Source organism: Aulonocara sp. 'chitande type north' Nkhata Bay, linkage group LG4 (assembly GCF_057382095.1).
Source record: "Aulonocara sp. 'chitande type north' Nkhata Bay isolate Kocher_YH1m ecotype deep benthic linkage group LG4, A_spYH_male_GT1.1, whole genome shotgun sequence".
Classification (NCBI taxonomy): Eukaryota; Metazoa; Chordata; class Actinopteri; order Cichliformes; family Cichlidae; genus Aulonocara; species Aulonocara sp. 'chitande type north' Nkhata Bay.
This window is the reverse complement of record NC_141347.1, coordinates 8,594,498-8,661,223: the sequence shown is the minus strand read 5'-3', so window position 1 is coordinate 8,661,223 and position 66,726 is coordinate 8,594,498. Positions and strand designations below refer to the sequence as shown.

At 40.2% G+C, this 66,726-nt stretch overlaps 2 protein-coding genes across 4 annotated transcripts; both read left to right on the top strand.

Moving 5' to 3' along the window:
- The first annotated feature begins 9,364 nt into the window (after positions 1–9,364).
- LOC147331911 (LIM/homeobox protein Lhx8-like) lies at positions 9,365–19,828 on the top strand. Of its 2 annotated transcripts, none has more exons than XM_086288244.1 (8): positions 9,365–9,692; positions 11,042–11,200; positions 12,179–12,300; positions 13,548–13,768; positions 14,423–14,523; positions 14,989–15,084; positions 16,555–16,735; positions 19,063–19,828. In XM_086288244.1, exons 1-8 carry the CDS (start codon positions 9,660–9,662, stop codon positions 19,137–19,139), a joined length of 990 nt encoding a protein of 329 aa, XP_086144370.1. In that variant the 5' UTR covers positions 9,365–9,659; the 3' UTR covers positions 19,140–19,828. The 2 variants fall into 2 exon arrangements, with proteins under 2 accessions (XP_086144370.1, XP_086144369.1); XM_086288243.1 differs by lacking the exon at positions 9,365–9,692 and adding an exon at positions 10,417–10,760 and having other exon boundaries at positions 19,063–19,827.
- Positions 19,829–22,597: 2,769 nt separating this feature from the next.
- LOC147331910 (kelch-like protein 20) lies at positions 22,598–44,683 on the top strand. Of its 2 annotated transcripts, XR_015128743.1 has the most exons (15): positions 22,598–22,717; positions 24,951–25,014; positions 28,403–28,660; positions 28,783–28,891; positions 29,302–29,508; positions 34,464–34,622; positions 34,805–34,899; positions 35,017–35,132; positions 35,289–35,472; positions 35,579–35,722; positions 35,844–35,977; positions 37,198–37,406; positions 37,514–37,620; positions 38,045–38,601; positions 44,539–44,683. XR_015128743.1 is itself a non-coding variant. In XM_086288241.1 (14 exons), the coding sequence occupies exons 2-14, from the start codon at positions 24,992–24,994 to the stop codon at positions 38,127–38,129; spliced, it is 1,830 nt and encodes a 609-aa protein (XP_086144367.1). In that variant the 5' UTR covers positions 22,598–22,717; positions 24,951–24,991; the 3' UTR covers positions 38,130–41,994. The 2 variants fall into 2 exon arrangements, 1 of the variants encoding a protein (XP_086144367.1); XM_086288241.1 differs by lacking the exon at positions 44,539–44,683 and having other exon boundaries at positions 38,045–41,994.
- The last annotated feature ends 22,043 nt before the right edge of the window (positions 44,684–66,726 follow it).

The following is a 66,726-nucleotide window of genomic DNA, read 5'->3' as shown; positions in this document are numbered from 1 at the left end:
TTTTAACATTTTACACACTGCCCATTTTCACAGGTTGTCGGTGTGTCGTTACAGAGGGATACTATAAAAACAAAGAATTCAGGTCTTTTTAACCTCCCCAGATGCATTACAGCATTCTCCATTTCAATATGTGAGTGCCGACATCAAAGAGACTGTTGTTCGTTTCCACTGCAATACAGCCACTGAAAATCAGAGGCGACGACTGACTGCACTAATCTCAGTAGAGCACTAGCACGTTAGCTAGCCTCTGAGGAGAGCACACTGTTTCCTTTGGAGCAGAATGGGGAGCTTTGAAAACTCCACAGGCTGAAACAGAGGTTCAGTGAGCTTGATGTGAATGACGGGTAAGCAAAACATCTCAGCTAAACTGAAGCCAAGAGAACACATGCAGACTCACGCTTGTAACACAGCAGGAGACAAAGTTAACCTCTTAATTCAGTCCGTCGCATTGTTTTCATCTCCTTTTTGCCACCTGAGAACTTTAGACTGGTAATTATCAATTTTATCAACATCTCTGTACAGTGTTCAGCACAACATCACTCCCTTTCAGCTAAAGATAGTGTACTGAACTGGAATACAGCAGCATAATGAATTGTATGCATCCATCCTCTTCCACTTATCCAGTTCTCATTTGCAGAGTGTGGGGGGCTAGAGCCTATCCCAGCTGACATAGGCTGAAAGGCGGGGTACCCCCTGGACAGGTTGCCACAGAGATTTATAAAATTTTTATCTTGTTAATTTTAATAACAAACAAAACTATAGAAAGACTTGATGAGAATAAGAAATTCTTCCATTGTTACATTAGTCTTTAAAATATTTTCGGTCTCACAATTGAGAACAAGATGCAACACAAACCTTACAACCACATCAATATTCAGGCCAGTCTTCTTCCTCCCTAGCAGTTCATATCCCGCGATGCAGGGTCCGCTGTTTTGCATGCCTTCCTCCACTTCTTCCTATCCAGGGCATCTTCTGATGTAACATTCGCAGCCTTCATATCATCTTTGATTCGGTCCATCCAGCACTTTTTTGGTCTTCCTCATGGCCTGTTGCCACCCAGATCTAATTGCTGGGCTGTCTTTGCGATGGAGTTCTTATCACTACGGGCAACATGGCCGTACCATCGGAGCCTCGCCTCCCACATCTTGTCTGTGATCGGTGTCACTCCCCATCGTTTCCTGACATCTTCGTTCCTTGCTCAGTCTAGTCGTGTGAGACCCAGAGGCCACCTCAGCATCTTCATCTCCATGGTGTGCAGGGCTTGTTCGTGCTTGGTCGTCGCTGGCCAGCACTCTGACCCGTAGAGTGCCACTGGGCGCACAATCGACTTATAAACTTTTGCCTTAAGATAGATTGGCATTCTCTTGTCACATAAGACTCCACTGACCTGACGCCACTTCATCCACGCTGCGTTGACTCGGAGTCTGGCGTCTGGTCGAGTTTCGTAGTGATGGTACTGTTGGTCTGGGGGCCCAATTAAAGGTACTCAGTCTTCTTGATGTTCAGGCACATGCCGTTTTTGGAGAGCCGATCTTTCCACGCTTCTGTTTGGGTTTGCAGGGCTATCAACATTCAGACCAGTACTCCCTAGAATGTACTTAGAGCCCTTGCACATGCAATCTGTATACAGAAAAACACCTGCATCGTGGTTGGCTCAGTCAGATATACTCGCGATCCTTACAACATGATCACATACACTACCACCCAAATGTTTTGGGATCTTTTTTTCCTCTTATCACTAAAGTGATAAAAAATGAGTGTTAGAATTGTCAATTCAATTTTATTTATACAGCGCCAAATCACAACAGCAGTCACCTCAAGGTGCTTTATATTGTAAGGTAGACCCTACAATAATATATACAGAGAAAAAGCCAACAATCATATGACCCCCTATGAGCAGCACTTTGGCGACAGTGGGAAGGAAAAACTCCTTTTAACAGGAAGAAATCTCTGGCAGAACCAGGTTCAGGGAGGGGCGGGCCAATCCTAAATCCCCTTAATGATTAATTTGTCTGTGTACGTCCCTTTTGAGCATCGATTAATTGTGTTCTGTTACCAAATTTGTCCTGATAAAGGACTGAAGGATCATTAGAAAATATTTTTCTGCCTTAGTGTCTGCCTTAGTGTCTTGAGAATTAGTTTAAAGGCAAAAGAAAAAAGAAAAGATGAACTTGTCCTAAACTCATGTGAATATTCTTGTACATTGCAGCTCTTCCTTGTGGGAAATTGCAAAACCAAAAAATTAACAACAAACAGACCAATAAACAAACAGACACACAGGACAAGTAGCTCAGGCTTTTAGAGAAACAGATGCCTTGTAGCTCCTCCACAGGCAGCTGCGGTATCCATACCATCAGACTGTGCTAGTCTTTGAAGTGAAGTGATGCAAGAAAGCAGCTCATCATGCTTGTGTCAATGTTACTTTACTTTACCCATGTCTAAGTTCTAATGCATTTCCTACAATGTTCTCCTTACACAATTTAACTTTTTACAGATACTGTAATTTAAACCTCCAATCTCATACATTTCCATTTTTGAAAGGGAATACATGAAGGAGGAAGAAAATAGCAAAATGATGAACGAGAGGAGGGGCATTCATTCATTCACACATTTATGCACACGGGTGTATTTGATCCTCTGAAATACAAGAAATACAACAAGGACCTAGCTCAGGACCGCAGTGAGACTCTCTTTACTGTATCAGTTAATGACAATCCCAATAAAATGAAACTTAATGAAATGCCTCTAGACCAGAAATGGCTCCCCGAGGCCCAGGAATCATCATCATTTCTCTGCATGATGTCATTTCCCTCTGTCAGAATACACCTCTACCCAGCCCCAAGCTGTGTCGCCCGGCAGAATACAACTCATCTGTCACTAGATAATGAGGCCCAGATGTGGTACTCCTCTGGTTACCCCGGCTGCTACCAACTTATCCTTGTCAGAGCAATACAGTACCCAGAATCATGCTGTTTATTGTACTTGTCCCAGTGTCCTGGAGATTTTTTGGAGCTGAAATAAAATAAGAGAAGGTAATGATGTAGAGATGGACGAACATTATTTGCTTATAGACTATACGGCTGGCTGTCACTTACATTAGCTGGCAGTAGGGCTGGGCCATATCATACCGTTCACGGTAATAATGTTGGGCAACGATAGAAAAATGAAATATTGTGATAGAATATGGGTAAAACGCACATGCGCAGTGCCTTTGTTTTCATACGCACACAGCGGAAAAAGCATGGCGGCGAAAGCAGATCGTTGAATGAAGCGGATGGACCAGAATCGTTTGTAAAAATGCTGCAACTTCAGTGGTGTGGAACTGGTGTAGCTTTCATCCGTCAGTTACACAACAAAGCACTATTTTTGGTAGCGCATGCTAGCGGGCCGTCGTTATTACCGTGTTTTTTGGAAAATACGGCACACTTAAAATCAATCCTTTGATTTTTCTGAAAATCGACAGTGCCCCTTATAATCCAATGGGCCTTATGTATGAACTCTGGTTGTGCTTACTGACCTCGAAACGATTTTATGTACACGGCGCTCAAAAATCTGTCAAATGTTTTAGTACGACTTTGCTAAGCTACGAACCCGCACCGCTTGATGGATTGTCGGAGCATTACAGCTATCGTAGGCAGCCTCGCGGAGTGATACAAACTGTGCCTCAACATAATAGTGCCGTATTGTGTGTGTATAAGCTCTTTTTAAGTTTTGTGGATATTATACATGGTTATGCTGAGGACATGTCGGCCAATTTCCACTGGAAATGCCTTTTGGTTAAACTGTCAGCGAGGAATTTGCATTTGCACTGTTAAATTTTTATATAACTTTAATGCACATAAAAAACAGCTGCTTGTTTAAGTGAAAATACATTGATGGGGGGTTTTTTTGCACTAATAAAGTTGTGGAGTTGTAAAGTATTTTGTCTAGTGTCAATTATATCGTCACTTATATCGTTATCGCAAATTTTCAAATGTATATCGTGATAAATATTTTTGGTCATATCGCCCTGCTCTAGCTGGCAGTCTGTATTATTAAATTGCTTTATCCTATCATGTTTTTTGTTATCATTTTGCATATTATTTCCTTTATGGTCTTTTTGATTTTACACTGAACAAGTTGGGGGTTCCTCTTGCATGTTTTTAGACCTAGTACCTCACTTCTAAATGAAATCTGAGTGTTTGGCCCTCTTGTGTTCACTCAAGTCTGGTTCCAAAAGTGAACCTATCCACCAGGATGTTTGAAAGCATGTTTACATTCTAGTAGATATGGAAAAACAACTTCCTAACAACCTTAACGTGTGAGAATTGTTTTTATATCATTGATCTCAGTGCTAGAGTTAGTGGTGTGGCTGATTTAATTATCAGGTTTTCCTGAAATAATGCAACCTGCTGTCCACTAAACTTATTGACTGTGATTCTCCCGTCAGTGCCGGTTGGAGCATTTTTAGTGGAATTACCTGGAAAATAAAAAATCTGGCTTGATATGTGGAGCAGACATTTCAGACATTTGGTCCAAAAGTAAAAAAAGTGGACTTGAGACATTTGGAGAAACTTGTATAGTGATGTTCACACTAAATGACAAGCAAAGTTTCACCACCCATTACTGATTTGAATACAGTCATGTTGGAAACCCATGAATATGCAGCTCAGCAGCCAACAGAACAAGGAGGTTGTAGTAGTGTATTTGTTTTAACTTATGATGAATCCTATTATTCTGCTCACTTCTCTCTAACCCCCACCTGGAGAGCTACGCAAATTTTTCACCCAAGTTGAAAAGGTTTGACACGCACAAATTTGTGTCATACTAATAAGCCATATAATAATCACGTGTCACAAAAACTTTGCATTTGGTGAACATACCAAGAACCTTGTGCTCTGAACGTTAGGTAGCTGTTGTGTGGCTTCAAAACTATCACATCACTTGTTAATTTCATACTGTTAATGTATGTCAGCGACCTTACCCCCATGCTTACTGTTTTTCATGGAAACATGACAAAACATCGATGTTTGTGGGGAAGAGAAGCGTAGACATACGGACACATTTTGCATTTGATGTCAAGGAAAATAAGAGGCTTTGTAAACACTACATATTTAAGTAAACTGAATTAACTTTAGATTTAGTCAACAATAATCTTGTGATACTAAATCAACTAAAACTTAAAGAATTTAAAAACCAACGTCAGCCATTACCCTAAACTAAACTAAAATGTTCAAAACCTCTCAACGCATCAAAATGAGAGCATATTTCTCCCGTTCTATCGCTGCATTCTCTATAGGCTCTCTGTTAAATCCAGAATTGAATTTAAAATCCTTCTCAATGCATACTAGGTCTGGAATAATTGTGCCCCATCTTATCTTAAAGACCTAATATTATCATATTGATCAAATAAAGCACTTCACTCTCAGACTGCGGCCTTACTTGTTGTTCCTAGAATATTTAAAAGTTGAATGGGAGGCAGAGCCTTCAGTTTTCAGGCTGTCTGTGGAATCAGACAGCTTTTCCTTAGGTTTCCTTCTGTTAAAAGGGAGTCTTTCCTTTCCACCATCTCCAAGTGCTTGCTCATATGGGGTCATCTGATTGTTGGCGTTCTGGAAGCATTATTGAAGGGTCTTTATCTTAAAATATAAAGCGCCTTGAGGCAACTGTTGCCACTCTCTGTCACACACACACACACACACACACACACACACACACACACACACACACATTCTCATTTTTATATCTTAGTGAGGTTATGTAATTGACATAATGCTTATCCTAACCATCAAAAATGAAGGATTAACCCTAGCCCTTAGCCTAAACCATAACCTAACTGTAACCCTGACACTAAAACCACATTTTGACTTTCAAAAATGCCTTCAAACTCACGAGGACAGGCACTTTTGTCCTCAAAGTGACCTTTGGTCCCCACAAGTATAGTAAAATTCCAGTTTTTGGTCCCCACAAAGATTTCTAAAGAGGTACACACACACACATATATATCCACGCACACACAAAGTGCTGCCCTTCCTAATTGTAACCGTTTGTAGTGTTTCCGGTGTACAGAATGAAAGGACCACCGTCTTCCAGTCATGTTCTTCCATCCATACCTGTCACAACACTTCCTGCCAGGGGTCAGATAACCTATGGAAACCTAGCAGTTGGCGAGGAAGGTGGTCTCCTCTCTCAACCACACGTTCAGTGAGCAGCCATGATGCACGCAGTCCCAACCGATCTTTCAGCAGCAACTCTCTGACATTCAGCTAAATCATCTCAGATAAACTTGCACACAAACACACAAAGATGTACAGAGACACACCCGTACTGAGAAAACTTCCAAGCAGCGAGATAAGCCATAGCATGTCACGTGCAAATTAAAAGCAAAAGCTGCCTTAAACCAAAAATAACTGTGTGTTTTTATGATGCTGGGATGTTTATGACCAAAGAGGGAAACCAAGCCCATTGACAAACACTGCCACTGCTCACGAACTCTGACTTAATGACAGTAAACTTGCCACTGTGTAGGGGAGGGGGACAGGGCACTGGGCTTCTGTTCCTGCACAGAGGCCAGTAGTTATTAGAATATTTTACAGTGACATTAAGACAAATAAAACATTTGCTTGCATAGTGTTGATGCAGTTTTGCAGTAAATCATAGTATGTATGAGTATAAATGTTTGAGAACATCTCACATGTCCTCAACTGGAAGAATCAGAATAAGAATCAGAAAGGGTTTTATTGCCAAATGTTGAGCAGGTTTACAACATTAGGAAATTGCTGCAGTGCTTCAGTGCAAACATACTGTCATAAATTACGCTTAAATAGACATGAAAAAATAAAAATAAGAATAAGAATTAAAGTGCTACGTAGAAAGATATATACATGAGTGCAGGTGGTGATCAGTGCCAGACATGGAATGATGCAGTGAACACAGCGTAGGGTCATGTGTTAGTGGTGGGAACAGTCATACGGAAGCTTCATTGACATGAGATTAATGCATATTGCTGCAAATAAAATAAATAAAGCCTGAAGAAAGCTGTAGTAGGTGCAGGGGGTAACTCTTTTGCAAAAACAGTGTTTTCTGTTTAAGAATGATAGCCATTCATGGCTTTGACTTAGCATGGAACACACTGTAGTTTTACTAAATGTTCATTAGCCTGAGCTAATTTTGGCAGAACATTTAAAGTGGATATTTAAAGTGAAAGGAAAGAAAAGCAAGATCAAACTAATTGTGCTACAAAGATTTTATTAGAGTTACCACACGCTGACTGTCCGACTATAAATTTTCAAATTTAATGTCAGATGTCATGCAAATGCAAACAGGGCAGTTTTGGTTTGTTTTTTGGAGGAGCTGAACCATTCAGTTCCATTCAGATTTGTAGAGAAGAAGTAAGTAAGGGTTTGCATGTCTGTAATCAGCATCACTGGGAGATAAACATCCTCTTACATCAGCTTCAGTGTGTGTGTTTAAGAGAGAGAGATGAGTTACAGTAGAGTTATGTTTTGGGTCTCTACATTGGGTGCTGACAGGGAGGTTAGGCCATTTTTCAAGAGTTTGTCCAATTACAATTACTCCTAGACACAAAAAGACAGGAACTTTATTAGATTTAACCTTTTACAACATTATCTGTCATTTTGGTGTACTCTGAAGTTATAATGATATGATGATAAGTTCCATCCATCCATCCAGCAAGAGGCAGGGTACAGCCTGGAGAGGTCAGTCTGTCAAAGGGCTAACACAGTCACACTCACATTCACACCTATGGGCAATTTAGAATCACCAATTAGCTCTGCCTCCCATTCAACTTTTTGGTTGTTTTTGGAATGTGTGAGGAAGCCAGACCACCTGGATGGAACCCACTCAGACACGGGGAGAGCATGCAAAGTCCACACAGAAAGGGCCCAGTCACATGGTGGATTTGAACCTTCTTGCCGAGAGACAAGAGTGCTAACCACTGCACAAATGTTACTCGCCATTCCTCCAGTAGGGCAAGAAAATATCAGAAATGCCTGTTTCACTGAAAAAGTTATTATGTTCATTTTAATGATAGTATCATCTTATGACAAAGATACAATACTCCGTCTGTTAGACAGTTTAACAAGTTTATGTTCCTAGAAAGTGCTGACAAAGACCGTTCCATTTAATATGTTCGTACATTCTTATAGCTATTTCAGAAAAGGTCCAGATGACATCCATTAATAACTGAATGTTTTGTGGTGCTGCTACTTTCATATTTCACATTACAGTTTTTAAAAGCAGACTTTTCTGTTCAGGGTTAAGCACACATCAAGCCATTAAATTCCACGTCAAAGATACAGTTTTAGAAGTCTGAGTGGGCTGCGGTATTGGGTTGCATATGCAGATAAGACCCGAAGGAATTCTTGACCTGCCTCTTGATTCTCCATTCAGAAAGTGCCCTCTGAGAATGTTTTCATTCATGCTTTTTCGACCCCAATTTCTGGTCAGCCTTCATCTTTACTTAATGTCTCATAAGGTAATCGTCAAAGAATGGATGTGTGTATGTGGGGGGCACATCTCTTTTTTAAAGGGGACAATAAAAGGTACATGAAAAGTCATGAAAGTGTTGTGATAGTATTGCAATAAATAGCTTAACTTTCAATATTTATTTGTAGTTATAAATATAGACACACTGTATTTCAATGCTGCACAGCAAAAGAACAGCAGGGTCACTTAATTGAATTGATTAAAACTGTTGTTCTAATGTACTGTGAGCAGTTTCGAAGGATTAAATCAACAACTTTAGCAGCTGCTCAGATGGTGTGGATGTCTAAATAAATATAATTCAGCGCCCAAACACAACCTGTGATGTTTTCTTTAGGTCCCTAATGACAAGGAAGGAAAAGATGAAGAGTGGTGATAAAGTCCGGCTGGGCTTAACTGAACCTATAAGTGTCTCTCACAAGAAAAGATTTATGAAGGTTCATTTTTTAAGAAGATTTTCTCAAAGTGTTGCAGTATGTTTTTTTCCAGGTTATGAGAAATAAACTAAATGATATAAACCGAAATCTTGTGATTCCATATAAAATCCTGGGTTAGATGTTTTCGACTGAAAAGCTGTCTGCTGTAAATTCCCTTTCTACACTGTCAGCGTGCAAATATTAACATTTTTCCCAAGTACAATATTGTAAAGTCGTTTTCGAGTAAATAACTGTATATTACATTGCGTCATGGGAATTTTCCAAATCAAATTCGTTTTACTGGACCTATATTTTAAGCAAAAATGGGGGGGAATGTCTTTTTGGCTCATTTCTTTGTAATTTCTTTGTAATTTCAGTCAACAATTTGTAATTTTTCACTGACTGATATTGATATCTAAAGTTTTGAGGCCTTAAAGCTCACGATTCATCAATATCAATATAAGTATTTTTGTTCTTAATTTAACACTAACGATTTAAACCAATCTACCCGAAATGGAGTTCTTGCTACAGCGGGCGGTCTCAGACTAACGCAGTGGGAGGTGCGCCGGTCTTTCTCTGTCGGGTTTTTTCTTTTTTCTTTTTTTTTTTTTTTTGCAACAAGTGGTAAGAAGAGAAACAAACCTCTGACCGTCACAATAAAGCAGGCGAGTCGGCAGAAGCGCGGTGGACTAATAAAACAAGGAGGGTAAAACAGCGAACCGCTGCTGCTGTGAACATCTGGCTGAACGGGGATGCTTCATGAAAATGTTTAACTGTGTGTCCAACAGCGTGGTGAGTACAAATCTATCATTAAGTCACATTCTGTAAGTTAATCACAGGTAAAACAAACTTCGTACGAGCTTATAGTTATTTATTATTTTCATCATCATCATTATTATTATTATTATTATTATTATTATTATTATTATTATTATTATGTTTATTTCGGAAAATTAGTTACATAATATTTTCAAACAGACTCGTTACATTTCAGCTGCCCTGTATCCCAGTGCTCATTTACAACGAACAATTGACGAATGTGGGCCAGCGACCTAAATTAGCTTAGTGAACTTTTAAGATACCCCAAATATAATGCAATATTTGAAGTTAGAGGGTTCAGCGAACTTTTTGTTTTCGATAAAGTCAGGTACAGGCTTCTAAAAAAGTGACACATTTTCTTCAATTTGCATAAGTTCCGCATCACAGTACATAAATAAAATAAAATAAAATAAAACAAAATATAAATATTTATTCATGCAGACGTTAGCAATATAAATACAAAATAAAGACGGGCACCTCCACGTTTCATATTTTCGTAGCCTACGCCATGTAGCTACACTTTCAAAAATGTAATAGAAAGGGGGGGAAGCCTGATTTGTGACCTGACTCTGGAAGACTGTAGCCAAGTGCAGACTGTAGCGTGACAAGCATACAGTGGTCTTTAGCCTGTGCACGTGCGTTACTAAACACACAATTAGTCAGAATTAAATTCAGCTGTGCGCGAGGCCGCTCTACATGCGGTCCCACGAGCTGCTAATTGAACATATACGTCCTCTTTTCCCCACAATGCTAATAGAATATTTTAAGTCATGTGTGGGCTTCCGTAATAAAAATAATATTTAGCTCGACACCATGACTGGACCCATGTCTACTTAAATAAAATAAATGCACACTCATACCTATAGAAAGCGAAGGCTAATCTCGATGGTTGTCATATGAGGACGACATAACTTTTACTAGGTGCCAGTCAGGCTAGTGCGTTACTCCAGACTTATGGCTGACACCATGTCAGAAGAAGAAACGCCATCGACGGAGGTTGTTTTCACTCAGCTACAACAAGGACATATTTATAGCGACACAGTAGGTGTTTCACTTCCAAATTAACTGCGTTTTCTTTTTCCCGTGGGGATAACAGCTTGAGACAGACACAGAAATTGCAAGGAGCACGCGTGAGTGTACGCATTTGAGTAGCAAATGTACATAAAACAAACGCAATTAATTTTTTAATTGACTTATGCTCCTAAATTTCGTGACACATTTGAGGACATTTTTAAAAGTGTAAAGTTATTTTTTTGCTGTCCCTTTTTAATCATTTTGATTTGTATTTATTTTTTTACTCTGGGGACTGTTATTTCTAATAGGGCTCCTCTGGTCCCGATGATATTTTTGATGAGGACTCTTACTCTCCGTCCTCCCTCTCCTCGTCCTCTTCGTCTGCGGTCCCCACCGAGGTCTGTGTGCAGGGGAAACCGGTGTGCACCTCCTGCGGTCTGGAGATAGTGGACAGATACCTCCTGAAGGTCAAACTAACATACTGTGTCTGGCCAAAATGTCACTGACAACACTTCCAAACTAGGCCAGTTTTAATACAAAGCAGTCCAGTTATCATTCTAAGAAAAGGGGGAAAAGTAGTTCAGATATTTTCAGCACTTGTCAGCTTTCTTTTAATAGAGTTGTACAGCAAAGTTGCCTCTCTTTATAGCTAAATGTGGATTTGATTGTCCTACAAGAGGAATTAAATCATTTTGAGGGTTTATTAATTTTGAAAACTGATATAAATATATGAGCTAGCCTAAGCAGAACAAGTATTTCTGCAATTTTACACAGCACATTAATGCTTTGTACTAATCTTCACCCTCAGAAAATAAAGTATTTCATTTTGCCCGTAGGTTTATGATTGCCTTGTCATTGGGGTCACAGTTCTTAAGGTACAGCTGTTGAACCCTTGGCATGGGGTCCTCTTTGTGCTTTAGAGGGCAATGCTGATACATTGACTTTTTTTTTTTTATTTTATTTTTATATTTGTGTTTGTAAAATTAAGATGCATAAATCTCATTGTATCTGTACTGTCCTTTAAAGTACTCCAAGGAATTCTATTAACACTAACTTCTAACACTAGGAACATAATTATTCTGCTTTAAAAAAAAAAAAAAAAAAAACTTTGTAGAAAATTAATTAAAGAAAAATAAATAAATAAAATGTTTTAAACACTTCTGTGTCTATAAGGACAGAATGGATGAGTGTGCAGTCAAAATTCATTTGGCTCATTAAAGCTTTTCTGTCTCTGGATGTACATTTGGTATTATTTTGGAATTGGAATCACACCACAAAAGGCTTATTAATTATCAAATGAGAACAATAATATCTCATTGCATTCAGAAAAATAAAAGCATTACCAATAATTCCAGGAGCCTCTATGGTCTTTAGTAATGATGATAGAATATACTTTGGAAGGGTATTTAAATAATTCTAAACTCTGTCAAAATTTGAAATCCTAGGTCAATAATCTGTGCTGGCACGTGCGCTGCCTCTCATGCAGTGTGTGTAAGACTTCACTGGGCCGACACGTGAGCTGTTACATCAGAGACAAAGAGGTTTTCTGCAAACTCGACTACTTCAGGTACATCACACACGCACACCACCTGTGTCCTATATGCAGTTAGTTCTATTCTAAATGTGAATTTTATAAAAATGTCAGACTGTGGGAATCTGGGACTCAAGAATAGTTTAACATTATCGGTATATGATTTTTTTTTTCCTGTCAAGCAGTGAAAGGACACACAGGTTTGCTATTCAAAATGTAGTAATAATAATAATAATGGATTGCATTTATATAGCGCTTTTTGGGGCCCTCAAAGCGCTTTACAATTACAAAAATGTAGCTTTCACTTCACCCCAAAAGATCATAAAGATTTTATCCAAAACATGAAGGAATGGAAAATGAGCTTAAACAAAACAATTTGGCTAGAAGAACAAGAACACTATAACAAACTGACCTAACCAGATGCTTATCCTAACAGAGGAAACCATTCCGAATGCAAAGAGGTGGGGACTATGCCCCCAGGTAATTTTTTAATATAATTTAATGTAAGATTTTGTTGCATATATGATATTCATATTTTTATAGTACACATCTAGTCTTTAAGTAATGATATCAAAGAGCAGAAAACTATCTGATCTGTGTGTTACGTGCATGAATTAATTTTAGTCAGAATCGACTGACTGGTGAAAATATTTAACACCTCGCAATTGGGCTGCCTTTTGCTTTCAGTTGTTTAGAAACTTCCTGTCATTTCCATCCTGTTTAAATTTTGACTAATAGTTAATATTTGGCAGAGGGAGACTATTCCAACTGACTAAAACATGACTCTTAAGGAAGTCCGAATAACGTATGACACATCAACTTCTCTTGTTAGGGGATAAGAAGGGCAAGCTGCTGCAGCTTATCCCCAAATGCATCACTGCAGAAGAATATGTTTGTTTCAAATGGATTGTCTGGTTATATTCATCATACCTGCGATCAGGTACACATGCACTTTGATCTCAGATGATGATTGATATCAGCCCTCATGCAGGGTCAGGGCCGGGCTGGTACACATACTGGGGCGTGTAGGCAATGTAGGTACAGTGAACTGACAGGAAAGGCTAAAAATGTCAATGGATTATGCCTTAGACATTATAATCGGTAACAAAATCTTGTTTGGGTGAGGGTTTTTGTTTTCTTTTTTGTTTTTATTTTAAGTACAGGAAAAAATGTAAATGACTTTTTTTTTAAATGGGGTATCAAGGATGGACTGAAAACCTGAAGAAAGTCTTTCATAGATAAATACAGATTTTTTTTTTTTAATTTTTTTCCCTCTGTTCCAGGCGATATGGGACTCGCTGTGCCCGTTGTGGGCGTAACATCCATTCTAGTGACTGGGTGCGTCGGGCGAGAGGTAGCACCTTCCACCTGGCTTGTTTCTCCTGCACCTCGTGTAAACGCCAGCTTTCTACAGGGGAAGAATGCGGACTTCTGGAGAATCGAATCTTCTGCCGGCCACACTATGATATTATGATGGAGAATCTCAAACGAGCCAAGGAAAACAGTGAGTGTATGGATGGACAAGGGTCCGATCTGAATTACAGCAAACAGTAAAATGATTGTGAAATGAATATTACACCCCCCCCCCCCCCCCCCAAAAAAAAAAAAAAAAAAAAAATTCAACTTTGAATTTTAAAGTTAAGTAAAAGACGAGCAAATGTCATGTACAGACCACATGCTCATCTTACTGAGGTATGTCATTTCTGCTGCCATGTAAACTATTTTTTGGAAGTCTTTCCAAAAAAACCTATGGTTAGAATACTCCAGACATTACAGTTCAATGCCATACTTGCTTGCATTGGCATTTTAGTTTCACTCAAACATCAAATACTTGAATAAATGTCTCAAGGATAGAAATGAAAATATTATAAGTTCTTAGTAACACCCACTTTGAAAATATATCTGTACTGCTAACACGAATGCTTCTGCCTGTCACAATATCACACCGAACCTTAAACTCTGCAGAGAGACAGCTGAATCCTCCTGTTACCACTCTGTCACACATACTGAAGAATATAGCCTGACCCTGTACAAAAAGACACCTTTCTAACACATGGGTCTTCTAGATGGAACTCGTGTTCCGGTGATGTCCGCAGGGCATCTGACCTGAAATGGGACCAGTCATTTAAAATGTCCTTTAATCCTGTTTTTCTTAAAGAACAACCAAAAAATGAAGAGATGGCAGACAAAGATGACCTTAGCATTTTGCCCAAGCCAGCTAAGAGGGCCAGGACCAGCTTCACTGTGGACCAGTTACAGGTGTTGTCCACTTTTTTTTTCTTCTTTTTTTCCTGCGTGCTAACTCCTGCATTGCCATTAGACCATTTACACTTAAAAGTGTCACAACAAGTACAACCACTAGCATGGATGACTAAAATAATAGCACTTTGTCTTTTTTCATGTCTACATTTTTAATATCCAGTGAATACTTTGTTCTTCTGTGAGAGAACCCTGTTAAGTTACTGTTTTAATATTAAAGTGATGGCTGTGTATGATTGTATGGTGACTAGTGAATGTTACTGGGGCTCTGTTTGCTGAGTGTGTTCAGAGGAAAGAACAATATAAGCCAGATATTTGTTCAGCTTATTTTGACGTTTTTCTGCCCTCTAGTGGCATTTGAACACCATAGCACTCTGCTACCATGGTCTGTTAAAATAACAGTGAAACCCATCTTAGATTTCAGTGATGTAAACATTTACTCATCTGTCATCTCCACTTGTTTAGGTGATGCAGACCCAGTTTGCTAAAGATAACAACCCAGATGCACAGACGCTGCAGAAGCTGGCAGAGAGAACTGGACTCAGCCGCAGGGTTATTCAGGTAAAACAGACCTGAATGACAATACTAAACGACTGCAGGGAGGTCCTGCAATAACGTGTCACAGGATTAAGTGAGCAAATTTAGCAGTCCCTTTGAAATAATGCATGCTTAGTTGGTTGGAGTGAACAAATTTTGGGTCATAATTAAACTCTGTGGGTGGCAATTTTTGTAAGAATTTTAAAGTTCGCAGTAACTGTCAGATTTCTTCATAACTGGTCATAACATAGGTAGGGCTGCCACAAACGATTATTTTGATAGTCGACTAGTCACCGATTATTTTTGCGATTAGTCGACTAATCAGATCATCATCCATTGGATGTAAAACGTACAGTTTATTGCACCAGCAGCATCTGCTCTTATATAACTATCATTAGCTTACAGCTTTAGGTGTTTAAGGTCTGTGCTAACTAAAAATAAAGACAAGATGATAGTTTATTAAATTTTAATGACATTTGCAGATTGTTTCGGTGAAGTTTAATAAACTCCTTGCTATCTAAAATATAACAGGACACCGGAGTAAATTCTCGAGCATCTCACACTTCTGATAATCAGCTGTCTGCTTGACGTTTATTCAGCTGTGTAAAAATTATAACTTTGATCTCAGCCAAACCGATTTACTCAGGAACAAATAAAATACTGAAAAAAGCCAAACAATAAAATTTTTAAGTTATCTAAGTGACAGCCGGGAGTCCGGTGTTCTCACGGCTCTAGTTAGCCTTGCCCCCGGTTAGCTATCGAGCTAGCGGGTAACAGACGTCTCCGAAAACGTCGGAGCGCTTTTGAAAATATGTGGTGTCTTGATAAACTGAGCAGATATTTGAGGTTTACACAGCTACATTCTCGCCTGAAAATATGTTAAACGTTTATTTTGTGACCCAGAAAGAATAATAAGAGTAATTTTAAAACTAACTAGCTGCCGCCATTGTTGGAAACTGAGCTGGGCTGCGCTATGAATTCTGGGACACAGCTTCTTCTTCTTCTTCTTCGGGGTTTAACGGCAGCTGACATCCTTGTAGATGCAGTGCTGCCATCTTCTGTTTCAGTCCGTTATTACACTCTTAAATCCTACTACTTATTCCTGCGTCTTTTGGGATCTTACAAAGCTTTAAACGACGCGTCGACTATTAAATCAGTCGTCGACGATTTTGATAGTCGACGTAATCGTGACTAGTCGACTAATCGTAGCAGCCCTAAACATAGGTGTAACTTTTGGTGTATTGCTTTGCGCTAATTGTTGGATTAATGTAAACAGTTAGAATCTGGAGCTAAATCCAGAATTTAAAATGCCAGCAAGCAACATAATGAACTTGCAAAGTTCATTTTCCCTCAAGTTGAGAATAGTGAGAAATCCAGGGTATTTGCACAGTTGATGTCTAGACATTTTTCTGTGTGAAGAAAAACAATCCCCTGCGCTTTCAAGGGAAACCATCACTCCAAGACCAGCGATTAATCCAGGCTTCTTTCATACAGGTTTGGTTTCAGAACTGCCGAGCTCGTCAAAAGAAGCACATTAACCCAAATCCTGCCCAGTCAACAATGATGACATCACTTGCTCCTGGTCAGCTGTCTCCACCGTTGATGGATGATCTCCAGTATACCACCTATATTTCTCCAGATGCACCTCTCCTCACCACACTGACCTATATGGATGGTAAGCAGTGTTGTGAGGGTTACCTTTAAAATGTATTCCACTACAGATGACAGAATAAATGCCCCAAAATGTATTTTGTAATGTATTCCGTTACGTTACTCAATGAGAGTAACATATTCTCAATACTTTGGATTACTTAATATATTCTCATGCTTTTTACAACTACATGAATGTACTATTGCTGTGTGATTTATTACTTTTACTGCCATACCAATACCAACTAGATTTTAAATCTTAATATAAAATGAGTAACAGTAGGTTGACATTAGGTAAGGCTGCACTTTTTGCAGCGATCTCATATAGAAAACTATTCCACACTTGTAAAACAGGTTCGCGGCTCTGAGCTGTAAAGGCGTAAAACCGTAAAGGGAACTCTGGCTAATATGTCGGGTTCGTGTCGGGCTCGTAGCTGAAAACTAGCTTTACTTTGGTTGAAAGGCTGCTCCAACGGAACTTATTGTTTCGGAGGAAAACACGAACACAGTGTACAGTTGAGTCTTAATAGCTTACTTACAACTGGGCTCGTCAGGCACTCTTCTTGGCTGCAGTGGTTATTATTATATTTACATGCTTCCAGCTCCGCTTTCTGCTCCGTGACAGCTCGTACTTTTTTCTTTTTCGCCCTCCCTCGCTCACAGACACATAACGGGTATGGCAGTCCATTCTCCCTGCAGCACGGACTACACTGCCCATGAGGCTACATTCTTTAAGGCGATGCCTGTAACACGCTGCCTAATGCTTTCATATTAAATCATTTTTGTGAATAATTTCTTAAAAAAACATTTCTTCTCGTCATTATGCGGTCCGCAAGTAGAGGTGACATGAGCCGCGAGATTGAGACACGGACATTAGAGCTTCTTAATCCGCGTTTTGTTTGGGTGTCCACCGGCATGGAAAACTAAAAATAGAGAGGGCATAGCCTAACATATGAAACAGGAAAGTATCGCCGTGTAATCCATTCATTTGAACAAAGTAACTGTATTCTGAACAGAGATGGGCAGTACTGTAATCCGATCACTTTTTTCAAGTAACGAGTAAAGTAACAGGTTTGCTATTGCAAAAACGGTAATTAGATTACCGTTACTTTCCCGTAGGAACGCTGCGTTACTAAAACCGTGAATTTTTTTTTTTTTTTTTTTTTTTTTTTGGCGAGAATGTCTCATGACAGTGACATAAGCAAGTGCTACGTTCGTGACAACAGCTGTCTGCAGATCAACAATGGATAATATATCGAGTGCGGGAGAGCGTATGAGCGTGCAGCGTTTAAAGCGTGGAAGTACTGACCTTTAAGTTTGATTCCATAAAAAGTGACAAAAACATTAGCGTCCGCTGTGCGTGGGAAGAAAACTTCTTTTTACAGCGAAAAAAACCCCTAAACTTCCAAGCAAGCACCGAGTGCGCTACGACGTAATGGGAAACACAGAGAAACTCGCGGATTCTTCCACTGACTGCTGCGGCACACCTGCACCAGGGTAACCCTCCGCCTGCTCCACTCCTGCTTTACAGGTGAAAATAGAGCAAAAGGACCACGAGTCTTTGATTTTATTTACTTTCTGCTGTGTTTTACTTGCATCTATTTGAAAGAGTGAGTGTAAACACAAAAAAATATATATTTTATGTGCTGGAATGTGCAGAAAATAGGTTTATATATTAAACAAATTTCTTCCAGTCAGAGAATGTTGCATATAATTACATTTTTGCTTGATGCATAAAGTTAAAAGATTAAAACTAATAAAACAAGTTAAAAAAAAAGAGACTTTTCCATTTGATTACATTTTGTATGATGGATTATGCAGAAAAAGTAGAATTGGGCTGAAAGATCTATCGCTTTATCACCTATTCAGGTTGTAAATCGTTTTTAAAAAGTAACTAAGTAATTAATTACTTTTGAAAATAAGTAATCAGTAAAGTAACGGGATTACTTTTTTGGGGAAGTAATCAGTAATTAGTTACTGATTACTTTTTCAAGTAACTTGACCAACACTGATTCTGAATACCACCTTCTTAAACAGCAACTGTAACAGAATACAGTTACGTATTTAAAATACAAAATATGAGTAATGGCGGTACATGTATTGCGTTACTCCCCAACACTGATGGTAATACGGTCATTGCTATGCTGATCAGTCTTTGAATCTACCAATACGCAGGAAACTCAGAGCTAAGGTAATCTCTGCATCACTTGCTGATAGTTTGGAGGAATCCCATTTTCAGTACTGGGAATCAGTTATTGTTGTTAAAATCAAAGTCTGAGATCTTGTCAGAAACCATGCTTATTTACCGACATCTATGATCATTGAATAACTTTGAGTTTGTTACTTCCACAGTCCAAACTCCAGACCCACTTCTGCTGCAGCCACACATGTCCCATTCACTGACACAACTGCCAGTCAGCCATGCCTAAGCTTCAACCTGCTGCCTGAAAAATAAAGCCACTGGTTCCTTCATGGTTGGATGATGAGCAAATAATAGAGAGTGAGAGGAGTTGGTTTAAAATGAATTCGTAAGGACTGGATGGGTTAAATTCATTGTCCAGCATATGAAGAGTACTGAATTTACACTGCTGCCTAATGTAAGCAGACACTTCATCAGCTCAAGTTACTGCATTAATTTCATGAAATGAAATGGATGAGAATTAATGTGAAAACTGATGTCTGTAAGATGAGACTTTTGTTAATGTGTTAAATTTAATTTATTTGAAGGATTTGATGAGATAAGGCACTTTGTTTGAAAATGATGTAAAATTGCTTGTTTGCTTTTTTTTTTTTTTTTTTTTTTTTTTTTTTTTTTGAGTGATGTTTTTGTTAAGGTTAAAGAACTGGGGATGGGATTTAAAATGCTTTTTGCCCTGTCTTATGACTACTAGAAAAGTCAGGATTGAGTTACACTACTAACAGTCTTTTTTTTGTTGTTGTTGCAAAGATAAACATGTAGAATACATGTTTTGTATATTAAAAAGCAAATGTAAACAAAATGTCAGTATTCTCCAGCTGACACTGAAAGTATTATTGACTACAATTAAATGAACACTTGTTGCTCAGTAGTGATATTCTTAAAAAAAGTAATACAGTAAATGTGTTTAATAAATGAATGCTAGATTCTAATAGAATTCGTATGAACTACACACTGAGTGAGTGTATACATATCCAATACCACAAATATACAAAAAGCCAATCAAAAGTCTACACTGCACTCTTGTAGGATATAGAAACTATGATTTGATAATTTGAGTGATGGGTGTTGGAACAAAGTTGTTTTTATACCGTGGTATTCTTTGGGAGTATGCGCTTTTACAAAGAAGAACGAATATGAAACTATATAAAGGGTGTGTGTTGTAAAGCAGCTAACTGCTGTAACTGATATACCAGGGATATTCAAAAACCCCTTAATGGACTACACACACACGTATATATTAGGAATGCAACGATACTCGTATCGATATTGAACCGTTCGATACAGTGCTTTCGGTTCGGTACGCATATGTATCGAACAATACAAAATGTTTAATTTATTTGATCAACTTTCCTTCTGACGATGCTGTCTGTGTTGAGCGCTCAGTGGATCAGCGCTCGACTGTCGAGCGCTGATCCACTGAGCGCTCAACGATACGAGTATCGTTGCATTCCTAATATATATGTATATACACCCCAGGACTGCGCTCTTCTGGACAGAGATCTCCGATGTTGTTCCTGGGATCTGCTGGAGCCACTCGCCTAGCTTGGGAGTCATCGCACCTAGTGCTCCGATTACCACGGGGACCACCGTTACCTTCACCCTCCACATCCTCTCGAGCAGGGCCGTGCAGAGAGGTTTAAAGGGGCGGGTGCTCAAAGTTAAAAAGGGGCACATTGAACCAGGCTGAATAACAACAACACACATTCATCAAGAATCTAATATGGGCAACAAGGCAAAGCAAACTTAGCCGATGTTTTACCTGATGGGTACAATGTTGCTGTTGAGGGGTTTCTGCTGCTCCTGCTGCTGATAGTGCTGGAGGGCAGGGCTGTGTTGATCTGAGACTGTTAACATTAAAAAGTCCATAGGAGGGATGGTAGCTGATTAAACAAGTGTCATGAGATAATAACAAAATGCAAAGATTGGTGACAGCGCTTGGAACCATAAGGCAACAAAAAACTGTGAGAAATAATTTAGGCTCTGCCTGTGAATCACTCTTTGCTTCTCTTCTTCCTTCCATCCCATCTTTTCATATATCACTCTCCACTTGCTGTCTATCTGAGAACAAGGCACAACTTGCTATTGCAATAAACTATAATCTAATTATCCACACCTAACAACTCTTGCACTTAATCTATAATAAAATGATGACAGAAAAATGTTATAGCACTGCCTTTAGTAGCCTCACACAGCTCCTACTGTTTCCTCCTCATGTCCTTACCAGGCATGTCTGGACAAAGTTATATCATGAGTAATACTTTTTAAAAATCCATATACATAAAACACACATGCACACACAGTGACATTTTAGACCTTCTTCAGAATACTGTATATACTATGGGCATCCTTACATTATTATTTATTACTAGAGCTACAATAATAAAGCAATGAGGAGGGGGAAGTAATAAATATGAAATAATGTCATTATGATGATTCCATTTGTTTCACTATCCACTCTGTGCAGGGGCAAAGCTTATTACATTTTTAAACTGTAGAGATACAATAATTTTACTGCTGTAAAATTCAAATTTTGTCTTATTTAAAATATAAATCTAATATAATCTACTTCTTAATGTATGTTCTGTAAAATACAGTGTGTTTTTTAATATATTATAATTATAATAATGCATAATTATGTGGACATGCATATTAGATCGTTTTTTAGTGAAATATAATCCCTCCAGAAAGGCAGGAAAAGCCCAGAAAATTACTTTAAAACTAAATATGTTCCCTAAAACGGTGACAGAGCTACAGACCCATGACAGCCTTACACAGGTAGCATGCAGCTATGACCAGCACTACTTGTGCAGTTAATAAAAGGACAGGTAATGTTTGTCGCGCTGTTGCACACACAGCACGCTCGTTTGTTTCAGTTCGTCAGTTGCAACAAGACAGCTTACCAACGTGTACGTAATAAGCTAACACTCCTGTGTGCTATACACTACAGTGTACGCTGCACACCTACTTACTGGTTTTGTCGCATCAGTCTGTATGGAAGAAATATGGTAAGTTTCTCCTACAGCTCCGGACCGCAAAAAATGCGCGTGCTCTTTGTGAGCTCGTTCCCGGCTCGTAACCAGCGCGTTCTGCCGTCAAGGGCGATCATTGGTTAAATGTGATCATGTGACTGATGCAAGCCAGATCCTTTTATTTAGCAAAACTGTGATTAATAGTTAAATATTATTGTTGAGGAGCACAGACAGGACTCCGCGCGCCCACACACATAAAAAAATAAATTAAAAAAATAAAAAAAAATTGAAAAGTTGCTTCAACAAAAGGGCACTTTGGGCACTCATCAGGAAAGGGGCGGGTGCTCAAGCCCCTCAAGCCCCCCCCCCCTGCACGTGCCTGCTCTCGAGCGCTTCTCTGAGCCCTTGGTATTTCTCCAGCTTCTCGTGTTCCTTCTTTCTGATGTTGCTGTCATTCGGAACCGCTACATCGATCAGCACGATCAGCACTGGCATTGTCCTGTTGGACTCGGACAGGCTGTGTTGTAGAAAAAAGATGCTCAAACAAAATGTTGACTTTCAAGCTCGTTGGAATAGTACAAACTACTTTTTAGACCCTTACACTAGACTTTTGCACAGTACTTCAGGTACATTTTATTTTTTATTATTTATCTTTACGTGCGATGACATAGTCCCCTACTTTTATTTTGAAATCAAATTATCAGGAAGTGGCGCTTGACATTCGGCATGCGCATATTACCGAGGAAGAAAAGCTGCGGAGTTCAACAACCGACGGCTTAAAACTGTAAACATTAAGAGCCTGGCTGACTAATGTCTGTGGTTGGGATGGAACTCTAAGGTAAAACCCGTTTCGTACACTCTTGCTTTTTTCCTACGTAGTTGTCATTGCTTATGGTATCGGTATATACCGCTCACTACTGATTTAATTAATGTTAGCACTACAGTTTATAATATTCAATCCGTGGCTTGTGGGCTGATGCTAAAACAGCATCTCTGACGACCAGAAATAGTCTAAACGCTTTGGATTATTCTTGAATGTCGTTTATAGTTTAAATTTGTTGTCTCTGCTTGTATTAGGTTGTTTTAACGTTTGTATTGTGAAGGGAATTCCTATCTCAGTGCTAGCTGTAGCACTAGCTTTCCCACATATCCTCGGGAAGTTAAGTAGCGTTAAGAAGCTAGTCCCGATTTTCAGTTTTTTGGAACGCATTTAGCCTCGGAAGACGTTACTTCTCCTTTTATCTCCTCTTTGGCTAAGTCACATACTAACACAACTCTTACCACAGCACTGGAAATCATAAATCGCCAACCAGTCTGGTAACTGCTAATGCAGCTATCAGCCAACAATTAGCGTGTCTTAGCTAAGCTACATGTCGAAGAGCTAAAAATAAATAACTCATAGAGAGCTGCCTTGTGTTAATGTAGACCGATGGAGTAATATTGGGGATATTTTTGAAATAAAGCTTACGTTAAAATGAGCCTTCTAAGCCCGCTACTGTCTGGATGAACCCACACAGCGCTTTCCATTTTGGGGTCTTGTTTTCTGACTTCTCTCTGATTAGGTTAATTTAATCTAGTGCAGCAGCAGCTGGCTGAAACACTTGACACCTCAGTGTAACCATATGACAAAAACGAGAAGGAAGAAAGAATGTGTGTGTGAAGGAGGGACTCCAGGTTTTGAATGAGTGACATCAACTGGAAGTAAGGCCAGTTGTTGTTGTTTTGTTGTTGTGTGGGGGGTTTTATTTTAGAGGTTTACTTTTAGACAAAAGGTGCAACCGTTAAACAATGTAATGAATTAGCTTACTTTTTTAGTTAACTGTTATTTACATACATAAAAAAAATCTTGATATTTAACTTCAGCTGTTCAGCTCATTTCTGTCCACTGATCTTCACTAATTACAGTAGGCTTAAGCATTTACTGCTGTCTCTTTCCATCTCGCTGCAATGGTAGCAGTGTGTTTGAAGTTTGAAACAGTGAGAGCTACTTGTAGTATGTTTGGAGATAGATAGCAGTCTGTTAACTCAACAGTTGGTGGAAGCCAGCTTAGCATTCTGTGCCACTCGTGAGACAGAGAGCTGCTGGCAGTGCTGAGATATTTATTTTTATTTACACTATTGATATTTTATTTTTAGAATCAAGTGTGTGATTTTTATGAAATGGATAAGCAGAAGAAAATGAATGAATGAATGCTTGGATGGATTCATTCATATAGGGAAATTTAGAATTTCTGACCAGTTAGAACATAATTTTAATGTTAAAATCACTGAGGATAAGAATTTGATCATAATTTGGAGTAAAGTATGATAACTTCTTGGGTAAAACATTGTTTGGCCTAGGTGGACTGTAAAATATTGAAATCATTCCAGGGTCTTCAGAGTTTTCTGGTAAAGCCAAGATGTTCGAATGAAGTTATACTACACAGTAAAATGGGAATGCATTAAATTAAAAAGAAAAATGACAGCAATCCCCACCAGCCAGGGTTGGTGTAGGTGTGCCTCAGGTAAGAGGAAAAGAGGACTATGATTGCCTATAGAGAGCCATGCTTTAGTGAGTATCAAAAAAGTTATTGGATGTGGAAAAAAACTTAAATTAAGACTGGCAGCAGAGGGGTGATACTGGTTGATATGATGATAAAAGTGTTTGATAGGAAATAATTGATGGAATGGAAGAAGGCTATAAGAATTTGTTATAGTGGAGTGAGATGTGAAGGAAGCGGAAAGACACTGAGTCACCAGTTCCTGAACATTTACAAAGAGAAGGCTGCACACACATAGTGTCAGCAAAACGCATACAAAGGTAGGTTTTATTGCAGGATCATAATTTGATAGCAGTAGATTGTTTGGTCTCAGTCTTGCTGACAGAAGTGGTCAATTTGGTAGGTAGGATTGTGGTGTGGAGTAAATCACAGGAAAAAATGATTATTCTGCTGTCACAAGAGGTTGTAATTTTTTCCCATCAGCAGGCAGGAATCACAAATCAGATATAAAAAAATACTAGTTTTTATCTTATATTTGTGGGGGTCAGACTAACTGCAGGAAATGCTGATTTGTGTTGTTTTTCTTCACAGGTTAACTTGAAAGTATAGGACCAAACATTGTTCTTCAGTGCATGGATGCAAAGCCAATGCGCAGGTAAGTGTGGTAGTTTTCTGGGAAGAATGGCAAAAGTATGTGGCTGTTAATTCCAGATTCTTTGGTTACTGTTTACCAATTTTCTTTTTAACGGCAGTATTATATCAGATGTGGTAGTCACGGAAATCCTCAATCAAATTCCTTCAGTGTGAGCGTTAAAGATCCTCTATGGCTCATTGACACCTTGTTATGTCACCACATAAGCTTAAAAGGCAGAAAAATCCCTTCTTTACGGGATCAAAGGGGCTGGTTCAATAGAAGTTCTACCCAGAACTCTCTATAGCACTTGGTGGTACTGACCTTAGCTCTGCTGCTTTGTTGGGCTTTTAAATTTAGGTTTGATGGCCCACTGGAGAAGATAGGTGGTGTCACGATGCAGAGCAGGAGTCTGTGAAACAAGACTGGCTAAAAATAAACTTTTCACAGTAAGGGGAAACACCAGAGCCACTATGCAAAATGAAAAACTGTGTTCATGGAGTCTGTTGTGCATGTTACAGGTGAAACGGGATGGACATTAGGTTATTTTTTTTCTCTTTTGGGTGGGGGAAGAATGATCAACATTAGCATTTTTGTATAATGTAACATAATAGTGTATAAGGGCTGAGGTCCCATCCAGATTATAAACATGAGCTGTTTCATGCATGTGTTGCAGCCATGAACTCGTGCAGTCCAAGCAGAAACCACACAGAATACTGGAAATGTGACTGAGGTGAACTCTTTTCTCTGTTCTGTCTGAGGAAAGAAAATATCCTGACCCGATTTTCCGGAAGTTTAATTGTAAAGGCAGTTTTAGTGTCATTAATGTGAAATGAAACAGCGTAATTCTACATTTGTCATATAAAACTAAAATAGCTGTGTGTAATTGGGTAGGTAGGACCTAATTTAAGACGTTAACACTAAGACAGTATCTAATTATTGTTTTATGCTTTATAGTTAAAAGTTGCCTGTGTTGTGCAACCAGCAGCTTTAAAGGATACTCGTTAGGTCAATTTTCAGGTCCATAATTGTAATCTTTGGCTACTGGAGTAGTTTTGTATGAGTCATTGTTCAAAATGATGCTTATTTATCTTATACTACCTTGGTGTGGCCCCTCAGTTCATCTTCTGTCTGAAATGAGCTATTTTAGCCCTCTAAAGACTACCCACATTTTAAGAGACTTTGATCTGATTGGCTGCCACTTATAAACATAAGGTTTGAACATCAGATCGGTGGGGTGTCGCCAGAGCCAAAGCTAATCGTGTAGGAATGGCGCCTACTCTGACATCATCCAATTACAGGAGTATAAAAAATTTCCCGAATGTCTCTGATAAGAGTCTGGAGCAGTTTAAATTTAAATCAAAATCTCTATAGGTGCAGCATTTATGTCTCCTCATTTACCCCACTACTTTGACTCCAGTCTTTAAAACGTCACACCTACTTAAGCTTTTTAATTTTGTACTTTTCCTACTGTTACTGTTAGGGCAATTCAAATGACATAATGAAAGGTCAGAATGTTTTGAGTGAAAGCATTAGAGGCTCAGTGTATCATGACCTTTTCTCCTCAGGCCAACAGTTCCTGTGAATGCTGGCTAGATGAAGTTCCTTTTTTAAAAATATCACAGCAGTTTTGTCTTGTTGCTGAGTTGCCCTGGATTACATTGCATTTTATTTTCACATTATTATGTGAAAATATGTCACTCAAAGGATATTTATTTGCTGATTTTTTTTTTTTTGACTAAGATTTGAAACTTTATGTATTAAATACAATCCACAAAACGTCTTTAACAAAGGTCATGTATGTGCAATGATGTCATTTCTCCCATCTGTAATGGTAAGGACACAAAGTGAAGAGGATGCGTTCAGGTGTTAGGAATTCTTGACCAGTACTGGGAACATGAGCTGAAGTAAATCCCAAACCCAAAGTCATCCTGGGATTTAAAAAGATGCAGGGGTACACCAAGTCAACCGACCGGTGTGGATAAGTTTACACTGGCTGAGGCACATGCAGGGTACTGACCTTGCTATATTAGGTTCAGCTGATGGCCATAGACTGACACTGTATTCAGTTCAATTCAATTTTATTTATATACCATGAAATCACAACAACAGTCGCCTCAAGGCGTTTTATATTGTAAGGTAAAGAGCCTACAATAACACAGAGAAAACCCCAACAACCAGACAACCCCCTATGAGCGAGCATTTGACAACAGTGGGAAGAGAAAAACGCCCTTATAACAGGAAGAAACCTCTGTCAGAACTGCTGCGGCTACGATCTAGCCACTTTTTACCGGTATTTTATTGATAATCCTGTACAGAAGCTCAGAGACACACAGACACAAAGGGGGAGGAGTTTCGTTTGTGCAAATAACTTTGCAAAAAAAACCCCAAAACCACTCAACAAAGTCTTGGCTTCATGTTTTGACCTATTCTCCTCCTTTTCATTGTGAGCAAAGCCACCCATGGCGCCTTAAGCCTATTGCAGCATAACTAAAGAAGGATTTAAGGTCACCTAATTCAAGCCTAACTGTAATCTTTATCAAAAAGTAAAGTTTTAATCTTGATCCTAAAAGTAGGTGTCCGTATCCCGAATCCAAACTAGGAGCTAGGCCCACAGAAGAGGGGCCTGAAAGCTGAAGGCTCTGCATCACATTCTACTTTTAAATATCCTAGGAACCACAAGTAAGCCTGCAGTTTGAGAGTGAAGTGCTTTTCTTTTTTTTGGAGGGGGGGTGATATGGTGATATGAGGTCCTTGTACATGCAGTGCTGCCGTCTTCTGTTTCAGTCCGTTATTACACTCTTAAATCCTACTACTTATTCCTGCGTCTTTCGGGATCTTGCAAAGCTTTAAACGACAAGTCGACTATTAAATCAGTCGTCGACGATTTTAATAGTTGACGTATTCGTGACTAATCGTGACAGCCCTAGCATGTACTCGGAACACTTTTCTTGTAAAGTAATGCACTATATAACTTAATTACTCCCACGAGAAAGTACTTTGTTACTTATGTGTTTCTCTGCAAAATGTCCTGAAACACCTTGTCTCGCACTTGTCATTTACAAGTATAAACCTATAAGCTACAGTCTCACACACCAACACATCCTAATGAGAACACACATGATCTTTTCCGTAGTATTTAGATATTAATACAATGCAAAGATGAAAATGAGCACAAAGAGACTTTAGAGTGATCACCACAGTGATTGTACTTTAGAAACATGAGTGGTAGAAATGGAGGGCGCAGCCTGACTGCTCATCACTTTTGTTACCTGTTAAAGTTCGTGGTCCGACTGCCTGGCTGGGGTCAGCATTCTCTCAGCATTACCATCACTGTGGGTTCTTGGCTAGCTTATTCTAATTGAAATTAATTTAATGTAACTAAGAGTATATTGATATGTGCTAATGTCAGGGCCACCAGCGCACGTCAGGACGCCACTGGAATGGACATCACCAGCCGCTGTACTCTGGGGGACCCCAACAAGCTCCCTGAAGGGGTCCCCCAGCCTGCACGCATGCCCTACGTCTCAGACAAACACCCGAGGCAGACCCTGGAGGTGATCAACCTGCTGAGAAAACACCGGGAGCTCTGTGACGTGGTGCTGGTGGTGGGTGCCAAGAAGATCTACGCGCACCGTGTGATCCTCTCTGCCTGCAGCCCCTATTTCAGGTATGAGGAGACACTGTGTGATCCCACATCAGGCTAGTTTATTTACAGCTAAATTCCTGGGCTCCAGTGATTGCTGTGACACAAAAAATAATGTCATCTTTCTTTTTCCCGTTCTTCTTCAGGGCCATGTTTACTGGAGAGCTGGCAGAGAGCAGGCAGACGGAAGTGGTTATTCGTGACATTGATGAGAGAGCCATGGAGCTGCTGATTGACTTTGCTTATACATCACAGGTAGGGATGGTAGCATGCTGTTAGAATTAACCGCAGGTGCACATTAAGTTTAAAAAAAAAAAAAAAAAAAAAAGACAAACTGATGAAACTGCATATTGAATGTAAAAAAACCTGTCCAAACAAGTCTATGGCAAAGTTTTCCAAAAGTACGAATCAGGAGAGCAAAACCTTTGCAGGCGGCTTTGTTTCCTGCAGAGTACAGTAAGGTCTATGATTAAAATGAAAAACATGTTTCTTGGCTATAACCTTGACTATAGCAGAACTTTCTCAAAAGATGTGAGGAGACTGACATGGAGCCACAGTTTGAATGCATAAAAACGGAGGAGCTGTGGAGACCACACATTGTGATCAATCAGTTGCTAAAGCTAAAAAACTCAGTGTATCTGATGTCCTGATCTGCACCCTTTCAGGTGACTGTAGAGGAGGGGAATGTCCAGACGCTGCTCCCTGCAGCCTGCCTCCTCCAGCTTGCTGAGATCCAGGAGGCGTGCTGCGAGTTCCTTAAGAGGCAGCTGGATCCATCTAACTGCCTGGGCATCAGGGCCTTTGCTGACACACACTCCTGCCGCGAGCTGCTCCGCATTGCAGATAAGTTCACCCAGCACAATTTTCAGGAGGTAAGAACCCACATACAACTGTTCACGGTCGTTTATAATCGCTGTATAGTGCTACGTGTTACAATGATTCTACATGTTGCTTTAGATTGAATGTGCAAAATTTACATTTAGTATACATACGTTAGTATACATTTAGGATATAGAGATTTCTTTCTGTCGTGCCAAATGCGTCTGTTATAAAAATGGTTTACATTTGTAAATGATCTAAAAGTGCCATATCATGGTGTTGTTGGTATAGTAAGGCCATACATTTACGTTCTGTGGTGCGCACAACAAGAAGACAAATGCAGGTAAAGACGACAGTTGGAGCTACTTCAAAGCTTCAGACTTTAAACCAACAAATCACAGTACATAAAATAGAAATCTGTTCCTGCTAAAGGTGAAAGCATCACTTTCTCCACTTCAGGCAAAAACACACTGTCAAGTACAAACGGGCTGTGAAGGTGCAGATACTAACAGCTGGTGATGTGCAACCCAGATGTAACTGCATCAAAAACTATTTTTTCAGATATCAGTGACTTAGTTAACTGGTTTAATAATATATGCTCTTCAATTCAGCATCATGTCGCACTGTTAAAAGTCAGATTCACCAAAGAAGAGAATGAAGAAAGGCTGAACAGAGACGGAAAAAAACTGCTCTCCATATTCCAAGTCTCTCTCAAATAATCTCTTCAACAGATATTTTGAATATAGTGTCACACTTGTGCACTTGACCCTGCCTGTCAGTCGGTCCCTTTCATCTGGCTGGATTCCAGCCAGCGTCGTCCCTCTACTAAAAAACAAACCTCCTTAGAGCCCACTGATTTAAATACTTATAGGCCAATTTCCAATCTGTTTCTTTTCAAAATCCTTAGGAAAGTTGTTGGTCGTCAACTCATTCGGATTTTAGAGTAAATAATATTTTCTATAAATTCCAATCAGGTTACAGACACAGCACTGAAACAGCGTTATTGAAAATTATTAATGATGTCCTTATGCACTCGGATAAAGGTGAGCAATCCATTTATGTCCTGCTTGACTTATCTGCAGCCTTTGATACTGTTGATAATGCTACTTATTAGCATACTATGAAGCTGGGTTGGGATCACCGGTTCTTCTCCTTAATAGTTTTTTTTTTTTTTTTTTTTTTTTCATACTTATCAAACAGATATTTTAGAATTCATATTAATCAATGTATGCTCTAATCTGCACCGCTCGTTTGTGGAGTGCCTAGGCTTCAAGCCTTACACCAATTCTGTTTATTTATTTATTTTTATATGTTACCCCTGGGTCACCTAGTTAATGGTTTTAATGGGATCTCTTACCACTGCTTTGCAGGATGAAACACAGTTATATTTTTCTGTCAAGCCCAACAACCTCAACAGCCTCTCCTGCCTCAAGGAACATTTCTCTGCCGTTACTAATTGGATGTATTCTAATTTCCTCTCTGTTTTGGTAAAACTGAGGTTCTAGTTTTTCTTTTAAGCGAATGCTGAAAACTCATTTTTATAGTTTGGCATTTCCGTAATTCCTTCCCCTTCATTTGTTTGAAACCACACATGCATGTATGATGGAATGAATGTCAAGAAAAGAAGATTACAGGGAGTGCAGAATTATTAGGCAAATGAGTATTTTGTCCACATCATCCTCTTCATACATGTTGTCTTACTCCAAGCTGTATAGGCTGGAAAGCCTACTACCAATTAAGCATATTAGGTGATGTGCATCTCTGTAATGAGAAGGGGTGTGGTCTAATGACATCAACACCCTATATCAGGTGTGCATAATTATTAGGCAACGTCCTTTCCTTTGGCAAAATGGGTCAAAAGAAGGACTTGACAGGCTCAGAAAAGTCAAAAATAGTGAGATATCTTGCAGAGGGATGCAGCAGTCTCAAAATTGCAAAGCTTCTGAAGCGTGATCATCGACCAATCAAGCGTTTCATTCAAAATAGTCAACAGGGTCGCAAGAAGTGTGTGGAAAAACCAAGGTGCAAAATAACTGCCCATGAACTGAGAAAAGTCAAGCGTGCAGCTGCCAAGATGCCACTTGCCACCAGTTTGGCCATATTTCAGAGCTGCAACATCACTGGAGTGCCCAAAAGCACAAGGTGTGCAATACTCAGAGACATGGCCAAGGTAAGAAAGGCTGAAAGACGACCACCACTGAACAAGACACACAAGCTGAAACATCAAGACTGGGCCAAGAAATATCTCAAGACTGGTTTTTCTAAGGTTTTATGGACTGATGAAATGAGAGTGAGTCTTGATGGGCCAGATGGATGGGCCCGTGGCTGGATTGGTAAAGGGCAGAGAGCTCCAGTCCGACTCAGACGCCAGCAAGGTGGAGGTGGAGTACTGGTTTGGGCTGGTATCACCAAAGATGAGCTTGTGGGGCCTTTTCGGGTTGCGGATGGAGTCAAGCTCAACTCCCAGTCCTACTGCCAGTTTCTGGAAGACACCTTCTTCAAGCAGTGGTACAGGAAGAAGTCTGCATCCTTCAAGAAAAACATGATTTTCATGCAGGACAATGCTCCATCACACGCGTCCAAGTACTCCACAGTGTGGCTGGCAAGAAAGGGTATAAAAGAAGAAAAACTAATGACATGGCCACCTTGTTCACCTGATCTGAACCCCATTGAGAACCTGTGGTCCATCATCAAATGTGAGATTTACAAGGAGGGAAAACAGTACACCTCTCTGAACAGTGTCTGGGAGGCTGTGGTTGCTGCTGCACGCAATGTTGATGGTGAACAGATCAAAACACTGACAGGATCCATGGATGGCAGGCTTTTGAGTGTCCTTGCAAAGAAAGGTGGCTATATTGGTCACTGATTTGTTTTTGAATGTCAGAAATGTATATTTGTGAATGTGGAGATGTTATATTGGTTTCACTGGTAAAAATAAATAATTGAAATGGGTATATATTTGTTTTTTGTTAAGTTGCCTAATAATTCTGCACAGTAATAGTCACCTGCACACACAGATATCCCCCTAAAATAGCTAAAACTAAAAACAAACTAAAAACTACTTCCAAAAACATTCAGCTTTGATATTAATGAGTTTTTTGGGTTCATTGAGAACATGGTTGTTGTTCAATAATAAAATTATTCCTCAAAAATACAACTTGCCTAATAATTCTGCACTTCCTGTAAAGAAGATTATCACAAGATAACCTTCATATGAGACATGGTTGCTATAAAATTTGATAGATAGATAAATAAATAAATAATTGCCAGATCAGTCATGTGATTGGAACAGAGTTATAGCCATCTCAAGTTAGTTTAACAAATACAGTGTAGGGAAGTGGCTAGCGGAAGCACATGTGCTACTGTTTTGGATACTGAAGCTATACATACCAGTGCGTAAGGAGTGTGAGCAGATAAAAGATGAAACTAGAAAACAGAAACTGAAGCGCCAGTGGAATTAGCCCAAGGCTTCAAAGACAAGGAAAATACTGAAAAAGATGGTGAAGATATTTTGGCTGTTTAAAGGGCCAACATATCACAGGGCACAAGAGCCTTCAGGCAACCGGTGTTGTGATTTGGTGCTATATAAATAAAATTGAATTTGAAAGTCTGAAAAAGAAGCTGAATAGCATGCACTGCAAACTGTCAATACCATGTTTCCACAAAGGCAACGAACACCACAAATATACCCGCACGGTGCAAAGCATGCATGATGCAAGACCTTACCGTCCTTTGAAAATCGTGGCTTTAAACAGCTGTCATTTAACCTAATTACCAAATCCCTGATCATAAACCTTTCTCTCAGAAGGTACACAAAGTATTGTCCCTTCTAGAGACATATTTGAACAGCTGTGTCATCATCCTTTACTTGATCCAGCTGTCTTGGCTAATTATAGACCAATCTTTTCCCTGTCCTTTTATTTAAAAAAAAAAAAAAAAAAAATCTTTATCAGTTATCTGTTTTACAGCTATTCTTTCATCTGCAGAGGAATTTCAGTCGGGTTTCAGATCTCATCACAGTACTAGTGAGGGTCTGTGCTGCTAGACCGCAGTGCAGTATTCAGTACTGTTGACCACAATGTTTTACTACAGTGGTTTGAATCTTATCTTAATAAATAGGGAGTCTTGTTCACACACAAAAGGGTTCTGTGCTAGGGCCATTTCTATACGCAATATTATTGTAAGTTATAGCTTGCATTTTCATTGCTATGCAACGATACCCATCTATCCATGAAACTAGAATACACAAACTTATTAAACTGTAGGATGTCTTAAAGATAAAGAACGACCTTTAATTTCCTGCTAAATTCAGACACTGAGGTTATTGTACTCTTTCCCATTTAAAAAAAAAAAAAAAATCTTCCGAACATGGTGTCTAACCATATACTTACTCTAGGTGGCATTACCTTAGTCCACAGTAACACTTTGAGAAAGTGTTACAGCAGTGCTGTAGGTCTCCTTTAAGACTTCTGTCTTAAAGTGAATTTTCTGTTTTCAGTACTGTAAGCCATTATGTTAAAAATTGCACTTTGCTACCTCAAGGCCCAGATTCCTTCCAGTCCATGTTCACGCAATGATTTCAAAGTTGTGCCAACACATTTTACAGAGCAACGGCAATGCAGGCATCAACAGGGCAATGATCTTAAGTGGAGAAAGTCAGGATGCTAGCCCAACTAAAATATTGTGAAATGAACTGATGAGAGCTATTCAGTCACCTCACCTCAGTTATTTTTAATGTCATCAGCTAAAAGCCAATTTGTCTTTGGAAAACAAAGAACAGAGAGAAGAAAAGACAGAGCGAGATTATTCCCCGTGACAGGTTTTGCTTTTGTTAGTGTAGAAATGAGATTTCACATCATGCTTTTGTGAGAAAGGTGAATTGCTTTAAAAAGTGTGAATACAATTTATTTGACGTTGATGGTAATGAAAATTGATTTGCTGACTGATGTGCTGAGACCTTTAATAAACAGTGCTCTCTTTGACTGTCTGTTGCACTTCATTTTTGTAGGTAATGGAAAGTGAGGAGTTCATGCTCCTGCCTGCCAACCAGCTCATTGACATAATCTCCAGTGATGAGTTGAACGTGCGGAGTGAGGAGCAGGTTTTCAATGCCGTGATGGCCTGGGTGAAATACAGCATCCAGGAGCGAAGACCTCAGCTACCCCAGGTTTGTCGCTAGAAGCCTGCAGTACATTCAACATCTCCTTTGGTTTAATTCTCTTAGTCCATTTTTCCTTGTTAGTTTAGTTTGAGTGTTTTTCTGATAGTTTGTGAACTACATTTTTAGTTAGTTGTTCTAGTCTGACTAATGTTTCAAGCTTGACTTTTTTAATTGTATTTGCTCTGCAGGTCCTACAGCATGTCCGCCTGCCACTCCTCAGCCCCAAGTTCCTCGTGGGCACAGTGGGTTCAGATCCACTCATCAAGAGTGACGAGGAGTGCAGGTGAGTGCTGTTTGTAAGGGGAGTAGTGGTAAAAATCCTGCTTGTGCACATATAATCGAGGAAATTGATGCTATTGTGGTTAATATGAAACTGTTTACTTTGGGGTTAATGTTACAGAGACTTGGTGGATGAGGCCAAGAATTACCTGCTGCTACCACAGGAGAGACCGCTAATGCAGGGTCCCAGAACCCGACCCAGGAAACCCATCCGATGTGGAGAGGTCCTTTTTGCAGGTCAGTATCTTAGGCACAGAAATTAAAACCATGATTTCCTAATATTGCATTTTATTTGTTTTTAATTTAAGTCCTTACCAGTCAACTGTTGGTATTTTGTAGGAAAAGCCTGATTTTTATTTTTTACTTTTTCTTCTTTCTTTCTTTCTCTTGCAGTTGGAGGTTGGTGCAGCGGTGACGCTATTTCCAGTGTGGAGCGCTATGATCCGCAGACTAATGAGTGGCGGATGGTAGCTTCAATGAGTAAGCGGCGATGTGGAGTTGGTGTCAGTGTCCTGGATGATCTATTGTATGCAGTGGGAGGTCACGATGGCTCGTCATATCTCAACTCTGTGGAGAGGTCAGCGGAAGTCCCTGAGGCTTTCACTGTAGATATTCACAGCTTTCCAACAGTCTGTTTGTGTGTGTGTCTTGTTCTACTATTTACATGATTACCTCCACTTTAGATACGATCCTAAAACCAACCAGTGGAGCAGCGATGTGGCCCCCACCAGTACTTGTCGCACCAGTGTTGGCGTCGCTGTACTTGGAGGATATCTGTATGCAGTGGGAGGGCAGGATGGAGTTTCCTGTCTCAACATAGTTGAAAGGTAGCAGATTTCCTGTACTATACTATTTGGGTTTCCAGTTCCATTGGTGGCTACTAGATAAAAGTTAGTTTAATGCAAAAATGATTCTTTGGAATTAAATGGCCAACCTGGCTGTGTTCAGGTATGATCCCAAGGAGAACAAATGGACTCGTGTCGCATCCATGAGCACCAGGCGACTGGGTGTAGCTGTGGCTGTACTGGGAGGATTTCTATATGCTGTAGGAGGATCTGATGGGACATCTCCATTAAACACAGGTGTGCACTGAATCATGTGTAAGCATGGACTGTATAAAAAAGATGGAGAAATACTAAGTCATCTGCTAACCTTAGCAAGATTTGGTTATCAGGTACCTGCTAATTGGTGCCAAGTAATAGACTAATCTCAAATAGTGGCATTTCACTCACCAAATGAGAGCATAGATTGTCTATACCAAACAGCAAGCAGATGCAGCCCCATATGGCAGCACAAAAATGATCGCTGTAATGTTTAAAAGGGGGGAAATCCATAGGAGTGTAAACAACTTCTTTGTTATTATGCACTTTATTTTAACATTTTAACAGTCCTTGATGGACAAATGTTTGGAAAAGGCTCAAATGGCCACTTCGGGAACTGCAGTTTTTGGCACTTCAGAATTGCCTTCAGTTTTCTCCCTGGAGGTTGTTCAAGTCTTTATGTCTGAAGTATTGCTGCCAGAACAGCTCACAGAGCAGGCGAGCCACATTTAGATAAAGACTGCCGCAGGGGCCTGGGTTCTAGTCTGGCTCTGGACATTTCCTGTGTGTCATTCACTGCTCTCTGTTCCCGTCCTCTATAGTGTCAAAAAGGCCTAAAAATAAATATTTTAAATGTCAAAAATACACAGAAACTAAAACAAATGACAAACATGCCTCAGTTTGGATGGGTGTCAAATGTCTTAAATCTTTCTTTTTTTTTTTTTCTTTTTCTTTAGTTGAATCGCTATAACAATTTCCAGTGCACAGTGTCACATTTTGACTACTATAATTACTAAACATAACTAGACAGATTTTAGTTGAAAAGCTGAGGATTTAAAAAAATGCAACATTTTTAAAATACTTAGATTAAAAGAATTTGTTGAATTATATTTGTGTGTAAAAACTGATACTTTATCTGACAAAATGCTGTAACTTATGTCTAAAAGCAGTGTAATAAAAACTGAAACTTTTTCAGTTAAGTTTGACCAACAGGGAGCAGTTTAGGGTTGCAATTTGGGGCTTGAATACAATTACAGAGGCTTGATGATGATCTTTAATGACCAATAGCTAAGGAGTTACACTTACTCTTATTGGTTAAAGTTAATGGTAAAGCAAACCAAACTGTATGTAAGTGGTGTTTCTTGTTTCCCATTGATAACCACATTTGAACGATGTTCTTAGTTGAACCAATGATTGAAATCTGTCTATATATTTATGCCATTTTCTCCTGTTATTTAATCACCTCATTCTTTCCTCTTCAGTGGAGCGCTACAACCCTCAAGAGAACCGCTGGCACACAGTGTCCCCCATGGGAACCAGAAGAAAGCACCTTGGCTGTGCGGTCTATCAGGACATGATTTACTCTGTGGGAGGTAGAGACGACACCACAGAGCTAAGCAGCGCAGAGCGATACAACCCCAGGACCAATCAATGGTCTCCTGTAGTGGCAATGACGTCCAGACGGAGTGGGGTGAGTGTGTGTTGGAGAGTGATGATGGATGTTTATGTATTTTAATGCACACCTTAAATGATACCATATGTTGTATGAGGCATTGGAGTAACTATGTGTGTCTGTAGGTGGGCTTAGCAGTGGTTAATGGTCAACTGATGGCAGTTGGAGGCTTTGATGGCACGACGTATCTGAAAACTATAGAAGTCTATGACCCTGACGCCAACACGTGGAGGTAAATGGTATTCTAGTAGGATCAGTTCTTTAGTTACTATACATCAAGTACAGCTGTCAAACACTTAGCTATGTGATGTGCGTCTACATGTGTTAAATAAATTCATAGCTGTGACACTGAACACAAATGCTAATCTTAACTCTGGTTGCAGCCACACAGACTCCTGCAGGGAACTTCAAGCTGCATGACGCAGTGAACAGCTGTGATTAGTACATGCAGACATGTGGACAGGGGCTGAGTTTTAGGGAGTGCTTGAGTGGCTTTTTCTTTGTGTTTTCAATGGCAGAGCAAGAATTTTAAATATTGCTCAAATGTGATTATATAATTGTGGGAAGCAAAAATGGTGATGGAGATTACACTTGGATTAATTGTGCAGCCCTGTGTTTGCATTGTTGGCATTCTTTGACTTGTCTCCTCTTTCTAGGTTGTACGGAGGAATGAACTACCGCCGGTTAGGTGGAGGAGTGGGCGTCATTAAAATGACTCACTGTGAATCCCATATTTGGTAATGCCACCACCGCCCCTCTCCTTCCACACACACTTCTCATCAGCTGGCGCTTCTTCTGGCTGACTCTTGTGCCTCCAAAAGAAACATTGTGAACCAGGTGGACATGTGAGAACCATGAGGAGGACGGGGAGATGAGACGACAATAGAAGGACAAACTTTTGAACTTTACTTCACCCCCAACCCTCAAATCAAAGTCATTAACTGACTGACCACGGTCGCCATGAAGTGCACTGAGAGCGGAAGTCTACCAAGTACCATTAAGCTTCTAGTTCAGAGAGGACGAACCTTTTCAAAGTTATTTTCCAAGCGTTGTGGTCTGGATTTAAACCGGTGCTTACCTTTAGTCAAGAAAGCTGCTGGGAGTGAGTGTCCTCTGAAGAAGTTTAACAGCAGCCGAAAGCCTTGCTCATCTTCCTTTTGCTTTATATGGCAGCCCCCCCTAAACTGCTGCTGCTGACCACCCACCGCCTTCAGTAAGTTTAAAGAACAGACACCCAGTGGGCAAACATACTTTCTCTTCATTGTGAGATTTCCTGGTGATACAACATTGCATACTGACTGTAAGAGCTCAAACTCCCTCATTCCGTTTGGCATAGGCTTTGAACCGTACAGCTTTCCTCTGGGCCTCATGTGTAGCATTAATCAGTAACAGTCAGGCAGCTTCCTTCTGAAGGCATCTGCATGTTTACTATGGACACACAGAGGAAAACCATATTTTTGGTACTGTAGCTGTTTTTGTTGATTGAGGTCTTTAAAGATTTTATTTGTTTTATTTAGAAGAATGTAATTCACCCCAAGTGGACCGAGACATCAAAAATCAACCTCGAATGTTACTTCAGCACTTCAAATGATTAGATTTGTGCCATGAAAGGAACTTCTTCTGTTTTTCCCAAAAAGGCTCTCCATCTTGGACTGTATTTTCTGGTTAGAGTCGAGACGAGCTTGTGACAGTTGTCCAGAGTAGAACAAGAACTCGTGCTGTCCAAGATGGTATATTTGGATGAGCTTGTTTTTTGGAAGTTGCCTGGCATCAAAGACTAGAACAGCTGCACAGCTATGGACCAAACTACTGGGTCACCTACCATAATACCCGTAGGAGCTGCTCAGCCATAGAGACCTATGCTATGATCTCCTGGCGCACAATTTTTGTGCCGAGTGTTGGTAACACACCATGTACCTCAGCACCTGGTGACCTCACTCTGTAGCTTGATGTGGTCTAACACTCTGAGGCTGCAGTTCCTAAATGCTTCCAGTTTGGAATAAGACGACTTGCAGTTGATTGTGGAATATCTGGGAGGGAAGAAACATTAAACTGGCTTATTGCAGTGTCATGCTTAAATTCAATAAGCTCTTTAGGAAATGTTTGTGAAGTCAGACTGCATGGCTAGATGCTTGATTTTTACAACTGCAGCACTAGAACTGGAAACGGCTGAATTCAACGTTTAAAAAGTGTGGCCCAATACTTTTGTCCATGCAGTCTATTTGACCAGGAAGTAGGAAAACCAGAAATAGGAATAGCCAAGGCTAGCTGATTAGCAATGGTTGAACATTCGAAATATGAGTAAAGATGTTGCGTACTAGAAATTCAATCACAGATGGCACAGGCAGCCGTTAATGTCTACATGGGGAAAAAAATTACTTGGGAACACTCGATGATGCTTCATCACACTGCCGGCACCAAGAGTCTTTTGCCAAGAATTCCATCTTGTTTGAATTTATTTAAGGTTTAAGAACATGCATACAATTTCAGGAAGTTTCCTTGATTTTGTTCAATGTGCAGTGTAGAAAGAAAGAATTGAAGAGCATTTTAAATTGCACACACAGAATGATGTTGGAGCGCTCTCTGATGCACAGCAAACAGGGTTGCTTGACTGTACTGGACACTGAGCCCACTGATCAAATGTGGACACAGCTGATTGGCGTGTCTGCGTGTCATTACAGTAAAGCTCACAGAGAAATCTGTTCTTTTTAGCCATAGCCAGTGCAATTTAAAAAAAATAAATAAATAAAATTAGTTCATTTTAAAAAGAAATCATCATCATATTGAAATATTACAAACATTGGATAGCTTACAGATGGACCTGTTTGTAAGCCATCCAACTGATTCTCTGTGTGACAGCTTTACCACAACTTATGCTGCACCTCGCAGACTCGCATAATGATGTTGTAATTAATTCAAAATCAGAAAGGACTCTGCTTCTGTAGCCATACTGTCCCTAATCACAGAAATCAGGCATCTCTCATGGAAGTGGAGGAGAAAAAAAAATTGGAGTTCTGTTACCTTCTTTGCAGTCTCTGTTTCAAAACTTCAGAGTTGTGTGAATAGCCTTTTTAAAAATGCAGTAAAACAGGATGGACCACATGAATAGAACTGTTAACTATAAAGTAATTGCTACGTGCGTAGTAGTGTGACAATATATATTTGTTTACAGAGCCATAGGTCCATTTTTGTTCTGCTTTCAGTTCCCACATCCTTGCTTTTGTTCTGTCATCATACAGTGTAACAGCACCGCCTGCTGGTGGACGCTCATAATGCAGCACTTATACAGAAAAGGGTGATACAGATGAGGAGTGGTACATGGTTGTACAACTGATCTCTCACAGAGTTTAAATAGATGGTGAAATTTAGTTTTGAATGAATCTTCTCCGAATTTATTGCACTGTGATTGGTAATGTATTTTAGATTTTATCTTTTCTTTTGTTTCTTAATTATATTTTATAAAGGTGTTTCCAGACATTGGGATGGAAAAAAAGAATCACAGGTCAGCTGGGGAATCATACATTTCAGGCATCGCTGCCTTGATGCTGTGCAGAAGCAGTTTTCTTTTCCCACATGCAACACTACATGTGTCACATGCAGCTCATTACAGCAGCTCTGCACTTTAAATTATGGAATCTGAAACATCCTTTTTTCCTTATTTTCTTTCTTTTTTTATTTTTTTTATTTTTATTTTATTTTTTTTATTATAAACTAAAATGTCATAAGCGAGCGAGTCACAACCTGAATGTTGGTGTTTTTGTTTTGTTTTTTTGTTTTTTTGTTTTAAATTTATTTACATTTTTTTTGGGTAGTTTTTGGATTATGTTCTCTGCTAACACAGGGGAGGATTTCAAGAGGCAGAACTGCTGTCTGTTTGTGTAGTTACTCTTTGCAGAGCTCCACTTTAAAAAAAAAAAAATGAATGTTTATGCTTCAGAAATGCTCACTTGAAAAGATGAATCGTTGACCATTTCATTATTTTTTATTTTTTTATTTTTTATTTTTTTGGATGTTGAAGAATTGTGACACATACGCAGTTGCTGAACAACAACTGTTTGCCTGCTTCTTGAAGACTCTTCCAAAAAGATTTTGCTATTTTCAACTGCCACAGAATTACAAGGAAATGCCACTCAGTTTAAGAGTCCATGCATCTTATTACTTTGGTTGTCATAATTTTGTTGTAAGAAGCATGTTTTATTATTTAAACCACCCAATTTTTCAGCTGTGTGACAGCATGCTTGTTCTAATGAGTGTTAAGTCCTTGATTTATAAACAACTATGATTTTTTTTTTTTTTTTTTTTTTTCAACCTTTTAACGAAGCAGTTATTGATGGAATTTAAGTACACAAGGCAGACCAAACCTCATTTTTGGAAAAGATTTTAGACCAAAGCAAGAGAAATATGGTTCCCAGACTGAGTGGTATTTCTGTCATATGTTCTACTAATGATGCATTGTATTATAATTGTCAGCCAGCCTTCAGTCGGTAGCCTTTTGAGAAGCCTCACCCAAAACGTGGTTGTAATTGCAGATGTTTGTTTTTGTGTATCAGCGAGCTGTCTTAGCTCACCATGTTCACTATGACAACGATTAAACTTTTTCCCGGAAGGGTTTCTCTCTCTCTTTTTCTTTTCCTTTTTTTTTTTTTTCTCTGTTAAAAGTGATATAAGTCTAAGTTTAAGTAAGTTTAATTACCCCTCAGCCTCCTTTAGCAATAATGATACTTCAATGTAGCCTGTTTGCAGCTCTGGAGGCCAGGATCACTGAACTGGAGACTCTGCTTTTCACCCTCAAAATAGCCAGGTCCCTGTAGCCTGTGGAGCCGAAGGTAGCGTAGGCCCCCCTATATAGCTGTCCCCCTGCAGACTGTCCTGAGCAGCTGGGGAAACCGGATGGCTGGGTGACAGTGAGGAGGAAATGTAGTTTAAACAGAAGCCTGGTACACCAACCAGTTCATGTGTCTAATTCTGTCTCCCCACTCAGCGACACCCCCCGGCAATCAAACTAATTGGCAATTCTATTCTGAGACATGCAAAGCTACACCACCAAACACGGGTAGTTGTCTTCCAGGGGCCAGAGCAGGCGACATTAGGGAGAATTTAAAACTGTTGGTTAAGCATTTCTAGAAATCTGTCCAAATGTATGATCAACTTATCTCTAATAATAGGCTATGTACCAGAGGCCTTCAAGCTAGCAGTAGTTAAACCGTTACTTAAAAAGCATCTCTAGACCCAGCAGTCTTAGCTAATTTTAGGCCATTTTAGGTCCTGACAGGGACTAGAAAGAGAGAGCAGATTTCTCCTGTTTTGGCTTCCCTTCATTGGCTTCCTGTTAAATCCAGAATTCAAAATCCTGCTCCTCACATACAAGGTCTTAAATAATCAGGCCCCATCTTATCTTAATGACCTTGTAGTACCATATCAACCTATTAGAGCACTTCGCTCTCGCTCTGCAGGCCTACTTGTTGTTCCTAGAGTATTTAAAAGTAGAATGGGAGGCAGAGCCTTCAGTTTTCAGGCCCCTCTTCTGTGGAACCAGCTTCCAGTTTGGATTCAGGAGACGGACACTATCTCTACTTTCAAGATTAGGCTTCAAACTTTCCTTTTTGCTAAAGCATATAGTTAGGGCTGGACCAGGTGACCCTGAATCCTCCCTTAGTTATGCTGCAATAGGTGTAGGCTGCCGGAGATTCCCATGATGCATTGAGTTTTTCCTTTCCAGTCACCTTTCTCACTCACTATGTGTTAATAGTCTCTGCATTGAATCATACTTGTTATTAACCTCTGTCTCTCTTCCACAGCATGTCTTTATCCTGTCTTCCTTCTCTCTCCCCAACTGGTCACAGCAGATGGCCCCGCCCCTCCCTGAGCCTGGTTCTGTTGGAGTTTTTTTTCCTGTTAAAAGGGCGTTCATTGGTGTTCATATGATTGTTGGGGTTTTCTCTAATGCATTATTGTAGGGTCATACTCTACAAACTTATAAATAACAAGATGGTTTTTTTAAAACAATTCAGGCTTAAGGGACTTCCACATTGACTTCTCTTTTCAGACCTAGAAGCTGCGTCCATCTTTTATATCATCTATAATTTAGCCTTTTGCAGGGCACTTATTGAAATACATGGAAAATCAAAATCTCAATCTTAGTGTTATTGGAGCATATTAGAGGACTTTTGTGTGACACATTTTTCAAAACATTTTCAGATTTATAGTGCAAGTTGAGGTCAATGAAGAGATTTGAGTTAATTCACTGAACTGAGCACAAGCATACACCCTTATACAGGGTTGTGCATTTCTATGGCGTGATACTTAATGGACTGGTTTCCATAAAAGAGCCAAGCAGACAACTGCAAAAAAAGAGTACATTTTTAGTCACTATCTGGCAAAATTTGAAGGAAAACTTTAAGAGTGAAATGTAGATCTGAAAACAAGCTATATTAACACAGAAGAAGTAAAAAAAATAGCATAACTACTGGTGATACCCTTTTTTCTTATACCTAATTCATTCAAATCAAAATTGAATACATTACAGATATTGAATTACTAATTGTACTGGTTACACAAGACAACTGGTGCATGTCTAGAATTGGACTTACCATCACTTTCATTAGTTTTTTTTTTTCAATCAACTTACCACTGTTAGGGTTTTTTTTAAGTTATAACCAGAAGCTTAGGATTAGGTATAAAGAAATTTTGGAAGAACACAGAAGTTTGACATGCTCCAGGCCATTACTGATTGGTCAGGTGCTATCCATGTGGTTTCAAAAACAAGACTGGTTTCCCATTAAATTCAGCTCCATATGGTTGCTAATGTCCAAGGTTTCACAGTTGAACCCTGGTCTCTGCTCCGCATCCCTTGCAGTTTAGTTTTGGTGATTCTGATTCTCTTTATTGTTGAGAAGATAAGAGGTAACCACTGAGGATCAAGAACTGGTTAAGGATCAGCAGCCTGCTCTTTGTCTCCCAACTACTGAAAGGATTTTTTTTAATGACAGAAGAGAAGTAAAATGATGTTTAGTCGCAGCAGCACAACAGACGATCGTGTTTCTTTTAACTTTCTTGTTGTTGTAAGAGAAAAGATCAGAGAAGAATTTGCTTTTGTTGTCACAGAAGTTGCTCATATAATGATCTTTTTTATTTCTCTGTTTTTATCCAGGGGTGTGGCTAAAGGTAGTCTGGTGTGGCACTGGCCCCACTGGAGTTCCCATCAAAGCTGTGGTGTCATGTCAATCGGTGTAAATTATGGGTGGAAGAGGGGGATTACACATCCTGTTTTTCTTGGGAAAACAGAGTCTGAGTGGAGTCTGAATCTTCATAGCAAGTGATCTTAACTGTCATGTCACATCTTGTGCCACCTCAAAATTCACTCAGAATGCAGAGGTTTTTTGCCAACACTAACTCAGAACTCACTGCGTCTCCATCTACTTCACTAAAAGCTGAATATTCACTGTATGGTACTGTAGCATGGGTTGTATTCAGTGGTTGAGAGGAGGCAGCAGTCAAAAACCCACGGCCACACTGGTACTGGCTATTCCACAGTGATTGTTCTTTAATAAACACACTCTGCACAAACCTTACAAGGCCCGATTGAACGGCTGCCGTTTTATCATACGAGGCGAGCAGTGTTCATACAACATGTAACGCTACATTGAGTTAGGGAAGTAAAGATATGAGGACCATCTCAGTCCATGTGTCCATATGCAGGCACGTTTCTTCCATACACACCAGAGGGCAGTGGCGCATGCTTGTGACATCACTAAACATTAGGTTGTCTTAAAGAGACACCACTCAATTGCGACTGTTACAGTACGCTGAAGAACACTGTCCACGGCAGAGGCACAGGTACGAGGAGACGTCTGCTGAGAGATCTAAAACAAGCAGCTGTGATGGAATCTGTCAGTACTTGCTCAAGAAGATAGTCTTAATAGGGGGATATGCCAGAAATCAGCCCATCTGCATAAAAATTTAATAAAACTTCATATAATATGCACTGAATGCATTTGAAAAATTGTACTTCAAGTGCCTTACAGTGAGTTGGTTTACTCCCTTTCATTCTTTTGCCCATTAATTTGCAAAATTATACTTAAAAATCATGAAACATGTTTACTGAGGTACCCACACTGTGTTTTGTTAGGGCTATTTTTCTGAATTTTGTATTTTAAAAAATGAATTTTTAATCAATTTTCAAGCAGTTTGATTTGTTAAAAAGCCTCATTTATGGGCAAATTATTGGTTAAATGAAAATGCATTTCATAGAGGTTGCAGTAATATTTTAGTAATGTCATATGACAGAATTTGTGACATATATCTGCCAATCATTAGTGAATTTCTTGTGGTAGCCCTTCCAATAGCTAGTGACTGACTCAGTGGTTCCAACTTTGGACCCAGCAATTATATGGTGTCATGCTGGTGCCTCTATTCTTTACACCTGCACCAGTTCGGGTGTTAAACTGCCTCTGGATTAGACACCCAACACCCTGTGGAAAAGGGTCATATGAGAGGAAATATTGCAAGAATTTCACAGATTATTCACAGGAAAGGGAAGATTAAAGGAAATTGCTTTCCCCTCCAAGCAATCTACACACAGAAACTGCGAGGTAGCTTTATTCTATAGCAGAAGTACTGCTAGACATTTTCATTCGCAGGACAATTAACTTGCTAAAAGTTTATTTGGTGATTGGCTGAAAACACTACATCTGTGTTATTGCTAAATCAGTAATCACTCAAAAAATCATTTTTGTTCCAGGACTAACCACTCACGGAGACACAGCTCAGCTTTTTCACCTGCCAGACTCGAGCCCTCTCTTTGCTGAAACCTGCTAATTTATTTGCAGTGGCCTGGCCTCAGGATGGTCATTACCTCTTGTGCCAGACTCTTTAGTTCTTTAGAGTTTTAAAATGCAACAAAAACACTGGTTTTATTTTAAATGATATATTTCCCAAATGTGGAGTGTTCCCATATGGAAAAGAAATAGTAAAAACTTATATGTGATTACTCATGAAAGTGGCCACTTTCTCATTACTTTCATACATTGTTTTAGTAAGTATCCAAAACATACAAGTTTCATTATATAATTTTTCAAGGGATCTTATATCTGTTTTCACTCTTGTATGCTTTTCATACAAGTTTCACACAAGACAGATACAAACTTTATAAGATTCATATATATCTTTTCCTTTTTTCTTTTTTTTTTTTCCTCGCCTGTCCCATTTGGTTCTTTAGCCATCAGAATTGTTGTCTGAAGACCAACAAGGATACCCAATGGATTTACTTTGCCAAATGGATCATCGTGGCATTGCCGTATTGGTCCATTTGGTCGATCTTTGTTTTTATTATTTATTATATTTTATTTCCAGATGTTACAGACGGGACAGACATGAGTGAGAGATAGGAAAGGGAGAAAGAAAGAGGAAGGAAAGGAAAAACAGAAGGGGAGAGGGACAGTGAGAAAGGGGGGGAGAAAAAAAATAAAAATCTCCTGGATCACCTGTTGAGAGAAGAATAGAAAACAAGCAAAAAAAGACCAAAAAAAAAAAACAAAGCAACATACTAAACACAACACCATCGCATTAATCTAGCTAAGTGTAAACAGCAGTAAATACTAAATATTCAATGTTGTTGTGCAGCACGCAGGACAGATGTGCTTCGAAGTAGCAGCCAAGAAAGGTGTAATTTGGGTCTACGAGCAGTGAACACCCGTGTGCATACCTGTGTGGATCAGCGCGCTTGTATTCCAAAGGTTTCTCCATGTAACGATCTGCTAGGGAGTGTGAGGGGGCCACAGCCCCGTCCTCCAGGGTGTGAAGCAGGTATGGAGGAGATCAAAACTCCAGACATCCAGAGGCCCCCAGAACACAAGAGACCAAGGAAGACCAACAGAGGGGCAGCCGCGCCACTGTCCCAGTAAGAGCTGAGGAGAGTCCCAGATGAGGGCTCACTCAGCAGCCGCGGAGCAGAAGCCAGGGGGAGTTGCAGTGACGCGCCCGTGAGCTCCGCCGGCCGCCAGCTGTGCCTGAGTGACCGAGCCCCAGGCCGAGAGGCCGGGGGCACCCCACCCCCGAAGGGGCCCGAGCGAGCCCCAGGCTCCAGGCCCCGATAAGCGGCCGCCAAGGAGTGAGCCAGTGTGTACCTGGACGCCCACCCCCAGACACAAAGAACCACCAACGCACCGACACCTGAGGGAGTCCGCCACCGGCAGGGGAAGTGGTGGTGGGCGGAGATAGGCCTCCAAACCTTGGAGGGCCTGAGGTGTCCCCAGAGAGGTGGCGTCTGATACCCAACCTGACATATAGACACAGACATACAGGCACACACAGACACAAACATCCATTCCCCCCCTCATGCTCTCATATGCACTTACTCCACACTCAACCAACGTGGAGACAGACATAAAGAGACGCTGTACACACGATCACACTCCCCAAGCGTACTCTACAAACCGGGTCTAGGTACCCTTGCCCCTGGAGGGGGGAACTGCACCCAGACCCAGGTGGTGTTACCCTTTTCCCTGCGGTGGGGAGAGGCAGACCACCCCGACTCCGTAGCAGCAGGGAGGCCCCACACTCCAGACCGCAGTCGGACGGCCAACTCCTCCTAGCCCCCCGCTCCAGCAGGCCGCAGAGAATGGGGGTGGGAGAAGACTCCAAACCTCCCTCCACCCGCTCATTGTAGTGTTGATGCATGTGTGTTCTAAGGTGCAATTAAAACCCAGGAGGGCATGGAGCTACCTGCCAAGGAGCAGCAGGTAAGCGCATAGTCCCTCCTGATAGCCCTCAATGTCTAAGTGTATTTAAAATTGAGAGGTGGGCAACGACGCCAGGGGTGAGGTGTACACCCTGATGGTAATTTGGACTCCGTGATTGTGCCCACCCCCAAGATCCTATATGTATGTGTAATGAGAGTGTGAATAATGTGAATGTCTAAGTTGTGGGATAAAATTGAGGCAGAGGCAGCCAGAAGGGGACAGAGGGGGGGTAGCCTCCTCTGCACCCTGGTGACATACCCGTACTCCAAGGCCCTGCATGTGTGGGTGGTTGTGGTGGAGCGGGAAGAGGGAGGCAGCTGGAGATGGGGAGGGAAGGAAGGGAGGGGCAGGTAACCCCTCCCTGGGGCCAGCTCCCCCGCTGACCCCAGTAGGCACTCCCACACTCCGCGACCCGCCAGGGAAAGGGGGCCCAGGCCCATCCAGACCGGGGCCCAGTGCAGCAGCGCCTCCCGGCCCCACAGAGCCCGGGACAGTCCACCCAACCCCACCACAGAGAAAACTGCACCCACCCCACCATCCACTCATCTTCCAGACTACATAAGACAGTAAACGCCCAGGCTGAGATCTTCCTCCACCTCTCCTGTATCTCCCCCTCCTGCAGAGAGAGTTCCTGAAGAGAGGAAAGCTCCTGCAAGATGTGACCATCTCCCCCACCAGTTGAAGAGCCCCCCAGGTGGTTCGACGCACCGGCGGCACCCTGCTCCAGGGCCGGGCCCCCATGCACCCACCCGCCCACAACCCCAGCAACACACCAACCAGGATCCAAGCCCCCGAGGCCCGGCCCGGGCCCCAGCCCAGAGACGGAGCGCCCCCAGAACCTCACGCCCATCCCGGACCCACCCAGGGCCAGCCAGGCTACCAGGTCAGTAACCCACGTCCGTCAGCACAGACCCTCCCCTAGCCCCGCTGCACGCAGCCGCGAGGAAACAGTCACCTGAGAGCCAACAGAGCCCCCAACCGGACATGACCGCTACCCCGGGTTGAGCCCCCCAAGGAAGATGCCTCCGGGGAACCCCCCGACGCCCTAAGCCTGTCCCTACCCCCACACCAATCACAACAGTGAAGGCGGGACCAAACTATGACCCCCCACCCCCACTAGGTGATGGAGCTGATCAAAGGAGCCCAGAGCAATTGATCTGATGTGGTGGCAGAGGCTGTATCAAGACTAATGTAATCTAATAGATAATTTCTATATTATCTATTTTCTATTATTTATGTATTTTGTATTGTATTAATTGCAGACTGGGATTTTTAATTAATTTAAAGGTTTTTAAGCAAATCTGAGACCAGAAGTTTTGGTCTAGGTTGACTGATAAATCTGCTTCCCACTTTGCAGTAGGAAGGGATATTGATTCATCTAATTTAGAAAGTGTTCTGTATATTTTAGATAATAATTTGGGGGATTTAAGAGTAAGAAAATGTGCCGCACTTAGTGGTGTTTGTAATTCAACTTGACTGAGGTTAAATTTCTTTTTTACTATGGATTTAATTTGTTGATATTCTAAAAACCTTGTCTTGTTGATCCCATATTGTGCAACTAGTCTGTCAAATGGAATAAATTCTGTTCCCTCTAATATATGTTCTAAGTATTTAATTCCTTTACAACTCCATTCTGGGAAATTAATCATATTATTGTTTTGTAATATGTCAGGGTTATTCCAGATAGGTGTACGTTTGCATGGGATTAATGAAGACTCCGTTATTTTTAGAAACTCCCACCATGCTGTCAGAGAAGAGCTGATGTTGATACTTTTAAAGCATTCATGTCTTTTGATGTTTGAGCTAATAAATGGTAGGTCTGAAATCTCTAGATCCTTGCATAGTGCCTGTTCAACATCTAGCCAGGGCTCAACTAAGAAGGTATGTTTTAACCATTCTGAGATGAACTGAAGCCTGTTGGCTAAGAAGTATTGGTGAAAATTAGGCAGATCTAATCCTCCTCTATCCTTGGTTCTTTGTAGCGTTTTTAAGCTGATACGCGGGGGTTTATCTTTCCAAAGGAATTTGGAAATATATGAATCCAGAGATCTGAACCAATCTTGTGATGGTTTGTTAGGGATCATCAAAAATAAGTAATTTATTTTTGGCAAGATCATCATTTTTATAGTGGCGACCCTTCCCATGAGTGATATGGGTAAAGATTTCCATCTAGTCAGATCGCCTTCTACTTTCTTTAGAAGTGGGATGTGGTTTAATTTAGTTAAGTCTGAAAGCTTAGGAGAGACATTAATACCTAAATATTTAATATTTCCGGATTGCAGTGGGGCAGAGGAAGAATTATGGAAGGAGCAGTTAATGGGGAGAACTGTAGATTTTGGCCAGTTAATTGAATAATCTGAAACTCTTGAAAACCAGTTTATTAGACTAATTACCTCAGAGAGGTTGGTTTGTGTGTTTTGCAGAAAAAGCAACACATCATCCGCATAGAGACTGATTTTATGTTCTATGTTCTTACATTTTATGCCCTTAATTGTTGTAGCCTGTCTAAATGCTGCTGCTAGAGGTTCGATAAAAATTGCAAAAAGTGAAGGGGAGAGTGGGCATCCCTGTCTGGTGCCCCTCAGGAGACAGAAGCTGGAGGATGTCTGGTCATTTGTTCTGATACGAGCTGTTGGGGAATTATATAACATTCTTATCCAGTTTATGAAAGTTTCCAAAACCAAATTTGTGTAAAGTTGCGAATAAAAATTTCCAGTTAACTCTGTCAAATGCTTTTTCTGCATCTAGAGATAATATTATGGTTTCGATGTTTTTATCGTATGAGTAGTCTATTAAATTAAGTAATCTACGAGTGTTTGTTGAGGAGTGCCGACCTTTTATGAAACCAGTTTGGTCAGGATGAATTAAGAGGGGGGTCATTTTCTCTAATCTCTTTGAGAGAGCTTTGCAGATTATTTTAAGGTCTACATTTAAAAGAGAAATTGGACGATAGCTTGAGGGAAATAAAGGGTCTTTGCCTGGTTTTAGCAGGAGACTAATGTTGGCAGAATTCATATTTGGTGGTAGTCTGCCATTTTCCTCGATTTCCTGCAACATGCCGTGGAATACTGGTGCCAAAATTATCCAGAATTCTTTGTAGAATTCTGCAGGGAAGCCGTCTGGACCTGGAGCTGTCATGGTCCTGGGTCGTGCGACCCAGTGTTTTGTGTTTAGTCTATGTTGATGTTTATTGATTATTTAGGTTCATTGAGTTAGTCCAGCCATTTGTATATATCACCCTTGCGTCACGTCTCCCTTGCCCTTCGTGTGTTTATGTCTGTGTGTCTTGTACTGTCAAGTTCATGCTGTCAGTTATGTCACCTCCCCCCGTACTACTTCTCCCTGGTTCATGTCTCATGTCTCATGTTTCCTGTTTTACTTTGAAGGCCTGCATTCACTGTCAGTGTATTCAGTTTCACTCCTGTCCTGTCATTAAGTTCATGTGTGTCAGCTGCGTTCCCATGTGTGGCCACTTCCCCTGATCATCCCTCATGTGTATTTAGTCTCTGTGTTTCTTACAGTCTGTGTCGTGTCGTCTGTGTTACCACCTCTGTGTTCCGTATTTCAAGCCATAGCGTTTCCTTAGTTTATTTCCAGTTTAGGGTTTTGTTTTAACTGTTACTCTTATGCTGCCTTCACTCTGTTTTGTTCCTTTTCATCAGCCATAATAAACGGCTCGCTTTTGTTTAAATCCACTCCTGCATCCTCGCCTGTGTTCGCACCTGGGTCCACCACACACATTTCCGCACGGTCTGCCTCCGCAGACCGTGACAGGAGCCTTATTATTGGGCATACTTATCAGGGCTTCCTGGAGTTCACTTGGCGTCAGTGGCGAATCCAGTTCCATTGCTTGACTGTCTAGTAATTTTGGAAGAGTTACGTTGTCAAGAAATAGATCAATTTCATTTTTAGATGGGTTTATTTGTGGTGAGTATAAAGTTTCATAGAAATCCCTAAAAATGTTGTTTATTCTTCCAGGATCATATATTGTGTTCCCCGATAAATCTTTAGCAGCACATATAGTTGTTTTTTCTTTATTTATTTTTAGCTGGTTTGCTAGAAATCGACCTGATTTGTTACTGTGTTCAAAATTCTGCAAGCGAAGTCTTTGTATAAGGAATTGTGTTTTTTTTATTAATAATTTCATTTAATTCTAGTTTTGTTTTGCATATTTTGTTCAATGTTTCCTGATCTTGGTCGCACGCGTAGGCTTCTTCTAGTGATTTGATGTTTTTTTCTAATTCCTGAATATTTTTGTTTTCTTCTTTCTTTTTGTGTGATGAGAAAGAAATTATTTTACCTCTCATCACAGCTTTCCCTGCTTCCCATAGAACAGAAGCAGATATTCCGGGAGTGTCATTAAAGTCTAAATATGAAGTCCATTCCTTTTTAAAATATTTAATAAAGTCTTCATCTTTAAGTAGTGATATATTAAATCTCCAGTTTTTACTTGGCGTAGTATTATTCTTGTGCATTAGTGTTAAAGATACAGGAGCATGATCGCTGACAGCTATAGGATGAATCTCAGTGTCTGAAATGTCACACAGCAGTGAGCTGCTGACCAAAAAATAATCCAGACGAGAGTAAGAGTGATGAACATGCGAGAAAAAAGTATATTCCTTACTGTTGGGGTGAAGGGAGTGCCATGCATCGCAAAGACCAAAGTCGCTCATATACTGTTTGATTATATTTGTGGACTGCCAATTGCGCTGAGTTCCTGTTGTGTTGAGCCTATCCATGTCTTCATTTAGTCCAAGGTTGAGGTCACCGCCAAGAATGAGTGTGCAATCAAGGTGTTCAGAGAGTGCACTAAAAAATTCGTGGAAGAATGAGGGTTCATCAACATTTGGACCATATATACTTACAATACATAGTTTTTTTTGTTCAATATTGATAATTTAATAATAAGGAATCTACCCTCTGGATCTATAACTGTATCGAGTACTGTAAAATTAACATTTTTATGTATTAAAATTGCTACTCCCCTTTGTCTAGAATTATAACAGGCTGCAAACACGTTAGGAAACTCAGGTGTTTTAAGTTCGTTTAAACCTGTGACAGGTCTGTGAGTTTCTTGTAATAAAACAACATCTGCCTGTAGTTTTTTTTTTTTAAGCTGGTTAAATATCTTTAACCTCTTTCCTCTGGAGCCAGCTCCATTTACACTCCATGTGACAAACCTCAGCATGCCCATAATTGTGTGTGTGTATGTCTAATGAAGTATGCTGGGTGTTTCGTTTAGACAGGTGGAGAGAATGTGGAAACATCACTTGTTTGTAAATAGAAAGAGAAAAAGAAGTGTGGTGAGAGGCTCCATAAGTCTGTGTGTGAATATTCACTAATATGAACAAGCGTGGCTTGTGTTATGTGTCCTGCAAGTCTGTGCGTGCTGTGAGGCTGTTGTGAATGTGCTGCCGTTGAGCTGATGTGTTTGCGTGATCGTGGTGTGAAAATATGGAGAAATAGAGGGTGTTGTTTGTAGGTGAGTGGGGAAGTAGGTGACCACAGCAGTGAAAGACAAGAGAAAGAAAGAAACCACATGAACTGTGAGCAACAACAACAAAAAAGAAACGAAACGGAAACATTCCAATTAAAGCAATGACGGAGGGTGACGGTGTTATATCTGCTATGACATCATACTGATATTACTAGGTTAAACCCATGTTAAAAGAGAAAGTGTGAATGAATAAGAAAAGAGTGTAGCGGGTTCTTATCTGGAGTGCAGTTAATATAACCACGATGTGGTGCCGGGGTCGCGGTAAAGCTGTCCGTCCACGTAGAGCCGGTCCACGGCGATGACAGTACGGGAGCCTTTCTGGATGAAGCTACGTCGAACTGGGAACAGGACCTTGCGTCGTTCCAGGATCTCTTTGGGGAACTGGTCGTTCACGCTGACGTCCGTTCCTTTCAGCTCTCTGCCGCGACTCTTCACCTGTTCCTTCTGTTTGAATTGACCGAATTTGGCCACAATAGGCCGTGGTCTCCCGGTCCGCGACCGCACGCCCCCCAAGCGATGTACTGTATCGAAGTTGATGTTCTTTACGGTGTCCTCCGGCAGCTTCAGGTGGATTTTAATGAAGCTTTTCACCGTTGCCTCTGCGTCCTCTCCGGCAGTTTCTGGAATACCAGAAAACACAAGATGCTCATGCTACGGGCTTGTAGATCGATAACGGACTCTTTTATTTTTTTTTATTTTCAATGTTTAGCTGGGTCACGTTATCGGTGAGAGATTTGACCGACTCCCGTAGCGTGGCATTTTCAGCGGCAAGCGTTTCCACCTGCTGCTGGCTGAATTCCAGGGATTCTCTCAGAGATTTAAATTCCCGGTGTAAAATCTCCACCAGGGACAGCCTCGCATCGAAACTAGACAATCGCTTGTCGATTGACTCCAGGATGTCTGCGATGTCTTTGCCGGCAGGCGATGTTGTACCGGGGGAGTCTGCCGGGCGACATCTCTTCGGGGAAGATGCACTCTGGGCCTTCTTCATTACTAAATCTTGAAAACAGCGGTCGATGTAATCTTGGAGAGCGTCTAAACTCTCCCCGTTGTCCTCCAGGGTGTTAGAGATGATAAAACAGATGTTGTTAGTTATATGACAATTGATTAGTATATTTGGTAATACTGAAGCTTGAAAAACCTTTGTTAAACTCTATGCTACCATTTGCTTTTTATATAGATAGATAGATAGAGAGATATAGATAGATAGAGATCTAGATAGATAGAGATCTAGATAGATAGAGATCTCTCTCTCTCTTTTCCATATGGGTTGTCATGCATTGAATCCAATGAGATAAAAATGATAGGAAGCTTGACTTTCTGGCCTATTTTTATTAGTCAGGATTGATGACGACCCCGTCTAATCATAAACCAAGGATTTTGGAGATAAGCAAAAAATAAGGTTTTGGAAAAAATGGAAATAGTTTTTGATGCCCGTAAGAATGATTATTTTATTGATGGAGAGATCAAAAAAAAATAATAGCCAGCAGCAGTCTGTTGAATCCCCCCCCCCCCCCCCCCCCCCCCCCCATGAGCTGTGACTGAATCAGGTACATTCAGTGTTCGGCTTTAATGTATGTATGTAATGTATGTATGTAATGTATGTATGTAATGTATGTAATGTATGTATGGTATGTATTACACTGGGTGAATTCTGTACATTAATATGAATAGATATCTGACTATTTTACATGATAGACAATATCAACATATTTAAAATTAAAGGAATTGAAATGTACATTGTGCCTTGGTTTAGTGTCTGGAAGAGTCCTGTCTCAGTCAATTATAGATGATGTGAGAGGGCGGGTGTGTGTGTTTAGGGCACGGATGGCTTGGGGATAGAAGCTCCTCTTGAGTCTCTCTGTCCTTGCCCGGAAGATGCGGAACCTTCTACCAGATTGCAGAAGTTGGAACAGTTTGTTGCCAGGATGGGACGGGTCCTTCAGTATCTGCGCTGCTCTAGTCCAGCATCTCCTGGTGTAGGTGTCCTGAAGCGGGGGGAGAGCAATCCTGCAGCAGCGTTCTGCTGTACGGATCACTCTCTGGAGAGCTTTTTGGTCCTTCACACAGCTGTTCCCGAACCACAATGTCATGTTCTGTGTGAGGATGCTCTCCACAGCGCCTGTATAGAAGATCCTGAGGATCTTTGGAGAGACCCTGAACTTCCTCAGTTGTCGTAGGTGATACAGGCGCTGCCTAGCCTTTTTGGTCTGGACCTGAATGTGGGCAGCCCATGTCAGGTCTGAGGAGATGTGGACACCAAGATACTTGAAGGACTGCACCCTCTCCACTGGAGCTCCATTGATGATAATTATGTATTAAATTATAAAAATATAACATATTGATATGTAATTTATCAATCAGGTGAATAAAATATATTAAACTCAACTAACTTTATTGAACCATGACAATTTTTTCATTGGACACTTTTCATGGAGGTTTTGCAGGAAAATATCTTTATGCAAGAATCCAGTTTATATAACAGAGACCTTAGTGAATGTTACAACATCAGATAACTTTGCTGTGCTTTGTTCTAAAACTATCCTAAAGTTTTGCAAGCATTTCCACAACACTACTGCTAGAAACCTTGGTTTGTAAAGCAGCATCCATGGAAATGTATGGGTACAGTGCCCAGACACATGTCTACTGCTTATCTATAAAAATCAAATATAAAATACAACAAATGAATTGCTTAAGCAAAGGCTTGTTAGAGTGTCATACAGCTGCATAGCAGGCCGCATTACTTGTGAGTTAAAGGCACAAACATGCTCATGAGGTCAGGCTGACTTGAGTTAGAGGAGCTGAAGTGTAGCAGACGGCTGCTGTCTGTGTCAGCACACCTGTCTCATTTGAGCCCCATTAAGGAAAATTAATATTCAAGAAATAAAATATTTATCAGCTGGTGGGTAGCTCTTCTTTGTGGGGAAGCAGACTGGGAGAACAACAACAACAAAAATTTGCTCCTCAGCGAGATTCCAATTTAACTTCACAGCAGGTAACAAAATATTCTCAAGGCTTGCAGACTGTGTTCTTACTGTCTGGCCTTCACAGAGTATTGATTTGTTTTTTAAGCCTAAAATTGCAATATGTGAAAAATATCTTGGAGAGGAAATCCATTGAGATGCCCTCTAAAGAACTCAATACATTTATAATAATATTTCTGACATTAAAACTCATTTTGGCAGCTTCGAGTACAGATTCATTACTGAAGGCATTTGGACAAACCACAGGAAAGTTTCCCAGCAGGCTGCCGGATTAACTTCTCTCCTGTCAAGCATGAAAATACATATTCACTGCAGTGAAACTGAACATATGCTTTAACTCAAACACTGTTGCATTGAACCTAAAATCAGCTGATAGGATGGTGGGGATGATGTGATACTAGTGAAGCCTACACACCTGCAAATGAGAAGAACATGTTTTATGTTCAGTGTTGTTTCTCTGGTCCAACACAAAGTACTGTTCATCCTTCCCCTATTTTGAGTTGAAGTAATAAATTCCAGAGTGCTTTTCTCTTCTACAGAAATACACTTTAAAGTTCATGTAATGAGACTTCCTATTAGTGTGTGCCAAAGGTTACTGAGTTATTTGAATATAAAGGTTCCTCTTTTGTTGTGCATCGGTTTCATATGTGCAACCATATTGCAGTCCAAATATTGTAGGTAGGTATGTGAGTGAAAAGGAAAAGCATGCAACACAGAATCAACACCATGCCATGGAGAGCTAAAGATGGAAAGATAGCTGACACCCCTACAAGCACACAGTCAGACAAGACAGAACTTACTGTACACACATCACTGCTCCTCGCTTCTCCTTTTGTTACAGTATTGCTTTTTTTTCTTTCTCTTTCTCCTTTTACTGTCTCATAAATATATACGGGGCCAGTGGCTGCAGGCTATTCTTTACTGAATCATCGTTGGTTCACTGCTTCTGTCCCAGAAGACACACCCAAACTCTAAAATATACACTTACCATGAAACCTTTGCTCTGGGCACAATGCCAAACAATCTCAATTGCACTTATGTTGTTTTGTGGTTCACTTGGATCTGGTTTCTGCTCCAGTGTATATACTGTATATGTTTGTGTCACAGGGGTTTTACAGCATTGTGTTGGCAGATATAACCTAAACATTGAGCCAGAATTACAATCCACTGCCTAGTTTTTCGTGTTTCTGACCACCTCTGCCATAGAGAATATCTGAATAGAAGATGAACTCTTGAGGGTGTAAAAGTTAAGTTTATTTTTCTGGCTGGGTAAACAGTATATTCCCATATCATAAATTAGGCATTACATAAGTCTCTTCTTGCTTTGTTTGCTATGTGCCATTCTTCATAATTTAAGCTATGAGAGACTTAAAAAAAGAAAGAAGAAAATCCAGTTTACTAAAGCTTTGCAATGCAAAGAACAACTTGGGTTTTGGAATAATGTGAATTAAAAAAATTATCAAAAGTCTTCATCATGACTGTAGCATTAGTCTGTGCTACTGTCTTGCTGCGACATTTAAAATGAAGAGGATTTCCACATATTTGGAGGGTGTGATCAGAAAGCAACAAAAAGCTCCCATTAAAAAGCACAAATCATACTTCATTTAAATCTGGCTGATTCCCCTTCAAAGTTCTCTCCTTGTGCCCCTCTGGGCCACTTCCAAAAAATTCTAAGCAGGTAAGCAGGTGCACAACAGGAGGCATCACATTTTAGGGTTTAGTACCCAGTGTTCTCTCTCAACTGCACCAAGACACTATACAGCAGGAAGGAACATTGACCATCTGACACTGGGTTTTTGGCAACAGTGCAGTTGGCAAAAAGGCATCCGGAGACTGAACATGATTCATTGAGATACAGAATTTGATTAATAAGATATTTGGCAATTAGATAAATGTACGTACTGTAGCAGAGCATGGCCTCCTGAAGTCTAGACACTGGTCTAACATGACCAAGGTGAAGCACTGAGATTTACAACACGCAGAGGGAGGAAAGAAGACAGAGAACCCACACAAACATAGGGAGACCGTGCAAACTCCACACAGAAAGGAGTTTCTGTGTATCCCCAGGCAGATGGTGGAGTCAAACAAGGCCACCAGGCCAAACAAACAATATATGAAAAACATCATGGATATAGGAAACCTCTGTTCTATAACCTACCACACTAGATCTGCTAAAATACATTACACACTAAGTGGCAGATCAGTGGTGAAAACAAATGAGACATCACTACCCAACAGTGTCATGAGAAAGACTGAAGCATTAGCTTAGTTACAACACTTTGATTACTTAATTTTTTTTTAAAGTTTTTAAATAATCAGCTTTTTATTCTACCTGGCCTTGGTAGTCATTCAGTCCACAGTAAAATTATTCAAGCTTTTGAAATGGCTGTTATTTAAGAAAAATTAGAGAAGCCAGGCAGGTTAGCACTATATAATATTGGCTATTTAAAGGACCTCAGAAAAAAATAGATTAAACTTATAATTAGCTGACTGATTCTGAGGTTATCCAAAAAAAACAAAACAGGGATCAGCGGCTACTGAGGCACATAGTGTGCAGAGGTTGCCAACTTTCTGCAGAATCAATCGCTACAGACCTCCAAATTTCCTGTGGTCTACAGGTTAGGTCAAGAACAGTGCGTAGTGAGCCTCATGGAATGGGTTTCCATGGCCCAGCAGCTGCCTCCAAGCTTTACATCAACAAGCACAATGTAAAGCTTGGAGGCAGCTATATAAAGCATGCCGCCATTTGGGTAATTTCATGCTCCCAACAGTTAGGGAATGGTCCCTTCCTGTTCTAACGTGGCTGTGAACCAGTGCACAAGCAAGATCCACAGAGACATGGACGAGTGAGTTTGGTGTGGGAGAACTTGACTGGCCTGCACAGAGTCCTGACCTTAACCCAAAACAACTCCTTCGGGATGAATTAGAGCAGAGACTGTGAGCCAGGCCTTCTTGTCTAACATGCTGCAATGGTGAAACATTCTCATAAACACACTCCTAAACCTTGTGGAAAATCTTCCAAAAGAACTGAAACTGTTACAGATGCAGAAGGTGGGCCGACATCATATTACATTATGGATTATGAATGGTATAACACTCAAATTCATGTGTGTGAGGGTGGATGATCAAATTCTTTTGAGAACACATTGTATATATTCAATTTGACAAACTTTTTCCTTGATACGGTTTTATCTTCTTTCATTACCAAATATGAAAATATTAATTTTTTATCCAATGCAAAAGTTAGCTGCAGACAAGCTCCTGGGATTTGGTCTTGGCTTCTCCTTCTCAAAAACATCATGAAGGTCACTGAGTGATGAGTGCTGATTATACTGACATGCTGATTATGGAGTGGGCTCTCCTCAGGGTTTAGAGAGAGTCTGCTGCAAATTGGTCTGGGTCAGCGTTGATGATAAGAAGAAAGGAACGCCCTCTGAAGGGTCCCATTGTAAAAAAAGAAAGAAAAAAAAAAGCATGACCTGGAGCTGCTAAGTCTAAAAAACAGTGGTTAATAAGGCTCTCTGTAAGCATTAAAATAATAGTTCAAACTGCTATAATAAAATTCTGTCTCACACAGATGATTACATTTGTTTTTTTTACTGACTTTTCATATGATGCTTTTTTGGATTACAACCATATGCACTAACATCCTCTAGACAAGGAACGCACTGACTAATGCAAAGTGAGTCAGCCCTTCAGATGTTCACTCAAAGGTTTATTATTAAACGAGTGAAAGGAACAATATGCAACACTTCACCTTGAGGCTTTCTGCCAACACTCTGTCATCTTGATAAGCTGTCTACCTTGAAGTGCTATCCAGAGTGAGGTAACTCCCAGAAATCAAGGAAGCACAGATGTGGAAGGAACAAACAGCAAATGCAGACAATCTGTTGCCGTGTTGATCTTCCCGAGTTCCACTCAACTCATTCTGTAGTTTTTAAAATACATTTCTAAAAAAACAAAAAATGGAGACAAAGCAAAATACACAGGAGAGCAGCTGTGATTTATAAACTGTGTTTTAAGCACTCTGAGTATATGACATAATCTGTGTTTCCCCAGAATAAAGCATAACTCTACATGTCTGTAACAACAGCAGAATATCAGCTCCAGCTTTTTCTACACGTTTCTACACAGATCATTTGGTCTCTTTTAGCTCATAGTTTTGGTTTAAACTTTTCACCAAAACAAATGGTTGGGGGTTACGGGTGGTCACTGTTCCAAAAAACAAGAACTTGGCCCTTCTTGCTTGGATTTATTGATGATGATGACGATTGATGATGGTGGTCAGGATGGGTACTTGTTTGTTTTCACTTAATATTATTTACCCAGCATTTTTTTCCTCCACTTCACACCACAAACTCCCAAATGAGAAAAGAGAGCAGATGAAAATGTCTGATATGGCTGCATGTGAATCAAGATTAACCTCTGTAATAGAGGGCGACTGCTCAGTTCTGAGACAACTCCCTTTGGAGATGTTCTAGTCAAAAACCAGAGGAGAGTAAACAGAACATACCTCAGTTCTGTGTCCACTTTGATTCTGAGCTTACAGAGAAATGCTTTGCCTGTGCTGTGCACACACAGGCATCTCAATACTCGCTGATTTGCAGCACAAAGTTTAATCACTTCCTTCTCAACAGAGTTGACTCTGCATTCCCCATTACTTATTTTCCATTATGGCTGAGGATGTGGGAGCACATTTACTATTAGTACTGCAATCAGAGATTCTGTCCTGGTAAACAGATGATAAGGATCCTCAATCAGCCCACTGTCCACACACACACACACACACACACACACACACACACACACACACACACACACACACACACACACACACACACACACACACACACACACACACACACACACACACACACACCAAATGTGAGCTCTTTAATCAGATGTCTCTCAGCAGGGCTGCTGTTTTGTGCTTAGTAAAGCCTCTGAGAACCAGTAAGTCGATGGAAATTCAAATGCAGCATTTGGTGTGTAAATGATCAAATCTTTGAAACTCCTTATTAAAACACAAGGACTTCATGTAGGGTACCAAATTGGAATTTAACCCGTTTGTAGTGAACTCCAACAAATACACATCTCATAAGAACCCCGCTACCAAAATAAGCTGTCATTTATTCACTCTGCCCGCTGTTCACTTCATCCCGCTTTATGTCAGCAGTCAGAAACTCAACTACAGTACATTTTAGGCCTTTTCACTTAAATCCTCCTGTGTTGCAGCCTAAAAGCACATGCTGTGCAATCGTTGAAGAAGATTTATTCATAACACACGGGAAAAGACCCAGGGAAACCGAGTTAACGATAAAAACAATAAAAAATAAAGATAAAAACTGATAAAATACCCTGAAAACCATCAATTTCACACCTGAGCCTCACGACCCGGTACCAAACGACTCACAGATCGGTAGCGCTCCGTGGCTTTTCATCTCTTTCTTAAAGACCTCGTATTACCATATCACCCCCAAAAAGCACTTTGCTCTCGCACTGCAGGCTTAATTTCAGGTCCCTCTTCTGTGGAAACAGCTCCCAGCTTTGATTCAGGTGACAGATACCCTCTCTACTTTAAGATTAGGCTTAAACTTTCCTTTTGGTTCCATTTTATAGTTAGGGCTGGATGAGATGACCCTGAATCCTTGGTTACACTGCAAGCTGGTGGGTGCTTCCCACAATATACTTACCCCTTTTTTCATTCTGCATTTCCACAGTGTGTCTGTTGTCCTGTCTCCCTACCCCCACCTCCAAACAGTCACAGCAGATGGCTGACCCTCCCTGAACCTGGCAGAGTGCTTGCTCAGACAGGTTTGTGTCTGTATTTTTCTAGGGTTACGGTATAAAGTGCCTTGAAGTGAATGTTGTTGTGATATTGCATTATACAGTTAAAATGAATTATATTGAAAAATAGTCTTTAAAAGTTTCCTTTCTGTAAAGACATGAAGAAGGAGCAGGAAAATTCTTGTGAACAATGAAAACTTCCAAAAGCAGCTCTTTTTGAGATCATTGAATAGAAAGAACTGACTCAATGTCCCCCTAAAAGCTGCTGGTTACAATCCACAACTAAAACCGGACAACAACTTTCTCCAAGAGAAAATGAAACTCAAACTTGAAGATTGAAAATATCAAGTGCTCTCCTGCTAAACATGAAAATATCTGCTAAGCCCATCTGTTTAAGAAAGATGGATTCAGATACGCTGGATGTAGTCTTATGATGTATTTGAGACGGAAATCATGGACCAATTATGGTGCATGAAATCCTTTTGGATGAAAAAGAAAAGTAGAGGACTGTATTAAAGTGGTGGATGCTAATGTTTGAAATTACACTTAGTGAAAAACATTTTATCATGAAAAGGTTGTTTGAGACACACCCTCACCTCAAAGTGCTGCTTACAGGAAGCAGAGCTTTTCACAACAACCACTTACTGCTTAGAGGAGCCACACGAACATCGTAAAAGGATCTATTCGAGCCATGATCTTCTCCTAGACATAATCAAGTATTTTATTGCTTGAATCTAAACAAAATATCAACTGAAAACATCAAAAGCGTGTTTAAAAAAAAGAATCATGCTAATTCACAGCAACTTAAATAAACTGAAAACAAACAATAGACACCCCCCCCCCCCCCAATAAACAACAACAACAATAATAATAAAAGCAGACAGGATAAATCATGTAATTACAGTATTTAACTCCAAATGTGGTCTTTGTGGCTCTTCAACTCTCTGAAACTACAAAGAAGTTGTAAAAAGAAACAACTGTGTGACAGTCACATGACATGAATGCAGGCCAATAGACATGACTTGTTCAATGCAAACTGAACATTTATGCTGTTGTTGCTGTTAAGCAGATTCAGTCTACATGATTCAGACGTGCAATTTAAAGGATAATCAAATAAAATTGGAATAAGTGACTTGTTCTGATTGAACATTTACATTTGGGTTTTTTTGGTACATCAATATTTTTGGCCAAGCTGTGGTCCATACACTGCTAGTTTAAAAACAGGCTGCATGCATTTCTTTGTAGATGAATAGTCCTCCCACTCTTCTGTCAGAGAATAACGTGAGAAATGAGGAGAGCTGATGTGTGAGTACATATCGGGGGAGGAGTGACATGCCAACGTGTAATCAGCACTGCCTCTGATAATAAGCCTATAAATACCAGAATACGTGTGAAACACATACATGTTTATGTAACAGTATATGTAATAGCGCTGCACTGCAGGATATTATGACTGCAACCAATGAAGAAAGCAGCTTGGCTTCCATAATGCCATGAAACACATAATGTGTTCCTGTACCTATATTAACCATTACATTCTGCTCATTTATGAATTTATGAACTCCATTTGCACCTCATAGATTGGCAATTTAGAAACCTATACCATCTAAAGATCCCCATAATAAAAACATTGCACATGGCTCAACACATGTGCAGTTATATCACACTTACAGAGCAAACGCAGTTACGTACATAGGGCTGAAACAAACCAGGAGCACCACACAGAGGCAAGAGAATAGCAGAATATTTTCATCTTCCCAGAACCATTCTGTTTGGGACTACCGCCTGTGGCCTTGAACACACACCTGATACCAGCAAACAACAAGTCCTTGTGGGCTATCAACAAACTTGTTCAACTTTCTTGCTTCTTGAAACAGGAGAAAATAGAAGTAAATCAATCAATCTATCTATCTATAGATCTTTTGATGGTGGTATAGGTTTCGTTACTGGAATTGGATAGCTAAATAGGCCTGAGAGGCCTGTCAATTTGCTTGAAATATTAAATATATGATTATTCATACATTAGAGTTTTTCTGTTAGAACCTTTTGCATTGGGATGTTTTAAACAGGTAAACATTCTACTTGACGTTAGCATATCCTAAACCCTACCCTTAAAGTGACAGTTGTGGTGAATTACCGCTATACAAATAAATGTGAATTGAACTGAAATAAATTGATTTGAAGTTATACTAGATACATCGCCAGTGACTTCATGTATGTTGAAGAGGTTAGGAAGTAAAATGGAGCTTGGTGCTTGCCTGGGGTGTCTGGGTTTTAGTATGAAAGGTGGTAATGCACCAACAATGTTTTCAGTGGGGAGTTCATGCCACAGTTATAGAGCTAAAACTGAGAACAGCTTTGAGTTGACCTCGCTTAGCTACAGTTTTTGAAGTAATGATGCAGTAGGCTCAGCAAAATTCTTGACTGTCACTGCATAATAATGCAATTAATGGCTTTGTCAGTCCAGTAGATGTTATGTGTTGTTGAGGGTTTTTTTTTTTTAAATAAAATTTAAAAAATTTAAACTAAAAGTATGGACTTATTTGGGATGTTTTAAAAACAAGGATAGAATGACAGAGATGGGTATGACACGTGGGATTTGCAAGGAGTGTTGTATAAAAGTAAAAGACTCTGGTAATAATATTCTTATCTGTCAGGTCACCATCTTGAGATGATGTTAGCCTATGATGACGAAGCTGGCATACACAGGAAACACTTCTCTGGGAAATCTCTGTCCTAACTTATGATGTAACTGCAAACCTCTTTTGTGCCACAATTCTGAGCGCACGTAAAAATTTTTTTGACTGCACGTAAAAATTTTTTGCAGGTGCAAGTGTTGCATTTTCAGGAGACATTTATTTTGAGCAAAGAAAAGCTAAATTTGATTGAACAAAATTCATTGCTGTGTGCAAAAACTGTATTTCAGTGTTTGCTATTATCCATACACACACACACAACAGCAGCCCCTCTCGCTCAGTTTTTGTATTTGCGCTTGCTGTGTAAACTTCAAATATCTGCTCGATTTATCAAGACATCACACATTTGCAAAAGTGCTCTAATGTTTTCACGAATAAATCTTCTTTTTTTTGGTACTGGTTTTATTTTGTATTTATCTGCGACACCTTAAAGGCCGGTCCGTTAAAATACTGTCGGACATAAACCGGTCTGTGGCGCAAAAAAGGTTGGGGACTGCTGCACTACAACACTGTGGAAACAGCAGCTTTTCTTACGTGCTCAAGACACTGGAACTGGAAAATGTACGTGACACTGTTGCAATGTTGGTTTCACAGGCACACAGATACACCCAGGCTCTACACAGGAGTGAAGCATTAACTTGAGAAAAGTTTGGATATAGCTGAAAGGCTGGCATTAACTTGTCACACCTGGACATAAGCTATGTTTTCCTTTCTCAGACCCTATGTTTTGGAGAAGGGCTTCTTCTTTTGGCTGTAGCTACAGCTGATAATCTGCGTCCATCTAACCCTATCCACATCCATATTCAACATCCTATTGTCCAATATATCCACTATCCCACCTCTGCACATATCCAAACGTCTCAGCCCAACTTTGTCTCCAACGTGCTCAACCTGAACTGTCCCTCTGATGTCTTGTCCCTTCTGATGACTCCCAGCGGAAGTCTTAACATCTTCAACTCTGCCACCTCCAGCTCTTAGTCCTGTTTTTTCGTCGGTGCCACTGTCTTTAAGGCATTGATAATTGCAGGTCACAAATCACCCCTAACAGTCGTCTTTACCCACTCTGTTCTCTGCAAAGGATTAGAGTTAGGATTGTGATTAGTGTTTGGGTGGGCACCAACTATGATGATTTAGAATCACCAGTTAACCTAACCTGACTAACTGCACGTCTTTGGACTTTGGAAGTCGTAGTACCCAGAGAGAGCACATGCAAACACAGGGAGAACAAAAAGGCCACACAAACTCAGGACCTTCTTCCTGTGAGGCAACAGTGCTAACCTCTGTGCTGCCCACAGTGATTATATAAGATAAGATAACCTTTATTAGTCCCACACGTGGGAAATTTGTTTTGTCACAGCAGGAAGTGGACAGTGCAAAAGTTATGACGCAAAAATTAGAATACATATCTATATCTATCAGTGTAATAGCAGTACTTAATCTTTCATAGATCTAGCAAAGTACAAACTTCACCCCAATAAATAACATTTAATCATTTAATGTTGAATAAAACATACAGGCCCAGACCTTAACCATACTGTAAAGTTTTGCTTTCCAAACTTAGATGGTGGAAATATTGCATAAAAACAAACAAAAACAGAGGATTCATAAGTTAAAAGAGCACCTGGTTAGTGACCA

Bases quoted from the DNA above. Each gene is read 5' to 3' on its own strand.
- LOC147331911 (XM_086288243.1), top strand. From the start codon at position 10,674: ATGGCTGACACCATGTCAGAAGAAGAAACGCCATCGACGGAGGTTGTT. The intron at 14,524-14,988 runs GTGTTGTCCACT...CCACTTGTTTAG, and splicing joins TCACTGTGGACCAGTTACAG to GTGATGCAGACCCAGTTTGC. The intron at 16,736-19,062 runs GTAAGCAGTGTT...TTACTTCCACAG, and splicing joins CACACTGACCTATATGGATG to TCCAAACTCCAGACCCACTT.
- LOC147331910 (XM_086288241.1), top strand. From the start codon at position 24,992: ATGGATGCAAAGCCAATGCGCAG. The intron at 37,407-37,513 runs GTGAGTGTGTGT...GTGTGTCTGTAG, and splicing joins TGACGTCCAGACGGAGTGGG to GTGGGCTTAGCAGTGGTTAA. The intron at 37,621-38,044 runs GTAAATGGTATT...TCCTCTTTCTAG, and splicing joins CCTGACGCCAACACGTGGAG to GTTGTACGGAGGAATGAACT.